The sequence below is a fragment of the Thalia democratica genome, chromosome 2 (genome assembly GCF_965202585.1).
Source record: "Thalia democratica chromosome 2, ktThaDemo2.hap1.1, whole genome shotgun sequence".
Classification (NCBI taxonomy): domain Eukaryota; kingdom Metazoa; phylum Chordata; class Thaliacea; order Salpida; family Salpidae; genus Thalia; species Thalia democratica.
The window spans coordinates 25475307-25547395 of NC_139166.1; the positions used below are offsets into that span (position 1 = coordinate 25475307).

General features: G+C 26.0%; 2 protein-coding genes across 2 annotated transcripts; both read left to right on the forward strand.

Moving 5' to 3' along the window:
* Positions 1–7535: 7535 nt before the first annotated feature.
* On the forward strand, positions 7536–9940 carry LOC145828485 (aquaporin-7-like). Its single transcript, XM_082936239.1, has 4 exons — positions 7536–7655; positions 8614–8732; positions 9145–9356; positions 9763–9940. The coding sequence occupies exons 1-4, from the start codon at positions 7538–7540 to the stop codon at positions 9938–9940; spliced, it is 627 nt and encodes a 208-aa protein (XP_082792365.1). The 5' UTR covers positions 7536–7537.
* Positions 9941–47071: 37131 nt separating this feature from the next.
* On the forward strand, positions 47072–49420 carry LOC145829399 (anaphase-promoting complex subunit 5-like). Its single transcript, XM_082937177.1, has one exon. The coding sequence runs from the start codon at positions 47195–47197 to the stop codon at positions 49217–49219; it is 2025 nt and encodes a 674-aa protein (XP_082793303.1). The 5' UTR covers positions 47072–47194; the 3' UTR covers positions 49220–49420.
* Positions 49421–72089: the final 22669 nt, after the last annotated feature.

The window sequence follows — 72089 nt, forward strand, 5'->3', positions numbered from 1 at the left end:
AGTGCGCAGTGATTTTTCTGCACCGAGGTAGTATAGAGTTATAATTGATATTTTACAAGGAAAAATACTATTTTTTTGAAAACAAACCATCAAGCTAAACCATAGTATGATAATGATTCAAGAATAAACAGTTTTCATAAAAAAAGTAATAAACAATTATTAATAAAATAAAAGTAATAGTTATCATAATAAATTAGTAAAAAAAATATGATATTAATTAATAAATAAACAAAATAAAAAAGAAATTAACAACAATAACAATTCAATACAATAAATAAATAATATGTAAATAGTGCATACTGTGAATACAATGTTAACTTCACTATACAAAAAGACTAATTTAAACTTCATTAAACTCAAAGTTTTTAGTAAAAGTAGTTTCTTATTTACTTAAAACGTAAACAAATCAAAAATTGTAATTGTACAAACCAGTAGAGTTGTATAGTTCATCAATTTTTGTTGCAAATTAGTCACTAGTCTTTTTCACTTGCTTTTTTTTAAAACATTCCTTAAGACTCTTGATTTCTATAAGTTAGTTTATTTTATGTACTTATATATTGAAAAAAATTAAAAAACTTCATTAGTTGCTAAGGATTAACATTTTGGTAAGTTTGAAAAAAAAAAATGTTTTGTTATTAAAATCCATTGTTACAAAAGAAGGGTGTCTGAATTCTGTTTAAATAAATATAAGTAAAAAATAAAAATAAAGTTGAGTAATAATAAACTTTAAAAACTTGTTGGAAACAGACTTTTAATTTTTTATCAATCAAATTTTTATCTAAAACAAAATGATTGATTTATTTTTATTTTTCTCATAAACATTTAAATGTTAGTTTTTAAAATTTCTTTCTAAAAACTGTTTGTGATATTCAAAAATGTACTGTATAAAAATTTTAGATAAATTGATTTTAAAACAAGGGAAACATTTTTTTTGAAGATTTTAAAAAACTTTGAAAATGTTGACCTTTAAAAAATTACTTTTTATAGACTTAATTTGTATCAGAAATTTTTTTAGAAATGGTTTATATCTCAGGATTGGCAATGATTTGAAATAAACTAGTTCTCTTAACTTTAATTAAAACAACAACTGAAATAAAGACTTCTAGTTATTTTAGAAGTCAAATTTCACACAGTTATCAAAGTACAGAGGAAAGAGAGTATTTTTTAAATTTGTTGTAAAACCCTAGTGTATGAAATCTAAACTAGATTCGCATGTAAAGTTTTACTTACATGTTGATAATATAATTTGATGAAAATTAAGTGTTAATTACTTGTTTACGACAAGAAAAGTATAAGCTTTAAAAAAATCTAAAACATTGTCGCTTTACAATAAGAAGACTATTAAAAAAATTAAAAACAACTACAATTTTTACATTAACTTTTTGCATTCAATTAAAAAAATTCTCTGTGTTAAACAAATTAACACAGTTCCAGGGAGTTCTATAACAAATAAGTACTGCAAGAAATGTATAAGACAAAAATGTTGTTTTACTGAACTATAAGCCCTAACTATAATAAAATAGCTATTTAAAATAGACACATTATATCTTATAAAATCCGAATGTTAAACTAAAGTATTACGAGTGACTGTTAAAAGAAGTCTCAATAATGTAAAATAAGGACGACTGTTTATGTTTTTATCTTTTATTATATTTTCAAACTCTGTTTCGTATAATTAATGGTAGAGACTACTTTTAAAGTAAACTTTAAGTCAAACTAAACAGTAAAAATTCAAGCAGAACAACTTGTAATACAATTGGCATAATGTTAAACTTTTAACAGATTTAAATAAGCTTAAACTGTAGTTTTAAATGATTTAAAAGTAATTAAACTACTACATAAAAGTATACACGAGCCAAACTTCTTAGACAATTGTTACAACTGTTAAACAATTCGAAACAGTATAAATTATCATAAAAGTTAAGCAGTGTTAAGTTATCACCAGTGAAGACGCGTGGGGTGGTACGGGTAAGCTGTTACTCCACTTTAAAAAAGAAAAGAAAAGAAAATAAGTACAATTTTTCAGTTCATAGTACAAGTTTTTAAAGAGGCTGTTTTAAATGAAGGCCTGCTTCAGCTCTACCATCCCAAACTAAACAACAATAACTTTATTTCAAAACAAAGAAATTAAACTTTTAATTGATATTATATTATTTTATGATAATCCAAACAAAAATAAATTTATGTAGTGATGAATTCAGACTAAAGTACCTTGTCAGATTTATTACCGTAACTAATTTTCCTTCTAAATTTATTATATCAAATTTTTATAATTGATGTTTGTAATTTTTATAATGTTGCAGCTGCAGCCATTATAGATGGAGCTGTGATAGAGCTAATAAAAATTCCAATGTAAAAAAGCCACATAGAAGAAAAATAATTGGAGCTGTGCACCATATAAGTTTAAAAAGTTTATTACTAAACTAATTGCTTAACAGTCGTGAAAGTTTGTATACGACTTTATAACAACTACAAGGCCAGTGGTAAAAATATCTGAGTCAGCCCATACATCAGTTATAAGGTTACACCAACAAAAAGAAAAATTATAGCTTTTTTTCAAAACTACTCACTTGAAAGTCATGAAAATTTGTATTTGCAAAAGAAAAAGATAATTACAAGGCCTACGGTAAAAAAATCCAATCCAGATTTTTAGTTTCAAAACTACATGCTTAATAGTCTTAAAAACTCATATACGTCTTTAAGACAACTACAAGGCCAATGATAATAGTTTTTAAACTGAGCATTACATGAGTTATTATGAAGTTATACCCAAAAAACTAAGTAATACAATTTCGCCACCACTCGCTTGTTAGTTGGTAGTAGTAAAAAATTGTTTACTTGTTTTAAAAAACGTATTACAAAACCTGTAGTAAAAAATCAAGTCGATTTATACTGTAACTATGACGTCACAATATACTAAAAAGTAAATATTACAATTTAATTCTTTTTTTCGAAACTAATCGCATGTAAGTCATAAAAATTTGTTTACGACTACTATAAGGCCTATGGTAAATTGTAAGCAAAATAATATATTGTTATTGCTTTTATATTTTTATCAATATATAACCAGTGTTTCTAGGGTTGACATTTTAATATTTTAATTACTTTTACTTGTTTGTTGAAGTTATATTTTGCTTTGAAGTTAAATTTATAAAATTTATAAAGTGAAGTTCACTTGCTTTTATCTACGAGAAAGATAACAAAAGTAAGGAAAAAACCCTTTAAGTTATCACAACTGTGCTATTAATTTAAACTTTGTTAGTATTTGTCGTGTTGTTATTAACACCTTAAATTATTTAGCATACTATTGTTTAAGTTATACTTATTCCAAAATATTTGAAGAGTGCGTAGTTTTGACCATTATTGTATAACTAATGTTGCTTAATACGTAAGTTTCCAAATAGGGAAATTTTAGTCATTTACTAATCGCAAGAACCAATACCAAAAAAAAATCACGCGTCGAAACTGCAATAAACTAATCAACTAAAAAAAAATTAACATGTGTGTAAACCATAGTTAATATCTTTTAGGGTACTTATATATCTAAACATATATTACAAAAAAGGAATAAAATTTTGTAAAACTGTGTTTTCATTTAGAAAAATATCTTACGATGTTCTGTTTCATTACAAAGTTTTGATCGTTATATTTACTTTCAATTGAAGTGAAATTTATAAAAGAATAGCAAAACCCTTAAGATTTATTTACATTTAAAAAACAAAAGCATACTAATAAGTTTATAAAAAATTAAAACTTGATAAAAGTAAACTTTATCTACTCCATAAAAATTAAAGTAGCTTGCATTCTTAGATTTCTAAATAAAACTCTAAACATTAAAAAGTTACTAGAAAAGTCGATTAATCATCAAAAAAGTAAATTTATCTTCATTACTACATTAGCAACTAAGAAATGTACATTTAGCAAAACTTGATAAGGTTATTTTTAATTAGTAAATATAAAATTGTTTTTACACTACGACAATTAAAAACAATCTAACTTTAAAATCAAAATCGTTTTGAAGCTTTAAAAATAACAAGTATTTTAAAAGTTTTAACATATTAAACCAAACATTAAAATCCAGTTTTGCAAAACTAAAACCAGTTAAAATCCAGTTTACTAAAAACTACTGAAACTGCATAAAAAGGATTGCAAACGATAAATAAGATTAATGGTATGAAAAATTTTCATATATTCTTTATATCTTTTGATTACAAGTTAAGTAAACATTAACTAGTGGTTAAGTTCATAAAGTAACTTTATAAAACAACTGAACAATTTTTTAAACTCTTATCCAGTAGAAAAAAATTTAAGCAATAATTTTCAGATTAAACAACGTGTAGGCAAACTACAAACTGCAAACCGGATCCGGTACGTCGAACAGAAATATCTCACATGAGACATATTATTTTCATTTTAAATAGCTTGCTTCTAGCACCTGGGCTTCTTTTGAATTATACTCTTAAGTTAATTAATAGTAAGCTATAGTGCTAATTTTGTATTTTAGATTTTATATGTTTTTAAACAGCTTTTTTGATAAATTTACATGAAATAGCAGCCGGAAAAAGAATTAGTCTAAAAATGCTACCTACGTCGAAACGAACGCATGGTTTTCGTTAAAAATCGTTTGTTTTTTAACACCTAGTTTAAAGAAGTAAAAGTCAAATTAAATAAATTCCTAAAAGTTTACAATTAAGGGCATGAGAATTATATGTTTTACTTTTATGTCTTATGTTTTATGTTTAAAACTAAATAAACAAATTATTTTTATAATTAAAAAAAACAAAGTAATTTTTTTAATATAAAAATCAAAGTTTAAAAGTTCAATGGATTCGATGGGCTTTTTACAAAGACACAAAAAGTATGTTTCACTAAAAATGCCGTTCCTCGAACAACTTTTTAGTTTTTTTTTCCAAGCTATATTAGTCAAGCCTTTCAAAATTTTCAAAAAATCTGCAGGAATGAATTTTCTTTTTTAACATATTTTTTTAAACTATACAATGAAATAATATTTTGCTATTATTTGACCATAAAATTTATTTAAAGTAAAGATTGGTTATTTCTTAAACATTCTAGCCTAAAAACAAATAACAGTTTTGATTATCAGAAAACTTTTAACTTTCTGAGAAAGTTTATAAAGAAAATTATAGCCCTTGGGTTTTTATTAAAAAGTTTATACTACAGTTTAAATAGTAGAAAATTATTTTGAAATTTTTATAATCTATAATACTGACTTATAGTTCATATATATCAAATATCAAAGGTTAATTTAGAAAAAATATTAGACCATCTTATGGCTTAATCGTCATTGATGCTTTATTTTAGAATTATATTTAACGGAAGATTGCAGGTCATTCAGGATAACTGACACTAGTTTAGTTTTTTTTTTAAATAGATCAAACTTTATATCAACTATTTTAAGTTGCATTTTACAGTTTTTATATCATTTTAAAGTTAGTTAGTTAAAAACTTAGTAGTTTTTTGCTACTACTATATAAATTTTAGTTCGTTAATTCTTATTTGTAACATGGTTACAAATACCATGCATAGAAAACTGTGGAAACTTTTTTTTGTCAACCATTGAAAATACAGAAAAAACGATACCCGCCCGGGGAACTTAGGTTGTCCATCCTTATTTTATAATAAATTATAAAATATAGTATTTTTAATCAAACCTAAAAGGTTAAACATTTTTTATTTTTCATTCTCTTCATTTTCAAAGGTAATTATAACCATATAAACTTTAATATTTGCATATTATTTACTTGTAAACAATATAAAACTTAAATGACTTACATAGAAAAATTTATAAAACTTGTGAACTATGATATTAATCAAAAGTACATCAATTATTTTTTAAATGTTGTGCAATAGCGCCTTAAGAAAGGATTAAGTTCACTTATAAAAAAGAAAAAAAAAACGATGTTGCGCTTTACGGTAAGAACATTGCTAAAAGGAAAAATGTTAATGTCTGAATGATTATTTATAATGTTTTAGTACGGTATTGAAAATTAATACTAAATTTATTTTGAGCTGATAATTGATAGGTTTATTACTAATGCATTAAGCTACAATATATTTTATTTAGCTACATTTTGGTTAGTTTCGTTATTTTGTTGACTTAGCTATTTATTACTATCTTTTATAGATGTACTAGTACATACTTTTGGTTTATTGAAGTTAGTTGTTTTCATTAAACTAGGTACATACCAATTAACTAATCAATGTATATAATTAAAATATCAGTTAAAGTTTATTAACGGTTTGTTTTTTGAAACATTTTTTACAGCATAACGCCAGTTTTTTAATTTTCAGTTTATAAAACACTTTTAGAGTATATGAAAACTGAGAAACTAAACGTTTTAAAAACAAATTAAACTTTAAAACTTGTTTGTTTATTGAACAAAAAAAGTTGTCTTAATCAGCTTAACTTGAGTTATTTAAACTACAGCTTTTAACACTAGTTAAATGTATGAATTTTGGTAAGTAGTATATCTAAAGTCTGTAGAATTTTTTAACTGCTTATTAAGTAAAAGTATTAAAAACTTAAAAAGTATTTTTAAACTAAATTTAATGCAGATTAAAGCTATATTTTGATACTCTATTTTTGTACTTTATAAACGTGATAAGTGTTTTACTATAAAAATATTTATTTACCAAAAAATTGTTTTTACCTAAATAAATAGGTCAAACAATTTTTCAATTCGTTTTGAACAAGTTATCTTTTTTACGTAATAAACACAAACTGTTTTAAACGCGCAAATGCATAGACATGTAGTTAGATAAATAGTAAGTTGTGTTTTATGTGTAAAAGGAAGACTTTTCTAATTAAATTTAAGAATATAACTACCAGAGGTTTATTTAATCAACAGTATTATAATGGACCGTTTGAATTCACTAAAGTATAAGTTTAAAATTAAGAATTTGCTTTTGCGCGAACTTATGGCTGAATTTCTAGGTACATTGGTTTTAACAGTAAGTTGTTTGATATATTTTGTAAGTGTAAAAAAACTACATAGTTAAAATTTTCCTTTAATGACCATTAAAAAATTTAATCTTGCTAAGTAAGACTTTAATGAAAAATTTAAGCTTAGTTTTTCTTCTAGTTCACAAATTATATATACATGGCTTTTTTTTTATTCCAGTCAAAGTACTTTAAGTATCAATTTATAATATTTACAAACTATAAATTCTAAAATTAATAGACTTTTGGAAATGCAGCGATTGCGCAAATGATTCTTAGCAATGGAAAAGTTAATGGTTTTATATCAGTAAACCTTTCGTTTGGAGTAGGTGTTACCATGGCAATACTAATCTCAGAAAACATTTCAGGTAACCTTTTTAACTGCTCTTTATTCTAATAAATAGTTTAATTAGAAACAAAATAATACTTTACTGTAATATTAAGCTGAAATAAGCAAAGAAGTTTAATTAAATCTAGTTAAGAGACTAGTTTTAATTTCATCATACAAACTTAAACTTAAATTAAAACAAATTATTGATTAGTTTTAAATTATTAGGAGGACATGTAAATCCAGCGATGTCGCTGCTTTTCACTATTTTAGGCAGACTTTCATGGAAGAAGTTTGTTTTGTATGTTTTAGCACAAACTTTAGGAGGCTTTGTATCTGGCGCAATTGTATACTCAGTTTACTATGGTTTGTTTTTGATTATACACTTATCACACCTTAATTATTAATTTTACTGTAATATTTGTTCGTACTATTCTAGTAACAGCTTATTTTGTTCCAAAAATTACTTTTTAGTAAAAATTACATCAGCACTTAAAAAACATAGCGAAAGTAAAGGTTATTAAAGCAGTACAGTTTCGAATAAGATAAGAGCTGCGTAGGCTTATCAAAACCATTACATCAAAAATATAATTGAATTTATTATTAAAACTTATTGTGGTCACAACATAAGCGTTATTATACACAGTGCTGTTCACTGTTTTGTTCATAAAGTTTTGAAAGTTTCATTCACTTATGAACTGCAAAATTATCTGAACTCATTTTAAATACTTAAAGACTACAATTTAATCCTGTCTAATAAAATCACTTTTTTTTGCAATGTAGAAACTATGTATGTTAAATATATAAACATTATATAAGTACTATAGGGCTATAAGTAAAAACTTAATCTAAAAATTTATAAAAGATACACTTTTATAGGTCAAATTTTAAGTCTATTACAAATACTTATAAAATTTAAAGTCACTATAGCTTTACTTATATACTTTAAAATCTAAAACAAAATCAGTAAACTAAAACTCTACAGAAATATTTTTGACCATTAAACAAAACAGTTTAATTATATTAAAAAACAAAAAGATCATTTACTAAACATAAGCTTATAATTTACAACGTTTTTTTTACGTTTTGTTTTCTGAATATTAAAACCTGTGACTGTGATACCGATGTTCGTGAGTTTTCTTTTAGTTTGATTTATAATTGTGCGTTTAAAAAGTAGCTGTTTACATTAGCTTGTTAAACCTCTTGATATTTCAGCTTAAAGATAAGTCAAAGTTCGTATCGTATTTTACCACAGTTAATTTTCTTAACGAAGTGTTTTTTTTTACAAAATTTTTGAACAACGTTTGATTTTTACATTTTTCAGACGCAATAAATCATTTTGACAAGGGAGTCAGGGCAGTGACGGGGCCGACTGCAACTGCTGGAATATTTGCCACTTACCCTCAGGACTTCCTCACTACCGGAGGTGGATTGTGGGACCAGGCTAGTTTGTAAAAAATGATAGCTTTTCGACTGCTTTCTAAGTTTTTTAAATTTTAAACTGCTGACTTTTTTATTTCGAATACTTTAAAATTTTCGTAAAAAAAAAAATCTAAAAACGAGTTCGGCTTTCTTTATAAGATTATATTGCTACTATTATTGTAGTAATCAATATTAATAATAATTCAAACCAAACTCAGTTAAAATAAGCACTAAAAATATCACTACTACTTCTATTCATTTTGAGTCTAATTGTAAATGTTTGCCTAAGTATTAAAAAATGAACTTTTTTTTATAAAAAGCTCATCGCAGACCGCAGATTTTTGCTTTATGGGCTGCATTTGACCTCAAATTTGTCTTGCAATTTGACCGAATTAAAACCAATCAATTATAATTAACTTAATATTCAACTCAGGTGTTCGCAACTGCTTTGTTGGGCAACTGCATTCTGGCAATAGTGGATGGAAACAAAACCGCCGACGGACTCGCCCCGTTTCTAATCGGGCTAATTGTCCAGGGCATCGGGCTGGCTTTTGGCTTGAACTGCGGGTACGGAATAAACCCGGCTCGTGACCTCGGACCGAGGCTGCTCACCTTCGCAGTCGGTTACGGCGCGGAAGTGTGGACGTGAGTATGTTGTAAAAGTAATAGTTACTTTGACAAAGTAATTGAAAGTAAAACTCATGTTATTTGTCAAACTTTAACGAATGATTTTTTTGTCGTACAATTTCAAGTACTTTTTTTTACCCCACGTTATAGTAGTTAAATTATTATAAATAACTATCTTTGAGTCTTTAGGTTAACTAACTTAAATATTTTTGTTGGGTATTCTAATTAATTTCTTCTAAGCATTTTTAAAGCAAACAAATTAATTTTATATTTACAGTGAAACGCAAAAAGAATATACTTGTAAGGTAAATATTAGTTTGTAATATAATAAGTACATCCACTTATATCACTTATTGAAGTTTTAATATTTGGATACATATTTAAGAAAATAATAGAAAAAATACTTTAATTACTCTTTTTGCAGGGCTTATGACAACTTTAGCTGGATTCCGGTTGTTGGACCAATGATAGGTGCAAGCCTTGGAGGTCTCGTTTACAAAGCTCTAGTTGGACATCATCTTACAGAAGAAAAATGCAGTGAAAATGAATCGAATTCTGAGTTACCTGAAAAATGCGAAATTATAGAGACCTCGATAGCTTAATGCTGATTTTTGCTGTTACACGTCATTTAAGGTGTAAACTTAAAATAAAAATAACTTTTCAAAAGTAGCGTTTTCAAAATAGGTTTTTGAAATTTTTAAAATAAAAATCGCCAAGAAGAGTTTCGACATTTAGTGTTTCCATAAAAAAAATTAAATTTAGACTAAATCAATGCTTGACACAGAATAAAGTGATATAAAAAACGATTAGTTTTCAAACTTATACACACAATTTTAAGTTGGTTGTTTATCTAAAAGAATTTTTTTTTAGATTAAATTTTTTTTTAAAGGTGTTTAAACCCATTTAAGTGCAACCATAGAAAGCTATGAACATTCTTTTAAAATAACAATTTTTTTTTAATTTAAAAAAAGCTAATAAACATTTGTTTTTAAACTGACCATGAATAAACTTTTTGATGTATACATAAAAAAATGTTACACTACTTTAAAAGGGTTATTTTATTTTAAAGCAATTTAAAATAGTATAATTATAAAAGTATTGAAAATGTTTGTTTTTTATATTGTTGATACTTATTTTTGTTTGAGTATTATAAATAAAAAAATATATATAAAATTAAAGCGTGTAGTAATAAAAATTTTATTTCTATATATAAGATTAACTTAAGTATCAAAATTAAAACAACTATATTAAGTTTTCACAAAACAGTAAAAAAAACTATTGAATGTTTTATACAAAATGCACAAACGATCGATCATTAGTAATCATGTATAAATCAAACTAATTAAACTTTTTTTTTGCTTTTTACTTGTTAAATTGTGGTTATAAAACATCAAAGTTTTCTAGTTACGCAACAACTCATTTAGTTTTGATCCGTTCAAAAGCTTCTTTCAAAGATTATGAATTAGTCTATTCTCAGAAATAGTATATAAAATTTTTTTGAAACACCGAAATATCTGACAGAAACATTACTGTCTAGGTATACTGGTGCATAACGAAATGTTTAAATAAGTACATATTAACAACTAACTAAGCAAATCGTTTTTTGTGTAACTAAATAGTGTTTAAAAATAATGTTTTTTTATGTTGTAAAAAAAGGACTTAAGTTTAAGTTTAATTAAGTTATACTTTTGATTAAATCTTGAAACCTGACACTTTAGTTTTATAAACTAATTGTTGGTAAACAAAACTTCATTCCGTTACTTACTTATGGTTTTTACTTAAACAAAATATTATTATTCTAGACTAGTCTGTGTTTACTATCAAAATTACTAGTCTTTAAATTCATTAGGTTTTTTAAAACTGTATCTAAAGTATTGGTATTTATCTCAAAACAAAGTTATACTCACCTATAGTAAAAGCATTAACTTTATTTTTTTCATAACCAATAGATTAATTTAAATTTTTAAGAGTCTTTTTTTCTGATGTAAAACTTAAAATGAATTGATAAACCTTTTTAAGTACTAGCAGTTTAAAGAAAATTTTGCTTATTTTTAGTTAGAAAGCATTTTAAATATGAAATTAATCATATATAATTATGATTTATATATTATAATTAGAAGATTTAAAAGTGCCGAGGTTTTAATTTGAATATTTATATGATAAATACTGTTGCGGCTTTTATAGCTTAAAGTTCAAAATGATGAAATTTAAATTTAAGCAAGATTTAATTTAAAGCGTATTTTAAAGTTTATTTTTTATACTTATTTAGCAGGTTTAGAAAATTTATACTGCTACTAGCCTCTTTAAATTTAACAGATGTTTTACTGTATAACTTATGATGAAACTTGCTTTTTATCTAAAAATTTGTACTAAATAGGCTTACGTAATTTAGGAACTTAGAGTTTTATATTTATATATTTTTTTTTACGTACTTATACAACATTTTTTTCTTATATTTTATACTGAAACGATTTTACTTCTTTTCATTTTATCCTTGCAATATTCTTAAGTTGTGGTATTAAAAATATTCATTAGTCTATAGTTTTCTTACCTACCACACAGCTTACTTCCAGTGGCTAACCTTCAAAAATTCCAGGAGTATTGCGAAATTTTATACGATAAGAACAATTAAACGTTGTGTAGAGATTTACGTTAAAGCATGTAGTATTTTATAATTAGCAGGCTAACGTTCGCAGAAAGGTAGTTTCCAAATAACATTACATTATGAAACAGAGCGTGTAAAAAAACCGAAGATTGTTTAACTATAGATACCCTGTTAAAAGCAATTTGTGAATGTCGTGATTTAAAAAGTGGTATCATAGATCATTTAAACTAAAGTTTTAAATGAATATTTTAGATTTTTTCTACTCTGTCTTGTTTTTCATAAAGAAGTTCAAAATATGAACAGCAAGCTAGCTTGTACCATCAGTCACATACAAATAACATGTTAAAGTTAATAGAAATGTCAAAAAAGTTGTTATACACAGTATCGTCTACTTAGAAACTATTTGCTATAATAAAGAAATTCTTAAACTTATTTTTACACTAAAATATAGGTGGGCAACGTACGGCCCTAAAAAATCTGTTTTCAGCTTTTAACACCAGAGCATAAAAAAAAATTCTTGAAAAAAATGTTTTTAAATTTACTCATTTTTTATTTTCATTACAGAACGCAGTAATACTTATTAAGTGTTTTATTTTAATACAGCTTTGTCCTTTATGGTTGTTTTGTAAGTTTTATAGAATACCTTTTCTTAATAACTGGGTCCGTGAAAAATTTTTGTTTATAAGTCCAATCAAGAAAAAAATTATTTTAAAGTAAATTTTGCATGCCGGTTAGCAAAGTTACCCACCTAGAGCCAAAACAGAAAAACGGTATTTTCAACTCAGATTTTAAATGATTAAAACGAAGAAAACATGAGTTATAACAAAAAGATGCAATAAAAAGTTGAACAAATTACTTAAAATTTTATAATAAATACGAGAAATTAACTAGTTCTAACCAGTTCAGAAAAAAATATAACATATTATTATTTTCAACTACCCAGTATTTATTTCGGCCATCATCAACGAAGTTGAGATGTTTTATGCAATCGATAATAAACAATGAACTTTACCGCAAGATCAACAACAACAGCATCCGAGACAATCCTACGACCGGTTTCGTCCTTATTAGGACTCATCAGGCAGGAATAGTCGCGAGAAACCGCTATTGTGATCTTAATAGCGGTTTCTCGCGACTATTCCTATTTTCAAACATTGCACACTTTTAAACATTTATTAAAATACTTTAAAAGTTCTAAGCAGACCTAAATTGACTTCACATTTGTTATGAAGTTGTAACGTATGGTTTTTAAACGTTTGCTTAAAATGATTCAAATCTGCTAATACAGAGTATTTGAAATTTAGTATACTAAAGTACAAAACTACACTTATTACATAATAATATTTAAATTAAAAGAAAAAACTGATACTGAGTTATGTTTATGTATTTAAACCTCGTGAATTTTTGATTGTTTTTGTTACGTTTTTATTAGCTTTGCAAAGTAGTTAAAAAATTTATGTTAAAAGTTAATTTTAAATAAGCATTGACTCGTCTTGTAAGTATTATAAAAAAATTACAAATAAAAATCACTTATAGTTATGTCTAAATACCAAACCTGAAAATCTATTTTTTGAATAAAATAACTGAGTAATTTCGCATGTTAATTCGTGATCAAAATTGTAAACAAAGTAAGTAAACATAAATTAAGGCTTAAGTATACACTCTAAAATCTAATTTTAATTATTTTTTTGAAAAATCCTTTTGTCGTTTATTTTATGTACAGCTTTAGCTAAAACATTTTTTTTAAATTGTAATTTTTAAAAGAATAAAATTACTTGTGATAATATCTAACTTCTAATATATAATTTTTTTTTTTAAACAACTTTAACATCAAGGGCAGGGCAACGCATAAGAACAAACACATTGTAAGCTTAAAAAATAAAGTTTTTATTTTTAATATACTGTGAACATTTATTTCAGCTCAAGTTAAAAGGTGATATATCAAATGATAATGTAGAATTCAACTATTTAATAAAAGATATTAATTTTGAAATTTCTACGTAACGCAGTAAGTGACTGGGTGGTTACTGAAAAAACTTTTACACATTGACACACTTTCTCTAGAGACGTACATACAACACTTAAACACTTTTGTTGTGTGTTTTTAAAGAGTATTTTATATTTACGGTACGGTAGAAAAACCTGACTAGTTTTAGATAGCAAAAAACTATTGAAAAAAAAATATCCAAACGGTGTTATAAAACATGAACTTTTTCTTCTACAGTGTGTATAAACGTATATGACTATGAGACATATGAGTTTTAATTTTCATTTTGTTGATTATAACATTTATAGTTACCTAAAAGGATACGTTTCTATTAATAACTTTGAAAACTAGATAAAGAAAAAGATACAAAACGATAATGTAAAGAAAAAATACAAATGAATTTGATAACTTTTTTCAGATTTTGCTTTAAAAATAAAACATTAAAAATGTAAAAATTTTACCTTTAAACACAATGTTACATAACAGTAACTTTTGAGGCAAAACTTAAAAGTCTAAACATAAAAAAGAATAAAGCTCTTAAAGATGATATTATAGTTTTTAAAAGTTTTATAGTAATATGGACAATAAATACTTTTTTTAGTATTAATTTCATTTAAGTAAATTCTCGATAATTCTTAATCAACTTTAGTTTGTATTTTAAATTTTCACGACTTGTTGTTTATAAATTATTGTTATCTTTAACTGCTTTTTAACTCTAGAAATATATAATCATTTTAACTTAATGAAATCATAATAAAACTATAATTGTTTTATACTTTTTAACAGTTTAAAAGGGAAATAGTGTATTTATCCTGGACAAGACGTTAAAAGGTATCCAAGTGGTTTGCGACTCGATTACCGAAAGGTTTTTTCGTGCACCAGGTCCTAGGACCAATAATTTTGAGCGTATTTTTTAGTCTTTTAATAAACTACATAGATAAACTACTCATTTTATGCATGCCAGTTTATAAATATATATATGTGTAGTACATACATCTAGCTTTTTTATTTTCTTTTAAGTCGCCAGTTTATTAATATCGTTGGTTAAAGTAACTTTAGAAATTGATAGTCTACTTTCAGGGTTTTCTAAAGTGATTCATATTGGTAAGTCAGGGGTAATAAGCTGCAAAAGGGCCGAAAAGGGAGGGGTGACATGACAAGTAAAGGGGCTATAAACAATTATCTAAACAAATTTCACGAGAAATTCGAAACTTACACTAGATATTTTGGGTTTTGTATTCAAAAAAAAAGGACTTCGGCACAATTTACGTAAGCTTTAAAACTTACACTAGATATTCGGAGTTTTTTAATTAGTAGGAGTCGATCATTTTTAATTTTCTCAAGAAGTGACTTTTATGAAAATAAGTTTTGAAAGCCTGGTCTATATTGCTACAGACTTTTCATTAATGTGTAATAAACTTAATTTTTAAGAGATCAAGAAATGAGCTTAGATATCATATAAGTTTAAAATCTTTAGACTGATAACCACTATCGATTTATAAAGCTTACGGAGATCATATTAGTTCTTACTTGATATACTACTCATTATTAGATTAAAATTAATTGTCTTTTAAACTTGTTTCACGTAAATTTCCTGCAACTATTGCGTACTTTAAAAAACATACTATAAAAAATGGTCCGAATACTGCGGCACACGGGCCTGATCCGCAACGTGATGCTTTTCTAGCCTGAAAAGGGACTATGAATTTGTGCTAGCAGTGTGAAATTAATTACAGTTGTAAATATATAAGGTACTAATTTGTAGCGTAAACATTGTTACTTACAGTTATTCAAAATTTTACAAAAATACTACAGTTATACTAAGACGAAAACCAAAAAAGTTTGGAAATAGAAAAAAATAGAGTCTTAGTTTGAACTATACCAAAACAGAAACTGGACTTAGCTGCTCAATGAACAACTCTTGTTAAATAATCTCTATCTTCTATGCTAAAATAAATAATCAAAATAAATTATTTAAAAATTTAATAAGACTAACTAAATAGATCAAAGCAAAACAAAGTAATTTATTTTTATAAATGGAGTTTAGTTTCGCTTTTTAATTATAATCATTACCAGATTTCAATTTTTCTTACATAAATTTTAACTCTTTATATATCAAAAAACTATATATATACTTTTAACAATCATTACTAAAAAAACATTGTTTTTTTGATAATTACTCATCAAAACTTAAAAGCAAAAATAAAACAACAACTTTCTGGAAAGATAAAGTTCTAGTATCAAAAAGATATGTTTGCACATCAAAACTGAAGTTAGTTGCAGCTCATGTTTCCACAGCTTTCAGTATACACTCCCTAAGCTGGTTGACGTACACGAAAACTGATCTCGGTTCCGGTCTTCTCATTTCAACCATGTCTTCAACATCTAGCCAAGGTTCGCAACCTACTAATTGCCTGTTGTAATAAAATATAGTTTTGTTTATTTTTAAATGTATTATTTAATTTTTTTAACAAAAAAATCAAGTTGGAATATTAATTAAGCTACAGTGTTTCTAAAATGTTGAAAAAAACATTATTTATTACTATAAACGTTAGTGTACTCTCTAAGACTACTCAATTTATTAATTGTTTAACAACGTAAGCTTCCTGTTCAATTTCTAAAATTAAAACTATTATTAATTATCATAGTAACAAGTATCTTAATTTCAAAGTATATTTTCAAAATGTGTTAAACTTTCTATAAACTAATTGCATTTCATCAGTCTATTTTTCAAGTAACAGATAACAACTAACTCTGCCATGGTAAAAGCTAATTGAAAGTTTTCTCTCCTATTCTGGGGTGTGAGGCTATAGTAGTCGAACTCACCCGGGAAGTAACTGTGTAAAATCGCACAAAACGCTAATCCATTAGACCAGCTGCTTGAAAAGTTTCTTATATCAACATTCTGTAAAAAAAATCCATTTTGCTTTATATTATTAACAACATATAAGAATCCACATGTGCAATCAATGTAGTTTAAAACACAGTTAATGTGAATTGTAGATATATTTTGTGTTTATTTTGTTTTAAAACACCGATGTTTCTGACAAACTTACTTGATAGTTTCTAGTTCTTTGAACCGCCCAATTTTTTATAGATTGCATTGTTGATCGATATTTAGCTTCTTTTTTTGCAACAAATAAAAACACCTGTAATATGTTTTAAAAGCTAATAAATAAAAGAACAATACTACGGTGCAAACTATACTTTTTATTATATAAGTTTTTAAAATTTTTTCTTCAAAATAAATTTATTCAGAAAATTTTTTATAAACACTTTTCTGCACCCCATTTAATTAAGAATAATAAAACTTCACTATAGTGTGTCTAAAAATTATTAAAACTGATATAACTGATTAAGTAACTTTAACTCAGCTATGTGATAAAATTATAATTACTTATTTTAACATAAAAATTCCTCATAGTATGTTATTTGATGTTTGTAAAGTTCTACTTCTATTTCTTAGAGTATTTCGAACTGTAATAATCTAGTTTAAAGTAACTAAATTCTTATATATTAAGTTAAGAAAAACTTATTTGAACTTTAATATACAAGCTAAAAACTTTATCGTTATGTGATAGGCTAAATATACTTAAAAGGCTGAATACTAATAAAGCTTCAATAAAATTTTAAACTTGGTTTTTTTTATGCATAATATCAGTAACAAACACTTTTTGTTGAAATTAAATTAGATCTATTATGCATACATTTTTTAAACTTTAAAGTCACAAATTTTTATCTCAAATGGTAACAGTAAATCTAAAATCTTAACATAAATGAAATAAAAAAATAACCGTTCTGCTTTATTACAACAAATTAAATTTTAAGGTACTTAGAAAATATTCGTTGGTTTTCGATATTATGAGCTGACTTAAAAGTTTCTTTTTTTGAACTTGACTTATACTTAAAATATTTACATATGAGTGTATAAAAATTAAACTTTAAAAAAATTGTACATAAGACTAATTTCATACTTATTCTGATAATCAATTTAATGTAATTTACCAATCACAGTAAGGTAATCATTTTTAATATCTTAATCCTAAACTGACAGTGCTCTTACTTTTTTGGATTAAACTAAGAAATTAGACATTTAAAAAACTACTTAAAAATGTTTAATAGAGTGAAACAACAATAAGAATACATTTTTGTACAGCAGCTTTAATGATTATAAAAACTTAAAGTAGGATTGAAAACTATAAATATTACTTAAAGTATTCTAAGTACTTGTATATAGTAGTTTAGTTGTTTTGTTAAATTTATCTGATGAATGAAAATTTAGAGTCATAATAAAATTTAACTTATAAACTGCGTAAAATTTTTCATTTTCAAAACAAAATAACATGTTTTAATCGTTGAAATAAGGTAAGTTTCTTTTTGTAAATGTATTTTTAACACTGATATTATTTAACAAAGCAATTGAAATCAAATGATAATAATATACTTGATTTTTTTTTATTTTATCTATTGTAAAACAATTAAATACAGTTTTTAGCATTCAAAAAAAAATTATAATCTTTTCATTTACAAAAATCATTGAATATTTTAATATCATTTAGTTTTACTAGGGTACTACTTAGATCAAAGCTGTTCACACCATAAAACAAAAAATATTAATTAAACATTAAACATATTTTTTAGTTTTACACTGTAAGAAATTAGTAACAGAACTAAAAAGTTTGTAAAAAAATACTTTTTAATTTCTGTTTATATAAATATCAAATGCAATTAGGTTTTACCTATGATATGCTTTTTATTTTTTTTTTTCGCTATACAGCCCTTGAGTTCATAGAGGTAAGCAATAACTGATTTATAATCCATTTCAATCACCAATTCAACATCTAGAAAAAGTTCGTAACCAACCTACCACCTGTCATGAATCAACATAACTTAGTTTACTATAAAATAAAACACTTATCAACTTTTTGTTAGAAATCTAAACGATAGTATAAATATTCAGATTATTTTATACAAAAAGTTTATAGTTTCTTGAAAATACATTTAGTTTGTAGGTTTTTTCAGGTTTTGTACATATCGGTACTACAATAAAAAAACTCCAATTTTTTTTCATCTTTTTTGTGTGATTAAGAGTTTATTAAGAATAGGAGTCGGCAGCTTATTATAAGTAAAGGGCCAAATTTCATTATAGAAAAATGCTTGCGATCGCACTTTATAGAAAAAAGTTCTTCACGGGCTTCAGTAACTTAAATAAATTTAAAAATCATAAGAAAATATATATATAAGTAATAATAAATCACTAGTAAGTACTTATTATCAAATGAAGGCCCTAATTGTAATTTTCTACTAAAAAATATTTTTTCTATTGCTGAAAAAACAATTTTTAACTGAAAAGTTTATCGCAGGTCGCAAATTTTTGCTTGGAGGCTCGCATTTGGCCCGCGGACCGCAGTTTGTCAATCCCTGACTTATGATATCTAAATATTATAGTTATATGACTAGTAACACTTACGTTTGGTTTTCTAATTTGTAGCAAATTTAGTATTGTGTAAAAAAATTGGAATGAAGGCTTTTAAAATTTACGTTTGAAGCTTAATTACTTAACTTACAAAAAAAACTTTATCAGAACTTTTAAAAAATTAAAATCTTTTAATAATCAAAACTATTTTTTTGTTTGCAAATAAAGTGAGAGAAAAAGTTTTTTTATAAATTAACCAACTTATAAACCAATTTTTAAATTTCAGATTAAATATGAAGTGGTCCAAATTTACAAGTGTTTAAAAAGTTTTAAACTTAAACAGCCTAAATTTAAAAAATACTAATAACTCACTTTGTCATTGTAAAAGCTGATTTAAAGTTTTTTTTTTCTATTGTGAGGTTTAAGCTTAAAGTAGTCGATTTTTCCCGGGAAGTAACTGAGTAAAATTGCACAAAAAGCTAAGCCATCAGAGCAGCTGCTGGAATAGTTTCTGATGTCAACATTCTGTAAAAATAACTAATTTTATGCTTTGAACATTTGAAAAATTCCTTTTTATTTTTAAACAGTAACAAGTATAGGGCAAATTTATGTTGCATTTTTCTCTGCGCTGGTACTAGTTTGTTTCGTAGTGTGTTTCGGATAAACTGACTTGATATAGTTTTTAGTTCTATGAGTAGACCAACTTTTAAAAGGCTGCTAGAATCAGTATTGCGAACAAAACAACTGTTATGTTATGTACACTATATTTTAAAATATTTTTTTTAAAGATTTAATTAAATAGAATAATAAAAAATTATCAAAATAAAGCTGAATTCTTATCTTTTAGCAATTGGAACTCAACCTAAAACATTTTAACACAAGTGTCTAAATAAGTAAGCATACTTACTTATAAAGCTATTTTTTGTTTGAAAATTATTGATGTTTTTTTATAACTTTAATACTATTTAATACTGTTAAAAGGTTAATGAATTAAACTAGTTATATATATTACTAATCTTTGCATAATACTAAAGATGAGGTAGTTAAAAAATAAGATTTTAAATTTAACAACTGTTCATAAAAAAACAAAATTAAGATTTTTGAAATTAGTTTTATAATTTAATGAGAATAAAAATAATGTGAAATAACGACTAATCGCTAAACCCAAATCTAAAATAAATGCTAATTAGCTTAAAAACTAGTTTTGTTTGATAATTATCTTGCTAAAACATACTAAACTAGTTTTACTAAACAATCGTTTTTGTATCCTTTTAAAATGTTATCACTTTAGTTTGAAAATTAAATAAAATCGTGTGTTTCACTAAATCAATATGCTGCTTAAAATTTATTCTATGTTAAAAGTGTGTTCATAAAAGTTCTATTACGAATCAAATGTATACAGTTTAAAAGTTTAGTTAAATCAAATTTGATTGCTGTTTGAGTTCTTATTGTTATTTAGCTGACTAAAGTATTTATATATGTATAAGTTACTAATTTTGATTATGACTAAGAACAGCTAATTAAATTTCCATTGAAAAGCTTATGTAAATACAGCAAAAATAAATATATTAATGCAAAGTTATAATTTATGGTAGCACTTTTGTAAACATATACGCTTCTTTCTATTTAGATATAACATAAAAACTTGAATTAGTATATTAATAAACAGTATATTAAAATGCCATTAATACAGCTTAAAAAGAGGACTGATGAGCATATACCGAAAAGTAAAGAAATCTATTGTTATTAAGATCAGATAAAAATTCACTCAAGTCTTAAACGCCTTAATTGATAATTTATTGCAGAACATTTATTTAAAAATCGCAATGCGCTCTTAGATTTAAAAAAACTTTAAAATCTAATTAGAATTTTTCTACTTTTCATTTTAGTCTAACGTTTTTTAGTAGGACAACTTAATCTTTCTAAAAATTAAAACTTTGTTTTTTTTTTCCTTTATAAAGGTATTAATGTTCATAGTTAAAATTTGTTATTTAAATTTGTTTTTAATTTATTAACGAAAAAAAGTAAAGTAAACAGTATTTTTTAGTTTTTCAATTGATAGTTGCTGATTATTTTGTTTTTAATTAGTTTTCCTTGATTACTATATGACTATATAATTTAAAAATATTATCGTTTGTTGTTATGTAAGTGATGAGTTAGCGCAACAACTAAGCAACTAGATTTTGTCAGACCTTTTACTTATGTAGTCATGTAATGATTTTGAAAACAATAATTAATGTTTTAAGTTTTTAAAACCTTGTCTGACAATTTTCTTACTGATTTTAGAACGAATCTAAAGTGAATGTATTTAACAAATTACTTAAACATTTTTAGTAGGACTTTTATAAAATAAGACTACAGCTTTGTACAACAGTTTATATAAAAATAAATATTGACTTGAAACTTAGAAAGTTCTAATAAGGAATCATCAATTATATAAAGCTAGCAGCTAAGTTGTTTTGTTTAAAAAAAGAAGTTTTATAATCGGGAACATACTTATGTATAAAATGTAAAAGAAAAGCACGTAAAAACTTTTAGATAGCAAATAATAAAATGTAGTTACACGTTAAAAACACGCAAGTTATTTATATAAATCTAGTTTAAACTCTTTTTAGATCTTTTTAAAACAGTAATTCAAGTATCAATAATTTCTAGTTTATTTTTATTTATTTTAGATTTAAATAAACAGACATAAGTTCTAGTTTTAACTTGTAATATTTTCAAAATCAAAATTTTAGTAATATTCTAATATCCTTAAGTCTAATTGTGCCTTAAAGCGCCATACTACTATTATTAGTAAGTAATAAATGAAAACATAAAATCTTTCTGTCAGTTTGTTAAAAACGAAAATAGAAAATGAATTGAACATTTTTCTCAAAATCGATTTGAAGATTTTGTTTATTTAAACATTAAATGTACTAATGTTCATTTTGTGAACTATTTCTTTTTTCCATAAATTTTAGTATACAATCCCTGAGTTGGTTGAGGTAAACCAAAACTGATTTATAATCTGGTCTTTCCATTTCGACCATATCTTCAACATCTAGCCAAGGTTCGCAACCAACTAACTGCCTGTTATAAAATAATATCATTTAGTTTTACATGATTAAAAAACAATATACAATTTTTTTTCACTACTATTTCAAAATATTTTAATATTTTTGAACATAAACTAGATTTTGTTATTTTTAGGATTTTGGAGTTGATTATATATCTTTAGAATATTTTGGATAAATAATAAATCGTAGTTAAAAAGTAAAAATAGTTTTAGTAATGATGAAGGCTTTTAGGGCTTACACTAAAATGTTAAATTGTATATTTTTTAAAACTAAGTTTAAAAGAAATATTTTCGATAGGTCTTCACATAAAAAAGTTTATTTAATAATAAGTAATATGTTAGCTAAATTGAATTAATTTTCTAATATATCAAAAAAATTGTTTTCTGTATGTTTATAGTTTAAGTATTGAAAACAAAAGATTTATTTTTATGAAAAAGCCGACTTATAAAAAAAAACTTAGTTTCCAAAGTCAACTTTAACTTGTCTAAGTTTATAAGTCATTAAAATGTTTTACACTTCAACTAGCTTTAAAGTAACAAATAATAACTGACTCTGCCATAGCAAAGGCTAATTGAAAGTTTTCTCTTCTATTCTGAGGTTTAAGCTTAAAGTAGTCGAACTTATCCGGGAAGTAACTGTGTAAAACTGCACAAAAAGCTAATCCATCAGACCAGCTGCTTGAATAGTTTCTGATGTCAACATTCTGTAAAACAGTATAATTTTCATTTTATAGTGTGAACTACATCTGAAAAACTACTTAAAATTCTTTAAAGCAATAACAAATATATTTTAATTGTGTAGTGTTTTCCTCTACTTTTGATAATAATTTGCTTTAGTTAAACTTACGTGATAGTTTCTAGTTCTTTGAACAGTCCATTTTTTTAAAGACTCCATTGTTAAAAGGTTCTTTCTTTTGTGAATTAGTAATAAATAGTCTATAAAATTATATTGAGAATTTTTATCAAAACCTCAGAATCGAGTTATGAAACTTCGACTCAGTAGTAACACTAACTTTGAAGTTCTGGTAAAGGTTTAATTTCAAAAAAAAGTTTATCAACTAAGCTTAAAGTTTTGAAAACAGTGAAAACTTTATAAACTGTGTTTTGTATATTATGTCCTATTTTGTGTTCTAAAAGAAAATTTACTAACTAAAAATTGTTTGCTCTTATGTTAGTATTTTTTTACCCAAAACACTCTAAATGTTTTTTTTTTATGGTTCAATGAAAATCATCTATAGTTAAAAAGAAACTACAAGATTATTAAAGCAATTGGTAAGTATGTAATGTTTTTATAATTATACTAAAAGCAGTATTTTCTGCAATTGTTACCAAAGTAATGATATTTTTTCTATCTTACAGCAAGCACTTTACCACACCGAAAGACCATGAAAAACAGTTTCCGCGACAATCTATGACTGGTTTCGTTCTTAGTAGAACTTATCATGCAGACTTAGTCGCGAGAAGCCATTTTTTCAGACTAACCAACCAGTATTAAATACATAGTCTGTTTGCAAAAGCAGTTCAGCAAAGTTTATTTCTTTTTAAAAATCTTGGTAGACCTAAAAAAACATACAAAACCAGTATTTTGTTTGTTTATATAAACATTAAACTTTTTAAAAAGTCTTAAAAATGATTAAAAACTATTTAAGTCATGCGGATCGATTTAGTTTCTAGTATTGAAATAAAAAATATTATTCTTCTTTTTCTCTTATAATATTTAGACTTCCACTTAAAAAATTAAAAACGAGTGTCAAATAAACATAACCTACTTACTTATATGTCTTATTTTATAACGTTCGAGTTAATTTATGTTTCATTTTCTTGTATAATTAGATAATTATGTCATATGTGTATTATTTTAAGTATTTTAAAAAGTACTTAGACTAAAAGTTATTTTACTAATCTGGGAATAAAATTAAAGATGAAAAACTTAAAACAATAATTGTTCAAACTTTTAAACTTAACATAAATATAAATAAATATCAGTTTTTGGTAGCTGATTTTATAATTTTAAAAATAATAAAAATAAAATTATTGTTAGTTACTAGTGCTTAAAACTAAAATAAGACCTAATAGCTTATAACTTAGTTGTTTTGTTAATTATATTGTTAAAAATATTACTAACCTAATGTATTTATCAGTTTTAAAGTTTTACTTATAGAAAAAGTTAAAATAGCATAGCAAATAATTTTTAAACTAAAGTAATGATTTAAAAAAAAATTTGATATAAAAATATTAAAGATCTTTTTTATGAATATTCTATTATCTTTATATTATTTACTTTATGAATTGTTCTATTTAGTCGAAATCGTTTATTGTTTTCGTTATTGTATAAAAACAAACTAAATTAAAACTTAGCAACTTTATAAATATGCAAGGTATTTGAATATAACTTATAGTTTTTGCTAATTTACATTATATTTTCACCTGCCAAACTTTTTACAATGAATAAGAATAAATATTTATATCTTAACAAACGACTGTATTATAACTATAACAAAAATAAGCAATACTAATTTGTTGTTTGAAAACTCATTTTATATGACAATAAATAATTAACTTTTTTACAAAAATTTGTGTCTTTTTTTTTCAAAGCCAAAGTACTAAAATAACTATTAGTTTTATAATAAAGTCATTTGCAGTTAATTAAAAAAAATTTGACACCATATTTTTTTTTGTTCAAATTTTTTTTTTAATTAGTTCAATATCTATTTTGGTTTAAACAATTTTTTCATAAAAATATATGTACTTCACTATACTAAATACTTTAAATAAAAGTAATGCTTCCTTTCAATATATTTAGTGTAACCTTAAAACACATTTAATAAAAAAATTTTGGTGTTTTTTAAAACATAAAAACTTGAGTTTTGAAGTTTTCAATCTATGACACAAGTTTTAATTTAACACAGAAGTCTGCAGTCTTTTACGTGGAACGAGCGAGATTTGTGAAAAAATTATTCGTTGCTAACAACGTTTTTGAGTGGTCTTGCTTTAAATTAAATAAAGAAAATGAAAAAATAAAAACAATAAAATAAATACCAATTAGGAAGCTCTACAAGTAAAAATAAAAGTATGTTTGTAAACTATTGTTGTAAAAAGTTTATAACCTGCTCTACTGATTTAGTTACTATTTATCTATAATGAAGACGGTGCAGGCCAAAAAGTTTTCTTAGCGGTTCTCAGTTAGCCTGTAGGCCGCAGTTTACCGACCCTGATTTAATAGGTTAACATTCGCTTTTGTAAAAAGAAAATTTACAAAATTTAAATTGTCACGTAGACAAAACATTGCGTGTGCAAAGAAAAACTTGCGCACGAAAAGTTTTGAAACTTGAAAAACTTTTTTGAAAAACTGATGAAGTTTATTACAATTTTCTTTTTTAACTTTTCGGACCAAGTGCTTCTAATGAGAATTATTATACTAGTAAAATCTCTAATTAATGATCAATTTAAATTTGTGATCTTTGTTTCCTTAATCAACTTTTATGTATTTAAAATTTGTTTATTTAAAAAATTCTCATTAGAGTTAATAAGACCTCTACAGTTTTCTACAGTGCATTTTTAAAGTTCATTAAATAATTATTTCATATACTGTAACAAAAACTTTACACAAATCTAAAACTTTTTTTCAAGTAAAGTAAGCTTTGTTGTTTTAAAATTAGACTTTGTTTATAAAATATTATTTGGAACACTTCAATTTAGGTCTGCATGATTTATGGCAGTAAAAATTAGGTATGTTTGGTACGCACATAAGTTTATTTAATAGTATTAAACATTTGATAATTACGAATAGTGTATATAAACTTTTCAACGATAAAAAACGAAATAACAATGAGTAATTGAAATCTTTGAAATAAAAAACTAAATAAAAACACATAAGTAGTGGTTTTTTTAGTGAATGAAACGATATAGAGTAAAACTTTAGTTTTATAAGTCTAATTGTTAAAGTATAATAAAAAAAAAAAAAAAAATATTTAGAATATATTACAGACACATTTTAGTATACTTTTATAAAAGTCTTAATTAAGATACCTAAAACACTTGGAAAAATAAGAAAACTTTTAAGTGAAAATAGCAATATAAATGTTTTGTATATAATTTGTAAAATTGATAACAATGGAAGTTTTTTTAAGTCAATGCAAAAAAAAAGGTTGAAAAACCAAAAATAGTCACAAATATTATAAGTGTTTAAATTGAACACAAAATAAAACTAATATAAAAAGATTAAACTCCCTCATTGTTGGTTTAATACAATAAACTACAGATAACAATGTGTAAATTAAATATACAAAAAAAAAGAGTATAGTGTTTCAAAAAAGACCACAAGAAAGAGGTTTATTAATTTGGTTATTAGATTTTGAAAAGGAGGCGTTACAAAATAAACATGTACGATCTTAATGGACACTGCTAATATTTTTTTTTAGATTTTAAATGATACCATTGGTAACTTATCAAAAGCTTATCAAAAGATCTAAACAATTTTTGCTGAAGCAATGAGGCTCTCACGCGAATCTCTTCTTTCTCCTGAGGTATCTTTAGAAACAGCACTGTTTCTCCGCAGTTTTCTATATAAAAAATTAAGTTTTAAATGCCTTATTTAAAAAAACATAACATTTTAGATTTCATATATATCACTTACTTTTACAACGCACGAAAAAAACTTTGTATGAAGTTAATTTTTTTGTGTTAGAGACAAATTTTTTTTTTTAAGTTTTAAGAGTATTACATATGTTACTAAAAAGTCAAAAAATATTTTTATTCAAGTTTTCTAATAATCAAAATTTTACTTGCAACTTTGCAATTTGTGTACTTTACACTTTCTATTTATTAAAGCAGTTTGAACTTTATTTTCAATCAAAAAAAAATTCAAAAAAAAACGCTCACTTCAACAAAAACTTTACATTCAACCTCTTTGACACTGAGACTGAAAAATTCTAAAAAAAAAAACACAAGAAAAAATTTCAAACTAACACTTTAGCGTAAGCGAAAAGACCAGCAGCAATGCCGAGAAATGTGGCAGCAGCGAACGCAGTAACATCGAGGAGGCGGCAACACGCTTCGGGGTGAACGTCCAACGAAACGTCGTGTTCCTCGTAGTAGTCGTACCTCAAGTGGCACCACTGCCCAGTGAAGCCTGGGTCACACCTGTGGTAAGACACAGTCTTTCAAACAAGATCAAGATCAAAGAAACCTTAACGTTATATAGTGATTCAGACTGTGGTAAACTTTATGTATTCTTTGATTGGTTTTGATAATTGCAGAGAATTGTAAGAGTATGTCGTCAGTTTTTTAGTAAAACTGTTTGTAAAATAAATACGCAAGTAATTAAGTGAAAAAGCATATTTGAACGCCCCTGCCTAGTAAAAATTTAGTGTAAAGTAAATTTTAAGTTTTCCATAGAACATATCACATCTAAAAGCAACTTTTTTAACGCTTGAAAGTATTTACACAAATGAATTATTTGTAAACATCTTAAAGTTTTAAATAAGTAAGTTATATAAACTTAAACTTATTTTGTATGATTTGAAAGCATTATATTTTGTAATTTAAACTTAAACTTTATTTTACTTTTATTGTTTTTAACTTAAACAGAAAAGTCTATTTAATCATAATTTCCCTAGTATTTATTTCTTGTTATTTTTTCTATTCATACAAACAAAATATTTTTGTTTTTCTAATGGTTTGCTTACTAGAAAAAAACTAAACATCTGTATTTTATAGAAGGAGAACAAATATGTTTTCGTTTTTCTCAAAGAGCTCGTTGAGCACTTAACTAACTTAATACAGTGACGACTTCTTTGATTAAATTTAATTTTGTTTAATAAATATTTTAGAAAACAAATATGTACCGTTTTTTATTATTAAAATTTCATCAGTGTTGTTGTAGCTGTTAAAAATTCGCTTCTTAGCAAAACAGTACCATTTTATTTGTTGTTGCAAAGATAAAACCTTTTATCTTATCGTAAAAGAATACTTTTACCCTTGGTTGTGATAAAATATCAATTTAAAACTAGGTTTTCCAAGTAAGATCTTTAGGTGTGGCTCAACAACCTTATATTGCGTGAGTTACGTAAAAGTTAATTAACTTAAAATAAGTGTTTTTGTGGTTAAGAAAAACAATTCGAAGTTGGAGTTTTAACAAACTTCACAAACATAGCACACGATATCAAATTAAATAAATTTAATACGTAATTTAGCTTAAAATAAATACCAGTGCAACTACGTAAAGCTGTTTTTACTATGTGCGTTTAAGAGTTCTGATTCAAATCAAAACTATGGTCTGAACATTTTTTGCTGTAAAAATGAAGTATATACATTCATTTTAACTTTGATTCATGATAATAGAAAAAGAAGTGGTATATACAAATAATAAAATTTAAGATTAGTTTCTAAATATCATACATTATAGTTGAGATATGTACATATTCAATTAACATATGTGTATGACATTTAAGTTTAAACATTTTTCTGATGTATATTTAAAAAAATTTTTGTAGAACCTTTAAAATATCTTAGTAAAGTAAATTATACATCTATTAAAAAAATTTACTATTTAATCCTAAAAAATAAGTTCTATGTATGCTTAACTTTTTAGTTCATAAATAAAATACAAAACTTTTCTTTATTGTCTTTTATTTTTGGTTTTTGTTTTTTTAAGTAATTTATAGTATTGTTTTAAAAGGAATTTTTATTTATTTAAACGAAATATCAAACATCTAACATTTATTTTAAACATTGTTATTTGAATACAACAATACATTTTGGGCACATAATTTTGCCAAAAACATTTTAACTAAATTTATTTTAAGTTTCCTAATTTTAATTAATAACTTAATTTTTCAAACTAACTAAAATAATTGATAAAAATATTGTTTTTCATTGCTTAAAGCTCCCAACTCAGTAAAATTTAAATAAGAATCATATAAAAATTATAAAAGTATAAGCGAAGGTCGAACCAAACCTTTTAAGTTTTTTTAGACAGTTTTAAAGTTCTTATAGGTATATATAAAACATTTTTCTTTTAAGGCTATGTTTATTTTACTTATTTTTATTTTACTCAAAAGTAGGTTTTAAGTTGTTATAAGTAAAATTTAGTACTACTTAGCTTTCACAATAGCATTAATTCGTTTTATTTTTAGTTTTTGTTTTTAAAACAAAGATAGAAAACAATAAAACAACTAAACAAAAATCTTTTCGCAGTCGATTAAAAATAGTCGATTATTAAAATTTGAGAGCATTAGAATTAATTTGAACAAAAATATACTTTTTGTAACAAATGTTTATTTTGTTTATTTATAAGCTAGCTAACGAAGTTAAAGTTAATTATGAGTATACAAAAAAAAATTCAGAATAAAAATACTCAATTTCAAAATATAATTATAATTTTTCAATTGCCACACTCTTTTAAAAGTGACTTTTAAGTACAGCTTCTTTAAAAAAACAGGGCAATCGAAAATAACACAATGGGTTTTTCACTTAACTTTTATAACGAAGTTTCGCTGAAAAGCAGCTCGTCAGATACAAAATTGAATATTCTATTTAACTACTAATTATAAACTAACTCGCAGTACGACACCCAATAGTACTTTGTCTGGCAAAATCCGTGGCCGCAGTCTCTAGAGTCGGTGCAAAACAAAGATTCCATGTTGGCTCTTCGTTGCTGGGAGTGAAGCAGTGAAGTGAAGCTCGGCTGCCAGCAACGGCGGTTAAAAAGGCCCCGGCAAGAGCGCTTTGAAAAACACAAATGTGCGGTTTATGCATTGCTAGTGCTGCGTGTATATCAAAGTGTGTAGTTAATCGGCTTCTTGTTTTGCGTGTGGTTTCCGCCGGCTCTGGTTAAAAGTTGCAGTAATCAGAAATTAGCGGCGAGATAAGTTATTTTTAACACTTAGAGGATGCTATTTATAAGCGCCGCCCAAAAGTGTCTAAAAACAACGCCTTAATATAACGTGTTGTTGTTAAGTCTATTGTAATTGTCAGTTAGATTATAAGGTTGCGTAACCACTTTATAGGTGATTTATTTTTGGGTTAGACTAATATATCTACTGAATTATAAAAATGTTTTTATTTTTTGTGGTTTAAATAATAATTTTTTGTTCAGAGAGTATAATCATCATAGAATTAACATTTTTTGTAAGTAGTGTATTGTTTTTATAAGTATTTTTAGGTTTTTATAGTTTCTAAAAAAATAAACTGCGTTTATGTATCAAATATTTTTAATTTACTGTTTACAGATATATGATTTAATTGGTAAAAATAACTTACTTTTCAACAAGCATTTTACAAAAACAATTAAACAGAAATAAATACAAATGTAATAGAAACTTTTTATATATTTTTTCTTCTTCACTTATGCCAAGCTATTTTTTTTTAAACATTAAACCTTATGTTTTTGTGGTAGGGATTTATTTAACTAGTTTCACTTTTAAAACTTTTATGAAATCTTAAAAAGGATTATACTATGATTATTCGTCGTTTTAATGTTCAATGTACGTTGATTTTATTAAAGCAAAATGCTCTTTAGTTGTTATATTAAAAACTATTTTTTTAAATATCACTTAAAGTTATGAGCTCTAAGTCACAATGCAATTTATATAACAACTGCTGTTATACTTTTAATTATTTGAACATGACTTGACGTTTAAACTTTTAAACATTAGCAAAACTTTTCAGTCAAACTTTATTTTATCTGTAAAAACATGTTTTTTTAATCATGTTTCTACTACAACGTTTTTGTAATTTATTTTTATGACGTACCTTATTTTAGAAAACAATAATTTATAAGTTTGGTAACCTATTTGAAATATTTTGTAAGAATTGGAAATTACTTAATAATAAACAGTTTTTGTAATATTGATCGTAGCTACTTGTAAAATTAAAGATGACTTTGAAAATTATTTCAAAAAAAAAAATTGCAAAAAAAGTGCTCAACTAAATAACCTAAAATAAGACTTTAATATTTTTTGTTAATTTTAACAAAATATATATGATGTATTTCAATATATCTTTTATTTCTTATTTGTTTCAAAAACATAAATAAAAGTTTTTGTTTACAGTGATACCACAATTTTATTTATCACAATTTTTAACTTTTAATATACTTTTATTAATTTATTATCTATCAGCAAAAACAGTTCTTTTAAATTGTAACCTAGGGTCTCATTAATATCACTTAGTAACTGAGTATAACTTTGTTTTATGACTAATTTCTAAATAAATAAGTTTTTAAAGTGTAAAATTATTATTACTATCTAGATTCAACAGCAAAATAGGTCATAAACCGCTATCCTACCAAGGAATTAAGTTATGGATTAAGCAACCATTATGTTTCAAAAATATAAGTCATTTTGAAAAGTTCCAAGATGAATTTAAAAGTATCTTTTAAATAGTGATTCTTAAGGTCATTAGTGATCATTCCGACTCGTCTACTTACTTTTGTTTAAGGAGTATATAGTATTTGTCATTTAATACCCAATTTTTATATTTATTCTTTTTACTTTTTTTTTTTGTTTTTTGTTCAAAAGTTGATTTGCTTGGTTACAATAGTAGTGGTTTAGTCTATGTTGTAGCATTTTCTGTCTAATTGTTCTTTAAAAATACGGTTTTGAGTTAAGTTCAGAATACTGGCAATTTTTTTTTTCTTTTTAGCATGCAAATGTATAAAAATAGTTATAGATGTTTATACTTTAGCAGAAAATTAAGTTTAAATAGTAAGCTGAGATAACTGTTTTAAGCAAACTTATGTTAAAAAATCTCTTTTTTTGAGGAAATCAAAGAAAAATAAAACTTCTTTATTATGATTGCAAATGTTGTTTGCTTTCTAACATTTCCATTTTAGACTTGGAAAAGTATTCAAAATATAAAAAATTACAATTTAAAATAGAAGGAAATTCTTTGTTTTTAATATTATTATTGTTAAATTTATTATTTTTTTCTCTTATTGAAAGCATAAATTTTACAATACTTGTATCCTTTTTTTATTTATAAAATTTAAATTCAGTTGTTGTAGATTTCACTCCTTAAAATTCTTAAAAAGTTTACAATAGCCTAAATCAGTGGTCGGCACGCTACTTAGAATCCGTGAACCCTAAATCACAAAATTAAAATTCTGTGCACCCCAATTTGCATTCTTTAGCGCCGCTAGTGTTTAAGAATATTTAAACTCTTTTAATTGTTTTTTTTACTAATAGTTTGGTAACACCTACTTAATTTTTACACGCTAAATTTAAATTTACCAGTTTACCCTATCCATTTCTAGGCTAAGAGTGGAATAATTTTTACATAATGTAACAGAATAGAACTAGGAGAGTACAAAAATGGTCGTTTTATTAACAACAAAATGGTCAATTAGATACCAAGGTTGAATATTTCTTAAATGTAGAAAGATTTAAAAAAAAACTTTATTTTAGTTTCTGCGCGAAAAAAAAAATCATGTACCCCAAAATAAGTTTCATGCACCCCAAAAGTCTCGTGGACCCTAAAAGAAATTTCATGTACACTAGTGTGCACCAGTGTACACCGTGCCGACCACTGGTCTAAATATCTATTTAAATGTAATATTATTTTTACTGTTCCAGTAAAAATATTAAATGAAATAAAAGTTACCTTTTTAGCCCAAAATACTGATAAAATCTTTCGTAAAAATGTTTCAGCCTATTACATTTTTTAAAGACGTTGTAACGTATAGTTCGAGTACTCACACGTTTGCTATTAGTATTGTTTATCTCCTTATATAATTTGATTAAAAGTTATATATAATTTTGAGTTCTTATGTTACTAAACAAGATTCATAGTACATTATTAAACACCATTTTTAGTTAATTTTCGATTAGTTTTATTTTCTTTCATTTTTCTTTTTGTTTAGTTGATTGTTCATTACTAAAGGTTAAAGTATTTTAATGATAAAAAAAACTATGTGTAATAGCTCGTAAGAAACTTTATAAGCATGTGGTGTACGACTCGATTACCGAAAGGTTCCTTTGTAAACCAGGTCATTTGACCAAATTTTTTGAGTGCTTTTTTTATCGTTCAATAAACAATATATATATATATATATATATAGAACTAAAATACACAAAATAAAATTTTGCTTGGGACAGCTGTTTCGGCGTTTAATACGCGTCTTCAGCCAAGTTTTATTCAATGAAAAGCAAACTTGTAAGTACAGCAATAGAATTATACAAAATTAGGTACTACGTAATAATAGAATAGATAGTTGATTTTAGACAAAATTATTAACAGAATTTTTAAATAAATTGTTTACGATAATGTATGCAGCCAGTTTGTAATTCGTTTCTTTTTTTTAGTTAGAGATTCAGATTTTTAAAATTTTAAAATTTCGATTTTTTCCGCATTGCACAATTTACATCCGTTTTTTAAATTATATTTATTTCGTTCTTGTTAATAATTCCAAATGAATTTTAAAATTAAATTCGTTGTTTTATAGTTTCCAAATGTACTGCGATAAAGTTGTCGTATTTTTTATGTTTTTCGTGTTTGAAGCTGTACTTGTGCTTTGTGTAGCGATTTTTGAATGATAGTCCAGTCGAGCCAACATAAAACTTGGTCTGGTTTTCAGTTATAACTGTCGCTTTATATATAATATTTTCCATTAGGCAACTTCTATTTACCGGGCATTCTTGTTTTTTGCAGTCAAACATTCGCCTCTCTTTGTCCTGCGTGTCTAACATCTTTCGATTGTGTGCCATTATAAGTTGTTTCATGTTTGGCATGCAGGAGTAGGACACTTTTAGTGTCTTCCTGTTAAAAACTTTACAATATGTATGGTTTTCAGTAAAGTTATTGTCCACAATCTCTAGGAAGCGCTTCCCAACTCGTGTTGCCACACTTTTGCAGAATGGAGCGTTGCAATATAAAATATTTATTCTCCTTCTTTTCTTGTTCTTTCTCTTCTCGCTTTTGTGGCTATATATATAAAAGTATTTGAATAAGTATTTTATTTTTTTTGTTTAAACTTTTCCGTACCTAATCACGATCTGTTTTTAAGATAAAAAAAACTATCAATTTCAATAAAAAAATTTAACCGATTTTATGTCAACTATTTCTAAACTTTACTATTTTGATCGATTTGAGACATATAAATTTTCGTTTTGGTAAAAACTAACTAGGTTGAATTTTTCAAGTTTTCTTGAAAAGTATACAAAGAACTTTATGTTTTTGTGTTAAATTTTTATTACGAAAACTTTTAATTTCTAAATATGTTTTGAGACAGTCGTATTTTTAAACTGAAAGTTATATTTTTACAAACGATAGACATTTTATGTTTTAATTGTAAAATTATACTATTTAAAGTTGTATTTTTATGTATTACATTAGCAGAACTAAAAAAAAGATAAAGGATACAGTCTACCAAAATTAAGTTAAAACATGTTTTCCACTTATAGTACTTATCAACTGGTTAACTAACTATAACATCTGATTTAAAAATTAAAACAAGTTCTGTTATTTAGATTTCGAAGAATATTTTTAGTGTAGTTTTGTAAAGAAAAATAAACTCTTTTTTATTTATGGTGTAAGTTTTGTCTTACTTATCATTCTTATTTCTTACTAGAAGTTGGTACTTAACTTTTCTCTTTTTGTTTGTTATTAAGTGAAAATATAACTTTTTGGTTTATAGATATAATAATAATTTATTGTGCTAAAAATAAATAATATATATATTTTTTAGTTGATATAATAAGTTTAATATTTTCTACAGTTTTTAGCTAACCTAGTGTGAATATATTCATTTTTTTTGTTTATTGTTTGTTGAACGACAAAAATAAAATTGCTCAAAATATTTTGTCTTAGGACCTGGTGCACGAAAAGACCCTTCGGTTATCGAGTCGCACACTTCTTGGATACTTTTTAACGTCTTATCCAGCTTGTAAAGTGAGCGTAATAAAATAAAGTTAAGGCTTTTCCAAGCGACTTACTAAATTTTCCCCGTTTGGAAAATCTTGGGTAAAGCTCTCAAAGTTGAAAAGTAGACAATTTTATGTCTAAATTAAGTTTAAATTCAAAAGTGGAGCCAAAAGAAGTTTAATCAAGTCTAGCGGTTTCAAATTTTATATTTTATTGCCCTCGACTCGTCAAATTCGGGCGTATATTAAGATAAGTGTAAAACATTTTCATCAGCTTATTTTTAAAAACTTTAAATTGTGGCAAGTATGATTTATAATAATATTTTTTCTTAATTGCTTTTTGCAAACTTATTATTACCAGATTACTCATTTTGTTTTATATTTTATTTCACAAATGTTTTAATAACTATACTAGTTCCACTTTCAAATGATAAATGAATTTGAAAAAAAAGTTAGTAAACAGTTTAAAAAAAAGCTTTAAATAGCTTTAAATTATGACGTATGAATAAATTCAAACAAATACAAACTTTAGTTTTGATTACTAAATCACTTAAGTTTGTATTTGTTTGAATTTATTCATACGTCATGATCTAAAGTTATTTTTTATACTGTTTACTAATTAAACACTTTTTTCAAGTTCTTTTAACATTTATCACTTAAAAATGGAACTAGTATAGTTTTGAAAACCGTTGTGAAATAAAATATAAAACAAAATGATTAATCTGTTAATAATAAGTTGCAAATGGTATATAAATACGTTTAAAAATCTTTCTATAATAGTACTTTTTGTAAACATCAATCAAAATTTAAGAACTTATTTACTTCTTTTTTTCGGGGACGGGTCTGTTTTGTACGAAGTTTATTTTGCACTTAGACAAGTTTGCATGAAGTCACTTTTGCGCGAAGAGACAGTTTTTAACGAACCGTCACTTATGCATGAGGTTAGGTACAGTGTCGGTATGAAAACATAAATATAATTTATTGAACGAAAAAAACATTGCTTATAATTTTTGGTCTTAGAACCCGGTGCACGAAAAAACCGTTCAGTTATCGAGTTGCACACCACGGATACCTTTTAACGTCTTATCCAGGACATGAATACGTACAAAGTGACGCCGTGAAAAGTGACTGCTACTGCTAAACTGACGATTTGTTCAAAAATATGATGCAAAAGTAACCACTCGTACATAAGTGATAACATTTTTTTTTAGTTAAAATAATAATAAAAACTGATTTTTTCCTTGCCCTGGTATAATAATAAACCATTTGAATATTTAGCTATAAAGCTTTATGATGCTAAAGCAAAATTTGAATTACTTTTTAAGACAAATATTGAAAGGAGACAATTGTAATATTATTGTTTGGAATAACTCACTTTGGTTGTTAATTATCTAAAATATTTTCATAAAAGAATGTTAATACTAAATAATTCTTTGCATAAAATTTGTCATTCAAAAAGGTGATTGTAAGAATGGATTTGAATGTTTAAAAAATAGTCATCTGGTGTGTAGAAAATTCAAAAAAAAAAAAACATTCAACAGCTATTTACTTTTGTATTCTAATTGTTTTTTAAATATGAAATATTAGTGTCTCATCATTTAGGCCATCAATAGTATACAAAAAAAAGAAAGTATAAAAAGTAAGAATAAAATATTTTAATGTCAGAGAATATTGTTATAAGCTTATGAAGTATTGCATTTAGTTGGATACTAATTTAATGCACATCATAAGTTCAATGAGGTTTTCTTCTCTATTGGGTACAATTTTGATGCATAAGTTTGTACAGGTTTGCAAAAAACTCCTGCTACTCTGATTTTTTTTAAAATATAAGGGTGGATTGAAAAATTGATTTTTTTTCTTTGTAATCTTTTCAAACTACAGTAACCTCTTGCTTATTTATGCACATTGTGTCCACAGAAAAAGTGCGTGAGAGATTGTAAAGATACAAGAGGCACCAAGTATACTTACTACAATGGCTGTTTTTTGATATTGCTTCTAGTTTAAAGCAGACTTAATAGTTTCCCACTTTTAACAATTTCTTTACTTTATTTATAAATATGAAAACAAAAGAAAGAACTATACATATATTAAAACAAAAATTTAAATTTAATTAAAATAGTAATACTTGTTGAAAAATTTTACTAACTTTTATAACAAGTAGACTTTATGTTTATCTTTATTTATATGTGACTTATTATTTGATACTAAACATTTGTATTTTGTTCTACTTAGCAAATTCAATTTATAATTAAGCAATTGTTTACAATTAAGAAATGTGGTGTCTATATTAAAATTTGTTTCTATAGCCTTTTACAAAAATATTAATTTGGTGCTGTAATGAATTTCTTCTTTTGAACAAAAATATATAGAATATAAGAAAAATGTTTAATAAAAATTGTTATTAACAAGAAGTTAGCAGTATATAAGTATAAGTATATAAGCATATTACATAATTTTTTAAAGCAATTTTCTTGCAAACGTTTAAGTACTTTTTATTTATTTTTAAGATCTAAAAATTTACTTATGGCTTCTTCAGAGTCTAAACTTGTTTGTTAGATGTATTTTTGACGATTTAAAGATTTTTAGTAATTATAAAAACACTTAAAAAAAAACAACTCATACAACTGATTTGCGTAGGCTAATCAAATGAATTTTGGTTTTTGCAATTTTCTTGCAAACTTTCAAGTACTTTATATTTGTTTTTAAGATCTAAAAATTTACTTATGGCTTCTTCAGAGTCTAAACTTGTTGGTTAGATGTATTTTTGACGATTTAAAGATTTTTAGTAATTATAAAAACACTTAAATAAAACAACTCATACAACTGATTTGCGTAGGCTAATCGAATGAATTTTGGTTTTTGCAATTTTCTTGCAAACTTTCAAGTACTTTATATTTGTTTTTAAGATCTAAAAATTTACTTATGGCTTCTTCAGAGTCTAAACTTGTTGGTTAGATGTATTTTTGATGATTTAAAGATTTTTAGTAATAATAAAAACACTTAAAAAAAAAACTACTCAAACAACTGAGGATAATCGATTGAATTTTTATTTCGGTGAAATCAAATTTAAATGAACGCTTATATACAGTTAATCACTTGAGAAAACATATTCAAGTTTGCTTTGGGTTGGAATTAATATAGTTTTGTAAAAAGAATATAATGTTAAATTAAAGATTAATTTGTTGAAGTTTTTTAAAAAGAATGAAAGAAAACAGCTTAGACATAAAGCTTAAAAGAAGATCGAACTTTGTGTACAGAAAACAGAAATATCGAAATAAAAGAAAAGTTTAGATAAAAATATACGACGATATAATTATTTTTAAACTTAAGTAATTATTTGTAACATATAAAGTTCAATATTAATGTTTTATTTATTGATTTTGTTTTTTGTTTCACTTGAATTAGATATTTATTAAACTAATAATAAGAAAAATTATCTAAAAATATTTAGACTTAAAAATGAACCTGTTTACATTGAAAAAAAAGTGAATTATATAAAAACCTAGCTTAAAATAAATGAACAGAAAATAGAAACAGAAAAGTAAATGCAGTGGCTACATACTTTCATCGTGTGAATTATCAATATACCCCAAGTAAGAACATGATGCGCAATTCCAATTCACATTTTCTATATCTTTAGGCAAATTGTCAATACAGCAACTATGATACCACTTTTGGCAATTATCTCAAATATACATCTAACCAACAAGTTTAGACTCTGAAGAAGCCATAAGTAAATTTCAGATCTTAAAAATAAATATAAAGTACTTGAAAGTTTGCAAGAAAATTGCAAAAACCAAAATTCATTTGATTAGCCTACGCAAATCAGTTGTATGAGTTGTTTTTTTTAAGTGTTTTTATAATTACTAAAAAACTTTAAATTGTCAAAAATACATCTAACCAACAAGTTTAGACTCTGAAGAAGCCATAAGTAAATTTTTAGATCTTAAAAATAAATAAAAAGTACTTTAAAGTTTGCAAGAAAATTGCAAAAACCAAAATTCATTTGATTAGCCTACGCAAATCAGTTGTATGAGTTGTTTTTTTTTAAGTGTTTTTATAATTACTAAAATTCTTTAAATCGTCAAAAATACATCTAACCAACAAGTTTAGACTCTGAAGAAGCCATAAGTAAATTTTTAGATCTTAAAAATAAATATAAAGTACTTGAAAATATGCAAGAAAATTGCAAAAACCAAAATTCATTTGATTAGCCTACGCAAATCAGTTGTATGAGTTGTTTTTTTTTTAAGTGTTTTTATTATTACTAAAAACCTTTAAATCGTCAAAAATACATCTAACCAACAAGTTTAGACTCTGAAGAAGCCATAAGTAAATTTTTAGATCTTAAAAATAAATAAAAAGTACTTAAACGTTTGCAAGGAAATTGCAAAAACCAAAATTCATTCGATTAGCCTACGCAAATCAGTTGTATGAGTTGTTTTTTTTTTTAAGTGTTTTTATTATTACTAAAAACCTTTAAATCGTCAAAAATACATCTAACCAACAAGTTTAGACTCTGAAGAAGCCATAAGTAAATTTTTAGATCTTAAAAATAAATATAAAGTACTTGAAAATATGCAAGAAAATTGCAAAAACCAAAATTCATTTGATTAGCCTACGCAAATCAGTTGTATGAGTTGTTTTTTTTTTTAAGTGTTTTTATTATTACTAAAAACCTTTAAATCGTCAAAAATACATCTAACCAACAAGTTTAGACTCTGAAGAAGCCATAAGTAAATTTTTAGATCTTAAAAATAAATAAAAAGTACTTAAACGTTTGCAAGAAAATTGCTTTAAAAAATTATGTAATACCCTTATATACTTATACTTATATACTGCTAACTTCTTGTTAATAAAATTGTTTATGTTACTACAACTTTTTTTATTTGACCTTTGCCAACATAAGGATAAACTTGTCTAAAGATATAGAGAGGTGAGTTAGCATTTAAAAACATATAAAAAGAAAATACAATAAGCCTTATTTGTGAAGTATTAAAAAAAAATTAGAATTTTAGTTATTGAATTTTTTAGAATTCTAAAATGCAACTAAACGAGAGTGCGTAACGTCACAAGTGCATAAAGATGCAAGATGTTACTGTAACTTTAAAGTAACGTTTTTCAAATTAATATTTAATACAAATTTAATACCAGGTCCAAACATCTACATATATAGAGTGCATGACTACTCAAATTCAAATAATTTTTTTTTGAGAATTTTTTATTTTTATCACTGTTACCCCTAACCCTTACCCTCAAATGGTAGCTTTTTTTTTAATTAATTTACCTTTTAGTTTTCTTTTTTTAAATATTATTTGTAATTAATTTTTTTTAAATGTTTTTCATCACTGTTACCCCTTACCCTTGACCGGTAGCTTTTTTATTTATTTATTTTTTAGTTGTTTTATTCTTTGTTTTTTACTCTTGTTCAAAAATGACCATCTGTGCAAAACTTTCACTCATGCAAAGTTGAACCTCTGTGCAAAATTCTCACATGTTCAATTTTGTCTTTGTGCAATTTTGACCCGTTCCTATTTTCATTATACATGTTTTAATTTGATGTGTAGCTTATCTTGTTTGTAATACTTATATAAATTGAGTATCAAAATAGAAGCAAAAATTTGTACCTTTGAACAGATAAAAGCAGCTTTGTTCTGATTAGCTTTATAAAATAAAACAATTTTTGAATCCACCCAATAAAAAGCTAGTGTATTTTTGATTTTAAAATGTTTGATTAGATTAGCTTAATTGGTTATGGTAAACTTTAGGTGAGCACGCTTTGGTTGAATATACAGAAATTTTCCAGCTTTATTTCAATGAACTTTATTTTATTTTTATTTTACTCATATTATTTTTAATACTGAATGTAATTATATCTGGCACCTTAGGTGACTCTTCAACTGTATATAACAGTGTCATTTCAACAATGCAACTTTTTAACTTTTTTGTATTCTTTTAGTACTATGGTTTATGTATGTTACATTTAGTGTGAATTTAGTATCAAAATTAAGCCATGGGGGGGGGGGGGGTAAACCATGTTTTTTTACAAGTTGATCTTATTTTATAGAGTTTTTTCTAAGCTTCAAGGTTCTTTTTATTGTTTTAAAAAGCTCGAATTATTTTTTGAGATATGACCAGTCAAAGTCGGGCCGCATAATAGGTTCCCTATGGGAAGGGAAAACTAAAGCAGCAAAAAAAGACTTTTTCATTTAAAATCTATCTCCTCCAACATTTTTCAAGCAATTTTCTTCAAACTTTTACAGCATAATCTTTATACAATAATAAAAAAACATTACTTTGGAATTTAAAAAAATAATTTTATATATTTTTTTTTAAATTTTTGTGATGAAATTTTTATTTTTTAAAATTACTAAAATTCTAAAGTAAAGTTTTTTCCTTTTATTATAAGGAATGTTTCCTGAAAATTTGAAGAAGATTGCTTGAAAAATGAAGGAGGAGATAAATTTTTAGTGAATTTTAAAATTTCCGAGAAAATTGACACAGAAAAATTTGCATCCATTTGTTTAAATTAGAAAATTTTTACAAGAAATTAAATATCTCAAAAGTTAAATGATATTTTTGAGTTCTATAAAAACTGACTTGTAATTTGTACAGTAGACTACCGCTTAAGTACGCAAATTGAACTTGACCAAAAAGTGCGTACTTAGCACGGGTAGTGCGTACTTTTTGGCGACATAGTATACTATGAAATTTAGTTGTTTGTTTTCTTTCTTACAACTAGCCACATATTTTGTTTTGTTAGAGAGAAAGTACCAAACTACATTGTGTTTACCAAACATTTTCAAAACATCAATGTGTGTACATTTAAATTAAATTATGACTTAACTTTGTTGTATTTGGAAGTTTTTTTAACTTTGTCATCTAGATTTATTTATTTTATAGCACTACAGCTCAAATATCATTATTATTTTCACTTTTCTGTAACCACTACATAAGTATTTAGTTTATTAACATGTAATAACAGGACTGTCACAATCTCAGGCCACTTAGACTACTCAGGATTACTCACCCTAGTTTAAAAGTTGTGAAAGTCTCAGGCTAACTCAGCAGGTTGGCCATTCTACCTGGAAACATAAAATAATCTGAAAAAACTTGATGATTGAAAATTTGGGCAAAAAAACTGGAATTTCTTAGAAGTTCTAATATAACATCCTTTATTTTGATAAATAAAATGTACATATAACAGCACAGTTAAAAATGTAGATTGAATTGTATTTTTAAAACTTTTATTTTTCTAGTTTTGCTAACATAGTTATTAAAATTTGCTCTACAATGTTCATTAGTTCAACATCAATCAACTCACAGTGACACTAAATCTTTTAAATGCTGTATTTGTCCAGAAGGTAGATTTTTCTAAACTAGTTCTTTAATTTGATTTTTAAAAGAATTAATAATCTAAAATGATATAAAATACTTTCCAGATATTTTTAAGAGCATTGAGTTATGTCAGCTGCTAAAAAACAATTTACTTAGTTAGAAAGGTCGGAGGTCATAGATATAAATATATGAAAAAAAAAAAAATATATATAAAAAAATTAGAACTTTTTTTGTCTTTCTGGATAAGTGCGTACTTAAGGCGGGGTGCGTACCAAAAAAAGTGCGTACTTAAGCGGTAGTCTACTGTACTTTAAGCTTTCATATAAAAGCAAAAGTTAATTTTTGTAAAAAAAAATGTTGGACCCCCCTATGGCCTTAACTCCTTTTCTTAGGCTTTATTTTACTCAAACGATAGTGTCATTTCAAATTATATTTTACATTATTAGATAAACTAAATAAGTGTTTTTAATAACAAAACGAGTTAATTTTTAAACTAAGTTCACAGCAATATGTAATGCCAAAAGAACACAAAAAAAGTTTAAAAGTTGCATTGTTGAAATGACACTGTTATATACAGTTGAAGAGTCACCTAAGGTGCCAGCTAAAATCACATTCAGTAATATAAGTTCATAAGCAGGGCTTCTCTTGTACTTGTTTTCAAAATAAAATTGAAAATCATTGAATAAAGCCTAAAAAATTCCTGTATATTAAATTAAAGCATGCTCACCTAAAGTTAATCATAACCGTTTTTTTTTTAATGTTAACTTGTGTTTTAGTATTTAATTTTAGAATTTTAGTTTTATATATTTGATAAATTGACTGACTAAAGTTGAAAAACTATTTTTTAAATGTATTTTGGGTTTACTGTCAAAGCAATTTTTTAATTAAAATATATGTTGGCTGTTGTTAAAAGCTCCAAGTATAAACTATTATTTACTTTCATTTATAACTTTTAAAAGTTTATAGTTTTGATATTTATTTTTAAAAACATTCAAAGTTAAGTAAAAAGACGTTTATTAAAAGCATTTTTTCATCACTTAAAAGAAAAATTAAAATACTTTATTTTACATTTTCAATTTTCTTAGTTTAGTAGATTTTTTTAGATATTCCTTAGAAAGTTGAAAAATTTTGCAGAGATGTAATTTAAAAAGAGATAAACATTTTCTTGACCGTAATAATTTTAACAGAGCTTAGAAATTTGTAAAAGTTTTTAACAACTGTAGGAAAAAAAAATAATATATTTGGAATTACGTAACTCACATACAAATCAACCAAACTTTTTTAATTTTATCCCCTTTATGTCTAAAAATCTTCTTAAATATTTTTTAAGTCTCAAAATTACTTATATATTGGATCAAGCAATTTTGTCAGATTTTGAAAATTTTTTGATGAAAAATCCAATGTTTGCAACAACTATTTCTAATTATACATATATTAATTAAGATAAATATAATTATTTAAATAAATAAATTGTACTTACAAAGTAAGAATCAGTATATACATACAGAGTTGCCACACACTTAAGATGACTCAGACTAGTTTAAACTTTTTAGAATATTCAAGTTCACTTGACTTATTTGCAAAGCTTTGACTAGTTTGGACATTTTTCCTAAATCTCAATTTAGATTTTTGTTTATTAATTTTTATTTTTATCTCCTTCAAAAATGTGTTTTCAATTAATTCTTACTATTATTTTTAGATATGTAAGTTTGATAAACAGTATTTTTTTAGTTTTTGCTCATGTTTTTTTTTCATTTGTTCTGTAAGACTAGTTTTTGGTCTTTCAGGCTGGCTATTTTCTTCAAAATTTGGAAACCCTAAAAATAAAGCCAAAAAAGATTAATCACATTTTTATTTTAGTCTTATTTTTTAGTTGGTCTTTTTTATTGCTTTTTACCAATTTTAAAATATCAAAAAATATATTAGATTCTGACAGATGCTAAACAACTATTTCACTAAAAATACATCTTCTACAACTTTTTAGCATTCTTTTTAAACCTTCTCAGTCCACAGTTAGCTGGCAAGCGGACATTGACCATTTTAGTGACTAAAAAATGAAAACAAGTATTCTTTAAGTGTTTATAGCTGGTTTTTTCTTTTAAAAACTGGGTTAGGTTCTATTTTGTTTCAAGCTTACTAAAAGTCAGATTACGTTGAATGTAGCAAATTGTTGCTGTTTTGAAGTTGAAAAATAACTCAAAAATTCCTTAAGTTATTGTCAAAATAAGACCTGCAGCAATTGCTAAACAACACCTTAAAAATTTTTACACAAATACTTTTTTTAAAAGTTTTTTATTTTTTTTGGTTTAGTGTTAATTAGAAAATGTGAAAATTTTTCATCTAAAAATAAAAGTATATTATTTAAATTAAAAAAAACTCTATATTTCAAAAATATTTCATTTTTTTTAGGGAAATATCCCTAATTTTAAGAGTGAAATATCTCAAAACACCCATCACAGACAATTATCTTTTCTTTATCCTTTAGCAAACATGACAAGGAATCTGTATTCAAATTTACAAAAAATTCTATCTATGGGTATATAACTATTTTTTTAGGTTTTTACAAGTGATATTCAGATATCTTTTTACTTTTTTTGTTGAAAAAATTTATGATTTTTTGAAATAAGATAAGTAAGTCTTAATTTTTTTTTTTTTACTTTTGATGAACATTATATCATTTTTAAGAAAAATGGAAAAAAGATATTATAAAAAGTAGTCTTAGATATTTTTCATGAACTTTCTGCAAGCAAATTTTTGAAAAAAACTATGAAGAATTTTGAGTAGTTTTTATAATGTAGATGGCAAAAACTTGTTGGATTTAAACTTACTTCTGAAATACTTGAAGCAGAAAAGTAACAAAACTGTTTTTGAAACCAAGAAATCAAGTTTTATCTAATTATGTTTAACAGTTAGTTTGATTTTCTATTAGGCAAAAGTTTTTTTACATTCAATGGCCGGTTGATCCCCTTTTTCAGCCCACTAAGCAGTCTAAGATTTATAAGATCTTAATCATCTGTAAGAAGAATCAAGTTGTAATTTTGAAAAATCTACAAATTATTGCATATTACATAAGTTCAAAACATTTTTAGATTTATAATCCGTCATCAGTAAAGTATCTCTTTGGACTTATGTAAAATGCAATAAACTTGTAGACTTTGGAAAACTATCTTTTGATTTTTCTAATTATTGATGCAGAAGAAAAATCACAAATAAAAAATTGATTGTATCTTGAGCTGATTTACGCATTTTTATATAAATCTTGTCATCTGTAGTAAGAAATTTTAGGTGAAATACCTTTCTTATTTTTTCAATAACTATAATCTTTTGGTAACTAAGCTTTTTAGCTCAACAATTGAATCTTTTCCACTAGGTCTTAATAGAGGTTAAGAAAAGAACTAAGTTATTTTTACTTCTAGACCATGATTAATTAATTGTGGGAAAGATCCAATATCCTAACTTTAAACAGTATGGTAGTGTACAAGTTTACATAGTTTTGTATATAAATTTAAACAATATATAGAAAATTTAGAATCAAGGAACATATCAGGGTTGCCACACACTCAGGATGACTCAAGATAATTCAGGGTGTTATTTTTGAAAATCTCTTGATATTATGTTTTTTTTTTAACTCAGGCGGACTCAGGATAGTTTTGTCTTTTATAAAAAACTCAGGATAATTTGAAAATTTTAAGTAATATCAGATCATATATTTTTTAGATTTTCAATAGGTTAAGTAAATCCAGCTCCAATATTTTGTTATTTTATTTAGTTATGTTTATTAAACATCAAATGTAGAAGGATTTATGTGCAGATTTTTATTCTATTATTTAGAAGAAAAATTAACAGAGGTATAAGTATTTTGCTCCAGTAGCAAACAATTTTTTAAGGAGTAAAAAAAAAACAGAATAGTATAAAGTTACTTAACTTTTAACATTCATAGATAAAGTTTTATAAACTAGAAGTAGTTTTTTAGAATATTATTAATTTTAAATACTTTCTTAGTATAAAAATACAAAGCTCCTGTTCTCTAAACACTATTCATTAAGTAACTTTTAAAGAGTTTGTTTTAAGTAGACATTATATATAAATTCAAAATGAACCGTGCAAAAGTCCCTCAAGATCCAGAGTCCTTACCTCCCCATAAGATAGTTATCATGATGGTTGTAAAAAATATAGTTTATTTCTATATAAACAATGTAAATCTCTGGAGCAACAATTTAAAGGGAAGGCGGTTGCTTGATAGAACTCTTTTGAGATGGATTTCTCTACCAAATGTACCTTTAAATGAAATTATTTCAGTTGTCAAGCAGACTTCAAGTGACTTACATGCTCAATGTATTAAAGAAGTAAAAATAATTTCCGGGTTTTATAGTCACCTTGATTTTGAAACATGGTTTGATAACATGTTTAAGCTAATAGTACATTGTATTAACAATTGTCCGGAACCTATGCTCAACAAAAGAGGTTTAGTTACTCTTTATTGTAGAAGAGTAGTGCAAGTTTTTAAAAGGCTAGAGTTTGAAGATGTCTTCGAAACATTATGCAATTTAAGAAAGTATTGCAATCATCCACCAATAAACAAAAAGTCCTTTATGTTTGAACTCACTAACTTAAGATCTGCTCCTTATGGAAAATTAAGTCAAAATGTAAACTGTTTGAAATCTGAACCAAAAAATGTTTTTACCAACGACCCTTTTAACAGTTCTCAGTTTGCTCCAACATTTTCACAGAGCTTAGATCAAATTGTGAGTTTAAAAGGAGAAACTAAGGGAGACGACATGGAGCTTGAAAGTCACAGTGAGCTTGATAGCAAAAGTAGCAGAGAAAGTAATGATGCTGCCGAAACCCTGCCTCTGAAAACTCAAGATCTTAAAACTGACTGTCGACAAGAACAGTTTAAACCGATTGGAAGTAGTTTTTTCAATAGTGAGTCTCTGTTTTCTGAACATATGACCAGGACTGAAGCTGCAAACTTTTTCATGAAGCAAGTAAAGTTGATTTTATCTGGTGAAAACTCTTCTGGACTTTTACCTCCAGTTGCTCTGCAAACAAAAATTAGACAGCTGCTGAAATCTAATTCAGAACTAACTCTTGGTCATTTTGTCAGTTACCTCAATTTGACAAGGATTGGTGAGTATGCTGGAGCTAAAGACAGCTTATTTTTATATTTTAACAAGCATCAGACTGTGAGAAGAATTGATGAGAAGTTTGACAAGTTTTTTGGTTTTGACAATTGGATTGAGCGCTTTTCTACCTTAAACTTAGGGCTGTTACACATGAAGTTTGGACATATCAAGGAGGCAGTTGATACTATGCATTTAGCAAATGACCATGCTCAAATGCTATGTGACTGGGATTGCCTGCCTCAAACTGTTTCTAATTTGTATCTTTTACAACCAAATAAAGTAAATCACAAGCTGCTAGAACATGTAATTCAACCTGCACTTAGAAACAAAGATTATGATCAAGCTACCAGAGTTGTTAAAGAGTTTTTGTACAGAAAATCAATAGCAGGTTGTAAACCAGCTTCAATATTTACTTGTCTTGAACAACTTGAAACTAGCGCACCTGATAGCATTGGAATAAAAGAAAATATTAAGAGCAAATATGCTCAAAAAGCATGTTATTGGAACTTGTATGGCAAAACCCATATAGGTTTATTGAATAGCCAACTTGCTTTGTTTGCTAAAAAAAGCTCCTTGTACAACCCAAATCACAATCCTGATGGTAAAAGCACACACGAGAGTATAATGATGTATTCATTTTTTGCTGAGTACTTGTATGAACTAGGTGACATACAAACTTCTAACTACTTTATAAATCATCTCAAAAATCACTACAGCACTGATGCAGAAATAAAAAAATTGTGGATGCTAGCAGAGGCTCGTATCAATCACAAAAATCTTTTAAAAGTTGGTAATATTCAATGTGCAAAAGATTGTGAAAATTTTATAAAAAGTTTAGACACACAAGAAGCCTTGTACAGGCAAGCAGAAACTTTTGTGGCCAGTGGTGAGTTTTCTCAAGCAGAAAATGTTTTAAACGAACTTACTTCTGATAATAAAGTCAAGTTGCAGTTAAAAGTAAAAGCCTTTTTGTTAATGGCAAAACTTGAATTTCAAAAGTCAGATAAAAGGTACACTGTATCTAGTCTACAGTACGCCTACCAAGCGTTGCTGTTGGCCAAACAGAGCAACTTTCAAAGTCTCATAACTAAGTCTGGACTGCTTATTGCTCAGCTAATGACTTATGGTGGATATGACAATACAGTGTGTCTAAAAAGTATTTATCATGAAATACAAAGCAACCATGATAAGCATTTGAAAAATCGTTTTGATTACTTGGCAATACTGAATGCAGTAAAACAAAAATCCGTTTCAGACGAAGTATTAAAAGAATGTTCTAGAAAATTAAAGGTACTTGAAGCTTCATCTGAAAACATACAAGACTTGAGTTTACTTAGATTCATCAATTATCAACTAGCATTTATATACAATAAGCTCTACTCAAAAAATTACGATGTCATTGATTATCAAGAACATAGAAATCGTTATGCGTTTGCATACCAAAACCTTAACCAGCAGTTGTGTCAGACGAACTTAAACGAAATCCTGTAAGAATAAACCATGTAGGAAATTTTAGATATTTTTCATTAGGTCATTTTTTACACAATTCAAAATAAATAGCAGATGTTGTGTTTTATTTAGTAAAAATTTTGATACGTTTCATAGTAAATAATTGTCAAACTTTTATTTAAATACTAAAGTTTTAAGTTTATTTGTCTTAAGTTAAAATTCATCAGTTATATATATTATTGTTACGCTTAAACTACAAAAAGTTTCGTTTTATTTTTATTGCATTGCTACTATGTTTCAATTACAAGCTTTTAAGTTTTTTTTACTGTAATAAATTTAAAATTTATTTATTTTTTAGATGTTATGTTTTAATTTATCAATTTTGAACTTTATTTGTTTTATCTTAGTAATATGTGTTTAATTTGTTACTGTGATCTTTAAAATTTAAATTAATTTTTAGGTATAACAATGTATTTTATATTATATTATTTTTCTATTTTAATATAAGTACAATAAAGTTTTTGAAAACTTTTTAGTAGTACTCTATATTCGCATGAGCTTTACAACTTTTATGCACTAAGTCTACTTACAATGCTACTAAAATTTTATATATTTTCTTTACAATATTATTATTTTTTTCGATTTTTGTAATAAGTGTTAGTAAGCATTTTATTTAGTTGGATCATAACTTTTAAACTTAATTAATTTTGGTAAAAATTTGATTTCAGTTTCTCAAAAAATCTGTTGTTTTTTTATCATCGACAAAGATGGAGAAGTTAAAAACTTCATTACAAATATATTTATAAAGTTCATTTGAAAAAAAGTTAAGTTCTGATTTCGTTCTGTTTATTCTAAACTAATTGCTGTAAACACTTGTTTTTTGTACTCATAATTTAAATAAAGAGTACATGTATTAAAGTAGAAGTCGATAAATACTTCAATTCTTATAAAAAAATTATATTTACTTAATTTATTTAAACAATTATTCGCATACTTTTCACATAAAATAGTAATTCTTTTAGAGTTATTCATGTTGTATATATATTTAGATTTAAGATTTAATTAAACGGGCGCGAATTTTTAAAGAATTACTTTATTAATTTGCCTTTTAAAACTTGGTATGTTTTTTATTTCATAAATCTATATTTTACAACTTGATACATTTTTTAATTTATTTTTCACAGTTTTATTTTTATACAATTATTTTTAATTTAATTTCAAACATGTACGTACAATTAAGGTGAAATTTTAACTACCTTACAATTTTGTTTTAGTTTAAAAAAAAATAACTTAACATTGTTATTATTAATAACTTAAATACTGACTTGAAGATACAGGCTTTGAAATAATAAAGTTAAATATCAAAAAAATAGAATAACTAAGAAGAAATAAATTAAGTTTAAAAATGAAATTAATAGCTATTAACAGAAGTGGAAACTTAAAAGTTCAAAATATTTAAGTTAAAAATAAAAGTAAACTGTTTTCATTTTGAATATTTTTCCACATTTAAAATGTACAAAAAACGTTGTACACTTTTAAGTTATCACTTCTGTATTTACTTATTAAAATAAGTGTTTAGTCCTTTATTGAAATAAAAACTGGCAACTATGCTTATAATCAAAATTATCCAGTAGTAGAAGTTTTATTTTTGTGAACCCTATCCTTTAATTCTTTTTAAATCAACTTTTAGCAGAAATTTTATATTTTTGGTATACTTAAAACAGTTTTAAAAACATTGTAGATTGTCAAATATTAAAGCTTAAGATACAGATTACATAGCTACACTAAATCAACGAAATAAGTTTCTTAAGCTGTTTCTTGACTTAGTAAAATTATTTCTAACTAAAATTTATAACAAAATTAGACAAAGCATAAAAAGTTTCGATTATTTTTTTAAATTGAAATCATAAAAGCTTTTGTATAAGAATCTTGTTGAACTTTCGAGTTTTTTTTTCTATAGATAAGCGACCTGACATTAAAGCTACACTGTCTTGCGGCATTCTCCTTATAATCAAATGCTTCGGTATCAAACCCTGAAAAGAAATCTGGAGGATGAACAACTTAGGCAGTTTTTGCAAGCTGTAATTCTGCAACAAAATTAAGTCCAAATTTAAACGGTGTTGTTGACCCTAAAACAAGCAAGTCTTTTGATTTTTTTTTTGTTTCTATGGAACATCTTTTTGTTGAAACGAAAAATAAATAAGTATAAGCTAAACTTTACTGAGGTAAAGTTTGAGACATGGTTTAATTTTATAATTTTATGTGTGGGATATGTATTCGAGATGTAATTATATTATGCCCACATAGAAATGATACCAACAATACTTAGAGTACATTAGACGTATTTATATTAACAAAACTATTATGAAGACTTGGACAGTTTGTAATTTGCAAGCTATGATTTTGCTACAAAACAGACTTTAAACAAACGGGATTGCTGATCCTGGAACATGGAAGTCATTGTGTCTTCAGATGCACACTTTACATGGTAGAACATCACAACATGAAGAAAGCTTTTTTTTATCTTGGCGTTGACACAACAAGTAAAGTAAACAATAGTCATGTGAGTTACGATATACTGAAGTAAAAATGCTGCAAGAACTAAACTTTCTGTTTAAGATAATCTTCGAAAATAAACTGACAGTTATCCCAGCTTATAGATAAAAGCAGCGTACTTAGGGTTTTGAAGGTTTAGTTCATGCTAACAATAATCTATGGAGACCACATAATTACACTAAAAACACTACAAATAAATAGACTGACCACTCTTTGAGTTTCTTTTTTGAAATATTGAATCAAAACTATAAACAAAAGTTACATTTCGAAAGCAATTGGGTAGCTTTGGAAAAATTAACTTGAAACTAAGCTCCATAGATGCATGTGGTTTTAGTTTACCTCACTAAAATTTACAATTAAGAATAGACAAAGTCGTTCTACATAAAAAATAAAAGTCTTTCATTTCAACTGAAAGTTTAAATTTTTATATTTGAAATAGAAGCATAAGCCCTTTACGGTTACAAAGAAATATGCTACAAGCTGTAGTGAAAAATCGTTTTGTTACTTCTATTCATTCCTTTTAGATTTGAGCTATTATGAAAATGAAACTCCGTTACCTTTCGGTATTTTCGTTACCATAAAAACCTAAAACTATTGAGTAGTTTTAAAAACTTTTTCGATATAAATCATGTTTATATACAGGATGAACGATCAAACCTAACAACGTGAATAACACTTATTCTTGTTTGCGTTGACACAACACGGTGAATTTTTAACATACACTACAGCTTTATTGAAGCGTCAGACATTAGTTTATGCTTGTAGGCTGATTCTTAAGAATTAAATTCTCAGTACTGTCAACAATGAAAATAGGTCACATAAGTTCTGCTTAATACTAAGGAGACCTTTCATATAATCAAAAAAAATAGGCATAAAACAAAGAGACTGACCATCCTTGTCATTTTCTACGATTAAACATTGGCTTTTAACATAAACTACGACTTCTCTCACTTGCTATCGAGGCTGTACTTTTCACTTTTAGCAACTTTAGTTGTTAGAAGCTTGTCTTACTTAACTCTTCTTGTCAGTAGCCATCACATATTTTGACACAAAACATCAGCACAAGTTATCCTGGTTTAACCCTTGTTCTTACTTGAAATTATTTAATGAGGTGATCGTTAATGAAGGACATCAAACGCGTTCTTATCATATAAAAAACAAGACATTCAAAACACAAAACCATAATTTTGTTTCAAAAAATTTAGAAACAAAAAAACTTTCTCCTTTTCTTTTTGTTCTTTTTTACTACTTGTTTTTTTATCAGCAATCGTTTTTTCGCCTTTGTTTGTTAACTTGTGAAGTTTCACTTCAGTTTGGCTATCTTTGTTTAAACTTACTTTTTCGGTTTGGCTTTCAAAGTCCCTAACTTCGACTTCCTTGTTTTGTTTTATATTTTTTGTCTCGCATTTTATTAACTGGTCCTGAAGTTTCTCAACTTTAAGACCTAATTCCACTTCAAGTTTTTTATGTTCACCAGCCAACTTGATCTTTTCCTTCTTCGTCTCGCATAAATCCAATGTCAACCTTTCTACCTCGCTACCTAGCCTAATGTTTTCCTTTTCCGTAGTTTTGAACTTACCTTCTAAGCTAACATAGTCTTCTTTCAAGTCCTTAAATACTTTTGTTAAATTTTCTACTTGTGCCACTCTCTCTACTACATTCTTCGTAACCTCTTCCTTAAACTTAGAAAAACCATTCTCAACCTCTTCCTTTTTGTTTAGCAACCTTTCATTCTCCTTCAACAAAATAGTTTTCTCCAACTTCAATTCTTCCTCTTTGTTCTTTAGCCTATTAATTACACAGCTCTTTTCTTTTAAGCCCAGTTCAGCTTTCTCTTTCTTATTTAGCAACCTTTCATTCTCCTTCAACAAAATAGTTTTCTCCAACTTCATCTCTTCCTGTTTATTTCTCATCTTTTCAAATTCATCCTTCTTTTCTCCTATTTCCAATCGAGCCTTTTCATTTTCACCAATCAACCGGTTGCTTTCCTTTACATGTGTTTCATTTTCAAGTTTCAATCCTTCGTTCTTCCTATTGAGGGTCTTTATTTTGTCATTTTGTACTTCCAGTGTCTTTTTTAAAATTTTTATTTCATTTAATAAGTCTTTATTATTTTTTTTTAGTTTTTGATTTTCCAATTTGATGTTCTTCTCTATGTGTTCTTCCTCACTTCTTTCTTTTTTACTTACCTTTTCAATTACTTCTAACTTTTTATTACTATTTTTTAACATTTTTTTTAACTTCAGTACGCTCTTTCTTAAACTTCTTTTTTCTGCGTGAAGTTTCACAATGACACTCTCCTTCCTTGAATTTTCTTTCTGTAAAACATAACTTAAAAAAAACTTGCAATAATTTCAGTAAATTGAATAACTTTAATAATTAACTTATATATTTCAATTTTGAAACATCAAAGTGTACAATGAGGAAGAAAAAATTCAAAAACTTAATATTAAAATTTTGTAATTATGAGAAGCAAAATTTAAAGTTTGGAGTGACATAGATATTTTTTCAAAGTTGAACTTTAAATCAAAAACTAAGATTTTTTCCTCATAAATTTAAAAGTTCATCTCGAGTGCATGTATTGGTGCTTTGAAAACTAAAGCATTGAAACTGCTCAATATTCCTATTCTTATATGTTTTAAGTTAGTTAAATCTATAAAATGCAAAATATGAAGGCTGCTTAGCAAACTAACTAAAACAAACTAACTTTTAGTGATTTAAGCTGGGTTTCCAACGAAACTACCTTCGAATATACGACTGGCATTATGATAGATTCAACTAATTTTAACAACTGTATGCAGTTATGTAAATATTTATATAGAAAAATAATTTGGAAAATATTTGTAATTGAAAAAATCAGAACGTCATAGATAAATGTTGTTAATTTTCGAATGTTGTCAAAGTAACTCAACATAAACTTTTTATTGGAAAATCGTAAAACTTTATAAAATCGCTTAATTTAGAACTAATGCCAAATAAGACGATAAAGAACTAATTTAGATTCACGATATAATTTTATAAAAATTTTCTTATCTTTGTATTTACATTTTACAATAGTTTATAAAAGTTATATTAGAGTTTTGGTAGTGTAAGTAGTATACTTAATAAACAATGCTCTAAATTCGTAAGTTTGTTTTAATTTTAGTTTAGGAAATCACCACTAAAACTTTTAAAAAGCAACAAATTTTTTAAATAGTGTAAAACATTAGTTGTAAATACTTTTTTGACTCTCTGTTTCAGAAAGATAAACTTTTGTTTTGGTTAGATTTTTAATTCAACAAAGCTTTCTTTAATTTAACTGCTGAAATAATAAAACATTTTTTTAAATATATAAATAAATAATTCATACTGTTAAGATATATAGAAATACTGTTGTTTAAAAAGAGTAATTGGTACTGTTTTAAATTTTTATTGTTTTTTCTCTCTAAGCTTAACTCTATTTAAGAAAATACGAAATAAATAAATAAAGTATAAGCATTTTTTCATTTATTACTTTTGTGAATTTCACCAAAGAAACTGTAAGTAAAAAAATATTTTTTATTATACACCAGGGGCGTCGCGTGGGGTGTTGCACTGCCGCAATTGCACCACCTTAAAATTTTGTAAGAAAAAATTAAGTATCTATAACGTTTTCGTTATTTTTTAGAACAAAATCTCTTATAAAACTCCAATTTAGAAAACGTCCATTTTGCTCACTTCACTGCCGCAAACTCTTAGCTGACTGCCGCAAATGAACTCAAAACAGCAAAATTTCTTCAAGAATTACCGCAAAATCAATATCTTGTGGTAAGTGAGCTAAGTTGAAAATTCCCTTAAACAGTACAGGTTTAAGTATCATTCCACAAGTTATTGTAAACAAAAAATGAAAACCTAGCTAAGCAGAGCACAGGCGATTCAAGCAGATGCAACTCCAGCAGAAGCAACTCGAGAAAAAGCAACTCGAGAAGAGGTAAGTCGAGAAGAAGCAAATCGAGAAGAAGCAACTCGAGAAGGAGCAACTCCAGAACAGGCAACTCGAGAAAAAGCAACTCGAGAAAAAGCAACTCGAGAAGAAGCAATTCGAGCAGAAGCAACTCGAGCAGAAGCAACTCGAGCAGAGGCAACTCGAGAAGAAGCAACTCGAGAAAAAGCAACTCGAGAAGGGGCAACTCGAGAAGAGGCAACTCGAGCAGAAGCAACTCGAGCAGAAGCAACTCTAGCAGAAGCAACTCGAGCAGGGACAACTCAATTAGGGGCAAATCGATCACCTTTAACTTGGATTTTTTTTTCTGCACCACCTAAGAAAAAAACCACGCGACGTCACTGTTATACACCACACCAAGTAACTTTAAGGCTTTAAACACAAAAATAATCCATACAAAAACTAATGTGTACCTTTAAAAGCTTAAACAAAATTACTGTGGAAAATTAAGTATAAATATAAAAGGTTTACAGAAGTACTTTTTTGAAATAGTAAAGCTAATGTTTTTAAAATTGATATTTAGAATATATTTTTAGTTATTTTAACTAAGTGTTACTTAAAAGAAAAAGAATTCAAGTGATCGTTAACTGTTCATTCAAAAATAAAACAGTCCTGGAAAAGACATTAAAAGGTATTCTTGGTGTGCGACTCGATAACCGAAAGGTTTTTTCTTGCACCAGGTCCCAAGATCAAAATATTTGAACGTATTTTTTTTTAATGTTTAATAAACTAAGAGTTTTTGACAAAACTTCAACTAGTGTTTTGTATTCTGTCTGCAATGTTTCACTGTAAAAATTTTGTAAACAAAAAAAAAAGCACTAGCTTGTTTTACGAATCTAACTTTTTTATTGGTGATAATATGGTTTTTTAAGTTAAACTTCTACGTTAAACATTTGTTTCATGACAGCGATCGGCAGGTATTTGTGTGCGCGGGGAAAATTACAAAATACCAGTATTCATGGGCTATTGTTTTAATTTTTACTCTTCATAACATATATCAAATGTAAGTATCGAATTTCCTGTAAAATGTACCTGAAATGAGACCTTTTATTGCTTTTTCTTTTGAACTGTAAAGTATCTTGTGGAAGTTTTTTTTAAACTTATTTCGCATGTTTTACCTTTCACGGGCCACATCCATTTAAAATAAAAACATAGTCGCGGGCTGAAATTTTCTTACCCCTGATTTTGGAGTTTTATTTTTTTCCTTCTTATATATAAATACACAAATAAATTTAATCAGTATTATTTTTTCTTATTGTAAATAACTTATATATATAGTGCCTAATTTTTTTATCGAAAGACATAAAAAATTAACACCGAATACATAAACTACTAAAAAGAAAAGCTACATACAAACAGTTTTGAAAGCTTACTTTTTGTTATTGAAGTGTTTTTTTTATTATTTCAGTATTTTAAGGTTGTTATTTTTCAAAATAAAAACAAAACTGAAGCCTAAATCAAATTTAGACTATATAATACGTTAAAATTTGAATATTACTAAACTAGTTAACTTTTTGTTTTACTAGAAACTCTTATACATTTAGTTTGAAAAGTTTAATATAATTTGTTCTGTTCATAACTTAATTTTGTGGTTTACTTTGTACATATTAGTCGTTTTTTGATTAAAAAAAATTGGTAAAAATGGTTTAGTAGGTTTTACAACTTTAGTAAAATATTAACTAATACTTTTACTTTTTTATACTGTTAACAAATTAGTTGATCATACCAAATCGATCATCAGATCACAAACTTTCGGTAGACTGAGACAGGTTTAATATTCCACGTCTCAGGGCATACGAAAGTCTAAGCTTCTGCTCTGCAGACATTTGCCGATGTTTTTGTTGATTTTTAGACTATCAAATTAATGTGTAAATAGTTACAAATTTATTTGTGTATATACTTCTTTAAAGTATGTGGTGTATGACTCGAAAACCGAAAGGTTTTTCGTACACCAGGTCCCTAGACTAAACTTTGTGAGTGCTTTTTTATCATTCAATAAACGATATATGTATATTTTTAAAGGATCTTCGTACTGATACTATTGTATTAAACATACATAAAGTATTAAAAAAAATTGTGAAGTAATTGTTTCTTAATTCTTTATAACTTAAACCTTCACGTAAAAAGTAGTTACAAGTAATATTTTTAAAGCCACAAAGAACTTTTGAAATATTTAAACTAAAAATGCACATTCACATACGATGTGTGTTTTCATTTCAGGAATATCTTAAATATCTGTACAGCTAAATAAAATACAAAAATAATTGCAAAGACTGACTTTTTTGAATATAGAAAAGTTGTAAATGCTATTTTTTCTCATATTTAAAAATCCTAACGGTTATTGTTTTTACAAACAACCTAAATAAACAGAACTGGTAGACTTAAATAGGTTTCGTTTAAAACTACTCTGCGTTAAAAACAAGAACCCATTTAATTTCATAAACGGTATTTGTTTAATCATAACCTGAGATTAAAAATTATTTTTTTTAAAACAGTCATTATTTGTTACTAAACTAAGAATTTTACAGAAAACAAAAACCTAAAATTCTACAAAATATCCCTAGCTACTTGTTCTGTACCACTGATCTTGTACAGTACTCTAAAACGTACTTTTGTTAAAATTTTAAAATTAAATGTATGATCAAATCTCGTTCCTAGTTACAGCAACTTTATTGTTCTACAATTTCCAAATATAAAAATAACAAAGTATAAGTTTAGAACTAGTTATATTTCAAAAGTTTAAAGTTACCTTATACTTTATAAAAGTTTTTAAGAAACCTGTTTATTTATTAAAAGATACTTATAAACAACTCAAATATACTGTTTTAACAAAACTAAAAGCAGAATAATAAGTTAAAAAACTTATTTTGTATAGTTGTTGCCTTAATTAGTATTTGTTTATATAGGCAGTGCCTATAAAAAATCAAAATACACAATGCAAGTTTTAATTAGTTACAAGTATAACGAGCAAGTAGTATTATATAAAAACAAAAATTTACGGTTTAACAGAGTTTAATAAAGTAAAACTTTGTGAACATCCATTACATTATAAATTTTAATGGATTTCAAATTTCGAGACCCATGAGAGTTTGTAATTAAATTTTTTTTTTAACCTTTTACTTTTTCATGTTGCAGGTACTTACAAAAAACTTTGTCAACGAAATGTAAAGTGTATAATAAAATTTAATAAATATTAGTTTTCCATTTTATAATAAAAGTTGTTATTTTTTAAGTAACTAATACTTGAACCCTTTTGAGGTTTGATTATACTTTTTTTATTTAAAGCACCTTTTCTACAGTTACTCATACATTATTTTAAATCAGATTGTTAAACAATATATTTTTGTGTTTCTATTGACACATCTACTAATAAGTTACATCAACTTTTTCCCCAAACACAAATCAAAATAAAACTCTCAGAGGAGCTGAAATTTCGCTTTTCCTCGTCACGATGTACTTCTGCATGGTGGCGAAGTAGACGACCGCGACGTTGCGCAAAAACAGCCTCCGATCGTTGTGCGGGAGAAACCCCCTGGACATGTTGGCGAGCCATTGGGGGCAGCCCCGGTTTACGTGCAGCTGCCACGCCGTTTTGTTCACCTCGACCTGCAACGCGTTCAACCCTGCCTCGCCCATCTTCACCACCTGCTTGTGGATCTGGTCGCACGCCGACTCCGAGAACCTTTCCAGCTCGGAGGTGAAGTCTTGCGGCAGGACCCGGTCTCGGAAGCGGCAGAGGAGCTTTTCGGTCAGCAGGTCGTCCCGGTTCCTGGCTCCCGGCAGCGAAAGCTCCGATTCGATTTCCTTCTCCCGCTTGCGGTTCACCGCAAACATGAAGTCGGATTCGGGGTCGAACTTGGTGTAGTTCCGGGTTCGCATTGTTTATATGGTAAAAGTTCTGCAAAAATGTATTCAAAATAAACATTTTTGTTAGAATGAACTTGCTATGCAGACAATACGTTTTTAGATTAACTTTTAAAAGTGTTTTATTAGGTTGTTTAAAGAAGTTTTTGATGATAGTTCTATCTTTTATAAGTTTTTATATGATCAAAGTCCTTGACTAACTGATTTTATACTTATATAAATGTAGAGAGAGGTTTTCAAATTTTTAAAAAGTGTGCACAGAAGATCATTAAGTAAAAGTTTTGAAATAAACCAAAATATCAAACTATTTTTATTATTATTTTTTTTTGTAATCTGAACTTTTAAAAAGTTATTAGAAAAAGGAGTTCATAAAAGTCAAGAACATCATACAAACAAGCTTTGTTCTTTTTTAAAAAGATAAATATAATCTTCGAAAAGTAAAATTACTTTTATGTACACTAACGTATGAAATCGAAATTACTTGCAAAGCACTTCCCTAGTGAATCACAATTGCGCTGAACTAATATAAAAGAATTATGAGTTAAAAATAATTTAACTGCTCTATTATTTTTAAAAATTTTAGGTATCCTTAGACCTATCAAAATACTTGTTCGAATCAAATCAAAAATCCTTAATAAAGTTAAAGTCATTAGACTTAAACTAGTAGTGTTCTAAAATTTTTTGCTACATGATTTTTATGTATTAATTTCATTTTTGCTTTAAAATAAAGAAACTTCAACTCATAATTTGTTATTTTGTTTTTATTTATTAAGGTCTTTTTATTACAAATTTTAAAATTGAAGGATATAAAATAACTAAAGGATGTCTTTTTATTTCAAACTGCGGGTCAGGTGTGACTATTTTATACTGTCTTGAAATTATATTGTTAATTTTTTAATTTGTAAAGATTAACAGTTAAAAAACATAGATTAGTTCGAGTAGATTTATTTTTTCTCAAAAAAAAATATTGGAAATAAATTTTGAGGAATTAAGTTAAAATACCTTTCCTCTAAGATTTAAAGTAGTTAAATTGATAAAAGGTATTAAAAGTATTTTTAACTGTTCTAAATTATTACATAAAAGCTATCTTTCTTTAATTTTAATTATGCGTAAGTATGTACTACATTTTTTACACATAAATACAGAATTGCAGTTTAATATTACTAAATAAATTAATAAAACTTGACTAAAACTAAACTAAAACTTGTATAGAATTAAAGCTTATATACAACCAAAACTATTTTAGGTTGACTTTTAAGTGATATAATCTGAAAAGAATTGTTCAAAATTAAACACTAAAACTTGATTTTGGCTGTTTTAATAAAAAACTAGCTGAAGTTTAAGGAAAGTTTTATCTTGAATAAACTTGTGAAAAACAAAAAAAATCTCTTTTAAAACTGAACCTTACCTGTTTTTTTAATTGGTATGTTGTGATAGCTAAACTGAATTAGTAAGTTTTTTAATTTTAACTTAGTATATTTATTCTAAAAGAACACACATGTGTTATAAAGTTTAAACAATTGCTGTCCTTTCTTTTGTTAAACATATTACCTAGCCTTTATCATCTTTTATACCAATTTTTTAATGAGTTAATTATGTATAACTTTAGGTAAATTAAAACTAATTAGGCTTTTGACAAAATTTACATACAATGTTATTAAAAATTACATTAGTTTTTTATTTTAAATAACATTGAAATAAAATTAAGTATAATTACTTTTAATTAAACATTTCTATTTACTGCGTAAAAGCAATTTCTTTAGTTATTTAATAATTTAAAATTTGTAAAGATTTAAGCTTTAACAAAGTTCAAATTATAACTTTATTAGTTTTTATTATTTTAGTCTAGGTTTAAAACAATGCAAAATGTTTATGCAAAAAAAAATATATGACTTAAAGACTTTTCTCATTCTTATTTAAAATCTATAGAAGTAATAAATAAGTATTGCTAAAAAAATTAATGCTTGTCAAAAAATGTAATTTTACTCAAATAAATTTAAAATAGTTTGTTACAAAAAAAGAACTAAAAAGAGTTTGTAATATTTCTAAAAGCAAAAGCTTCTATTTGATTTGATTTATATAAGTGTAAGCTAAATTTTTACGAGTATGTTTTGATCAATTTTTACTATAAAGGTATTGTTTTTAGATTATCATAAAAATTGAGAGGCCAATAACAGTTTAACATGTAAAATTGAAGAGTTAGATTTAAACTTTTTTTTTACTCTTAACAATTTCTTTAACAACCTTTAACCTGAGGAAGGTAAAATAAATTATATTTGTACTTAAACACAATAGTAAGAGTTTTCACGTTACAACGTTTTGATTTGAGCCTTCTTTAATGTACCATTGTTTATAGTTTTTAGGTGTAGTAAATAAAATAAATTATTCATTTATACACTATATTATGTTATAAACTAGAGTTTTTGCCGATATTAAAGTAACTTACGCAACTTTTACTTATTTCATGTAATTTTTTTTCAGAAGCCTGCAAAAATAGTTTATATAATAAAATTTTGAATAAAAACTCAAAAGTTTGCTTTTGTTTTAACTTTTTTTATAGCTATATAGTAAAAAAATATAATTAAGCAACTTTTCATAAGTAAATTTTAGATTAAAAAAACAAAAAGTCCATTGAATAAAATATTATATTAAATCGTATGATTAAAAAAGTCTTTGTCAAAAACTCAAGTTTTGCTTGTTTAATACCTTGTATACAAGCACTTTTTACCATAATTAAACACTATATGGTTTATTATTTGTAGTGTAGAAAACATAATTTTACAGCATTAGATTTAAATTAACGTAAAAGTATTAAAACCAATAACTATTAACGATAGTAAAAAAAATAAACACCAGGTGCAGCTTTTGACTACATTTCTTCATCCTGTGTTGACTCTAAAAAACAAATGAAAAATTTAATAGCTTAATAAAAATCACTATCTTTCTTATCAAGTCTTATTGAAAAATTAAAATCGTTGTTAATAATGTTATAATTGTTAGACTTTTATAGGTTAACACTTTGAAAAACAAACCATCCCCTTTTTTGGTAATACTTATAGTCAAAAGGGGTGTATTTATTGAAAAAAATTCTTAATCAATAAACTTGTTGCAACTTAAATTGTAATGTAATTGACTGTAAATTTGTTTTGTAATTATAATATTTGTTAGAAACAAAGCCGTTCTACATCTTCAATATTTTTATATGAAATAATTTATTTTCAATGTTAAGATTTACTACTTTTTAATAAGCTTTTTCTTATTTTTACAAGTAAAATTGATAGTTTTAATTGTTTTTGTAAATTCTAATTTTCCTTCTACTATGTGTTACTTTAGAATAGTTTAATTACAATAGTGTCATACTCAAATTGTGTCATACTCTTCGCTACAAAACAACTAAATAAAAATGTTAGGTATATAAGTGTAGTCTTTAAAAATAAGAATAAAAATATACATTTTTAACAATCAGTTTTTCTTAAGTAAGTATTATATCTTGATTAAATTTAAGCTAGCTAAGCAAAAATATTTTTTTTAAGCTGCTCTAAATTATATTACGAAAATATGTTCACAATGTGCTATAAAAATGCAAATAATATGAAATTTTTTATCACTTGAAAAAAACTTTTAACAATTTTTTATATTAATGTTTCTTAGTTTTGATTTTTTATTTACAAAAAAGAGTTTTTAAGCAATTTCGTAACTTTTTATTGTTGTTTATATTCAAATTTAAGTATTTCATTTAACTCATATCTATAAGCTGCTGATTTCTATTATTATTTGATTTACATTTAGTCAATTAAATTATCACGGAAAAGAAAGTTATTACAATTTTTGAATTGATTATTCGTTGTCAAGTTATTCTTTGGTAACGAAGTAAAAAAAATCTTATGCTTCAAGCTGAATTTTGCTTTTTAGGTTTTATTTTAGACAACAATAAATAACTTAATAAAAGTATCCATCAAAACTATTTTCATTGTGTTTGAATATAAATACTTTAACCTTATAATTTTAGACTTAGAAACTTACTAACCAGTAAATCTTTTATAAATAAAATAAACTACTATGTTAATATAAACTTAAAATAGTTATATTTAACTTTTGACGATCAGAATTTTTTTTTAATAACGTTTTTTGTTAAATCTTAACGACCGTATTTTTATTTTTAAAATACAAGTTTATTTTTATTTATTTATTGACTAAAATGTTTTACTTATTTTAAATCTAAGTCAAAGTATAGGTAAAGTAAATATATAAATAATATTAAGATATAGTTTACTATGAATATTAATAAAAGATAAAGACTTGTTTAAGTATTGTTAAGTTTTTATTAATATTAAAACATGAAGAAGTAAATGATATTGACACAATTGTATTTTTCTAGCTTGTTAAAAAAAATTATTAAAGTTTAATTATGGAGAAAAAAAAACTTAACAATATAATAATTATGGTTTTAAATGTGAAGTTCAACATAAGAAATATAGAAAAAGATATCTGTTGAAAATATTTTACTGCAAATTTTGAAGAGTCTGTAATACTTATAACATCGATATATTGCTGACATAAAACTAAATTTTAATTTAAATGTATGAACGCAGAACAACTATTCTGAAAACAGTTTAATTATTTTTCAGAACTAAAAATATTATAAACAGGAAGGAGTCAAATATGCACAAAGGGTCAATTTTGCACGAAGACACTTTTGCACGGCGTCAGTTTTGCGCGATGAGTCACTTTTGCACAAAAACATTTATGCACGGGATAAACTTTTTTTTTTATAACTTTTTTTTTTAATTTTCACTTTTACCTCTAACCCTAATCCTCGGTCAGTAGCTTTCTTGTTCTTCTTTTTGTTTTTTTATCAACTAATTTATTAATATTTATTTTTATTTTTTTAGTTATTTTTACTATCACCGTTACCCCTAACCCTCGGTCGGTAACTTTTTTTCTTCTATGTTGTTTTTGCATTAATTGTTTTATTTATTTCCTAATTTTGATTTATGTTTATTTTTTGTTTTTATTTTTACTATAACTGTTACCCCTAACCCATACCCTCGGTCGGTCATTTGTTTTTTCTAGTTTTTTGTTTTTTTTATTATTTTATCATTTTTTTTATCTTTTTTTTTATCTTTTTTCATTCATTTTTTTTGTTACTCTCGTGCAAAATTGCCTTAGTGCAAAAGTGTCCCTTCGTGCATATTTGACCCGTTCCCTTTATTAACATATTTAACTATGTTTTTTATTAAAGTCAATTTATTACTTTAATTGTCTAAGAATTTTTGAGTGTTTATTTACTTTTATATTTACAAAAAGAAAAATTATAGAAAATAGAAAGTGTATAATAAAACTTAAAGTCAGACTTAACATTTGAAAAAACTCAGTTAAAATAAGGTTTGTTTGCCTTATTTAATTGTTGTACATTTTTAAATATAACTTGTTTTCAACTTAAAACTAACAAATAAGTAAATTACTGAACATTCTAACATTGAAGTTAAAAATTTAAACTATTAAAAATATATAATTATTTTTCAAAAACTTTATCTACTCCGATTTCCGTTTTCACGTTTTCTTTCCCGAAGTTCAGCTCTTTTGAACACCCCTTCATACGCTCTACGGTTTTTATTCTTTAAAACAAACCTCTTCGACCTTTTCGTTTTCATTTTTTTGTTGACTTTGTATGTAGACGTCGCTTGATATTTATTTTCTTTTGGTATCTTTGAAACTGTCTTTGTCTTTTTTAGACTTTTCTGAGATTTGGATTTGTCAAGTGGGGTCTTTTTAGAAAGTGTAGTATCGTTAGTAATTTTTTCAATAGTTTTGAAATCTTTTTTGGCAAAATTTGTCTTCTTTTGAGAATTAGCGTCACCACCAACAGATGTTTTCTTAATACCAACAGCACTGTCGTCTTTTTCGTCTTTAAAATTTGTTGTAACATTTTTTGGAAGTACTTGAGGTTCAGGATCACTTTTATTTATTGTCTTTTTAATATTACGATTACGACCAGACGTTTCATCCTTAAAAAAATCTTTTTTCCAACTCAAATCCAAACGTGGATCCTTATAACGACAAAGAGAAAAATTTCCGCTCAGCTCTTTAATACAAAATATTTTATTTGTCGATTTAAAGTGTACAACTGTAAAATTAACATTTTTATCTTGTATTGTAAAGATTTCATTTTCTTCAGTTGAAGTAGTTTTAGTGCTCTCAGATTTATCACTAGCATTTTTCGTAATTTTAGGGATTGTTTGAGGTACAGTTTTTCTTTCTAATGGTTTTACTGTGCTAGTATCTGTTTTTAAAGTTTTCGGATTTTTTGGAGTTGGATAACTATTTTCAGAAGACTTTTCTAAAGTTTTAGTAGCAATGTCTTTTTTTTTATCTACTTTTTCTATTGTTGTTTTGACTTTTGGCACGTTTTTAATTCTAGTTTCACTTTTAGAATTATTATAAGTAAAGTCTTGATTTTCTTTGTATGTGTTTTCAACTGTGGAAAAAACGTTTTTCTTAACGTCTGTGTTCTGTTTCCAAGGTATGCAGCTTTCAAGTTGTAACGGAGGCAATTTTTGTGTCTGCGCTCCGTAAATTGCCCTGACTCCCTCTATGTCAGGATGTTCCAGTTTAATGGGTGACTCCCTGACAATAATTCTGAAAAATATTTTTAATCATGAAAGTTTTATACATTTATAGTAGTTTATATATTTAAGAGTCTAATACCATAAATAAATAAATGTCGAGATACAAAAAATATTTTGTTACGTTTTACTCATATAGAAAACAGTATAATTAGAAGTAGATAAGCAATGAACGTACAAACCGTTCAAAGCTTTACTTCGTATTTGTAAAAAAAAACTTAAGAAGGTTTAAGCTATTTCTTCCCATAAGATTGCAAAACGTTAAGTAAAATTGAATAAAACGAATAAAGATCTAAAATTCAATACATATTTTTATAATACCATTTTACTCAGACTTTGTACAGTTTTATATGTAAGTTTAAAGTATGAGTAAATACAAAAAACTATTTTAAGTATTTGCTTCTCAATGCTATGACATCAAAAAACAGCACACTATGTATATTCAAAAGGTTTGCAAGCTTTATTCCAAGTAATGTAAAAACAAGCTGAAGGTAACGATAACTATTACTTATAAAAATTTTAGTTGTTAATTTGTAACTTACCGGTTATGCTTGAGTATTAGCTTTCAAAATTTTTTGAAAAGAAACAGTTTAAATGCAGCAAAAATTAAAAAAAAAACAACTACAAAAACTTAACACCCAATTCAGTTTGATTATCTATAAAAAGGCTACTTCGATATAGTGCAAGTAATTGTAGTAGTTTTAAAAAATAATCCGTACAATAACAACTTTACCATACAAATAATTAAATTTGAAGAAACTCATAAACCTTCATGTATTCGAACACAAACGTTATTGTAACCTAACGCTTAGCAATATCTAAACATTTGTTACCAAAAAAACTAAATCTTCAAAAAATATTTTTTAGGAATTTAAAATAAATCAGTATAAATAACTCACTCGGGATACATGATTGCAAAGCAGTTTTGCGTGTGGTCGAGTCCGAGAGTGTGCCCTATTTCGTGCACGAGAACCTTAAAAAGGTCTCTCATTTTGTTTTGGCTTTTCATCACGTCAGCAAACCCTATTTGCTTGGATGCAAAGCACGTCTGCAAATGGTCGATACTCTCAACAACTTCAGTGGTGCCGCACCGGTAGATGTCATCGGTCTTGTTTATGCTGCAACACTTGTCGTACCAAACGTCGTCGAGGCGGAAGGGAAACACGCACTCCTTGTTGTTGAAAACGTTTCTGGAGGTGTCTAGCTCGCCAATGCCGAACGTCTTGCCAGCTAAAATGTTCGATTTTATAATTTAGAAATTTTTTCAGTTGGCTGCAAAATTCTTGTTTCAAATACAGAGTGAATTTGTTGGTAAGCAGTATAACTTTTAAAGTTTCAAGAGCAGTTTACATTAGAGGTAAGCAACGAAAGGTAAACTCTAACAACGACTAAGGATTCACTTGCAAGTTTTATAATGAATTGCAAAATAAAAATAAAATTGAGCTTTTTGATAACAAACATTTTGAATTGTGCTCTTTTTTGATTCTTAGTACACAGTAGTACTGTGACAGTATTGCTTATTGAATGGTTATTTGACTGAAGTTTTACGAAAACTTTTGTTTTACTTTTACAACACAACTTCGTAAAACTACACGGCCCGCTAAGAATTTATTTAACAAGTCCATACCGCGAAAGATTTTTTTAAGGAAAATCTTGTAAAACTAAAGTGTTACCTCAGATTTAAAGTTAGATACTATAACTAAATAATGTTTATCAAAATAAACAAATAGAATCGTTTTTATGTTTTATTATACAACTGAAAAAGTATTTTTTTTATTTGTGTTTTAAGCTTTGTAAAATCACCAATTAGAAGCATAATTATTTATAGTCTTTTAATAATAGTAAGTCTCTTTCTAATTTAAAATACAGTTTATATTTTATTTCAGCAAAAGCTTAATTTTTTCAAGTAAATTATGTACCCATACTTCATTATTTTGACACAGTTTTTCTGTCTTTTAATAAATACTGAGTACACCTTCGATAAAATATAAAGTTTAACTATAAAAATTAGTTATATATAACTTTTATACGAAGCTGTTTTTAAAGTAACTTATTTAATTATTACCAATTTTATGTTTTACTTGCTGTTTTTGTATTTAAATCTAAATTTAGCTATTAACCATTTAGTATACTTAACATAACTTTTTTATGAAATTGTACCTTTTCCATATTCTCCAAGCCATTTTATATCGTTGTTCATAAAAACATTTTGGCCTCTTGCGAATGCCAGTCCATCGCCATCGAAGTTGTACATGGGACTCGCTGCAAAAAAATTAAATCAACTTTTTTTTTTATAAATATGTTATGAAGCACATTTTGTCCATACTTCTTTTAAATCTAGTGATATATACTTTTCAAATATTTAATTTAAATTAAAAATTTACAGCTGTTACGTAACCTCAACATGGTTTTTCAGGGGTAAATGAGGTTAAAAAAAGGGTAGTTTAGTTTATTCTGATCTTGGTTAAGCTGGGTATGCTTGTTTATAAGTAGAAGTCTGTTAGTAGTAAATGCAAATCACTTAATGGTACAACAGTAATATTTTATTTGCACGATATAAAACAAGTGCAAAATAAAAAAGAAGTTTAAGTGAAAACTACACAAAAATAAAAAGTAAACATGTATGCAATAGAAAACATCCATAATCAAATAAAAACTGTATAGGTACTGAATACTTTGTTGTATACATTCTTGTTTACTACAACTGTTAGATTTTAAGAAATATGGTAACAACCGACTAAATTTAGCACTTTTGAGCGGAGCTGCTTACAAACTGATACAATCTAAAACTTATTATCTGTTCTATATAGTGATGTACCGGACCCACAATTTCGGGTCCGGCCGGACCCGGATCCGGACTTTTTTTTCAAATCAGAATCCGGCCGGAACCGGATCCGGACTTTTTTTTCAAATCAGAATCCGGCCGGAACCGGATCCGGACTTTTTTTTCAAATTAGAATCCGGCCGGAACCGGACCCGGACTTTTTTTTCAAATTAGAATCCGGCCGGAACCGGATATCAGACAAAAATGGCAATATCCGGCCGGACCCGGATAGTGAGTACGGTACATCATTAGTATAAACTAGCCTAAGTCACAATGAGGTTTTTAAAAACTAAAAAAAATAACTTTATTCTAATAATAAGTAGAACAGCTAGCCACAAGGTTTACAAATTTAGGTGTTATTTACAATTAAAAATCTGAAATCAAGTTCATGAACAAAATACACTAGAAAATTACAAAATATTAAAAACTGGATCAGCTCAAACTCATTCAAAATCTAAAAGAAAACTAGCCTAAGTTTTTACAAAAAACTAAACTAGCTTGAGGCAGGCAGTCCAAGATTTTCTAAAACTCCCAAAAAATTTCAAATTAGCAGGGTTGCCACTGTTTAAGTTAATAAAACTAGCTAGATTGAGTATAAACAAGCCTGAGTCAGAATGAGGTTTTTAAAATTACTTTAATCTTATAATCAGATAACAGCTAGCAAAGGTTGATAATTTGGTAGTAAAGTGTGGACTGATTGTGGTACACTTAAATTATTAGTACTACCCATCATAACTAAATCCTACCTTATCTAATTAATATCTAACAAATACTAAATTCAAACTGAGACTACTTTCTATAATCAGACACGACAGTTTTGAGTGATGAATCTTTTATATAAAACACAACAAGAAATACTAGCATATACAAAATTATTAATTACTTTTGTAACACTTTAAAAACTGGAAATTATTTAAATCTATTTCTAAAGACTTCAAACAATATACTAAAAATTAAATAAAACTTTTAGTAAACAAGAAACTGTAAAATTTTTCATAAACTATTAAACTATAAACCTGGCTTAAATATTTAAACAATTAAACACCAGTTGAAATATTCACTTTTAAAACAAAACACTACTTACAATAAGCATTCACAAAAAGTTCAAGATATTTTGTTGCTTCAAGCTGCTCACAAAACTAACTAACTGCTTACATATAATCTGCCTGTCATGTTCTGATGTTTTGTTGCATCAGTATTTAGTTTGAAACATTTCGTCATATGATTCTCATTGGCTCGTACATTCAACCGTATTAACTCTAAATATTCTCTGAGCTCAACTTTAAACAACAAATAATGCAAGTATTCATTCCAAAGTTTTAAATTTTACAACATATGTAAAGAGTTGCACTTCTAAAATGTTTATTTCATAGTTTAAATGTAAACAAGTGTAAATTAGTCACGTGTACAAAATGAGCCAATCGGGGTAGGTGTTTAATTTTAAGTGACGAAAATGACTCTTATTAATTAACACAGGGTTTGTTTTTAAAAAAATATTTTTCAATATGCTCTTTTTTACTAACTAGATCCGGGTCCGGCCGGATCTCTGTTAGGATCCGGCCGGACCCGGATCCGGACTTTTTTTTTAAATTAGAATCCGGCCGGAACCGGACCCGGACTTTTTTTTCAAATTAGAATCCGGCCGGAACCGGATCCGGACTTTTTTTTCAAATTAGAGTCCGGCCGGATCCGGATATCAGACAAAAATGGCAATATCCGGCCGGACCCGGACCCGGATAGTGAGTCCGGTACATCACTAGTTCTATATAGAAAACAAAGACTTTTTTTCTTTATGTACATACTGATATACTTTTTGAACATTAACTTATTTTCGATCACGATCTTGAAAGATGTTTACTTATGTGGGCAATATAAGTTGTTTTTACTTCCATCTTTTTGATACACACTACTTTATTAGAGTCGTTTATGCCTATAATGTTTTTGCTTAAAAGTTTTATCATTTTTGATAAAAAAGTTAACATTTTGATAGTTATGTTACAGCTTTTGAGCTAGAACTTACCGTCAACAAAACTGATGACTGTGTCTGCAACCAGCCAAGAATCTACTTCTACAAATTCCAAGTTTGCTTGTTCTTCCCACAGCCGGTACGCTTTTTTTACCAAGTTTCGAACTTCGCACTCCGACAACAAGTCTCCGGATGGAAAGCTTTTTATGCTGTTTATAAATGCAGGTTAATTGTGAACTCACTTAATAGGTTTAATCGTTACGTGTATTTAAGCAACAAAATAGTTTTTATGTTAACAATTTCTATTTAAAGAAGGTATAAAACTATTTATGAAATAGAAGAAAAAAAGGTCAAAAAAACTTAGATAATTTTCTATTTAATGTAGGACTTAAAAACTAAAAACTAACAGTTTTTTAAATGATTATATTTAAGTTTATATATAAATATTCACGTTCAATTTCAGTTCCTTAATATATACTATAGCTTATGGCTAGAAAAAAATATATCTTTTAAAATAAATTACCCTGTAACTTAATCTGTTCAATCATAGTTTAGCTTATTATAAAAAGTATTTCACAACTTTTTTTTGTAATATTCTTTTATAGTTAGCTATTTATAGATTTCTTTACTTTCTAAAATGCTGGGTATAAAAAGATGCTAAATTGCTTCATGAAAGTAAACAACTTTAAATATGTTTATATTATGTAGTATCATTAAACAGATGCTTATAATTTATAACTCTTCAAATTTTTAAGGAAAAATTTGGTTTAATATTTAAAAAAATATTATCAGTTTTGTATGTAGTATAACGAACGACTAAAATATTTAAGTTTAACGGGCACAAATCGAAAGTAGTACAAGTAACCTTGAGTCTAGTGCCGACTTTTGTAAAATGGCGAATGTCAATAACACTTGTTCAAAATATGAATATAAGTTTTACATATTTTGGAAAGTTTGTACTAAATCTGCATTAAATATGTTTTTTATATTGCAAAAACTAAGATATTTTAAAAATTAGTAGTGTTTACTATTGTTGATTGGAATAAATTAGTTTCTTATAACATTCTTAGCACTAAATTTTCTCATCAAGTACTCTTATAGCATACTACTTATTT

Bases quoted from the DNA above. Each gene is read 5' to 3' on its own strand.
- LOC145828485 (XM_082936239.1), top strand. From the start codon at position 7,538: ATGTCGCTGCTTTTCACTATTTTAGGCAGACTTTCATGGAAGAAGTTT. The intron at 7,656-8,613 runs GTTTGTTTTTGA...TACATTTTTCAG, and splicing joins TGTATACTCAGTTTACTATG to ACGCAATAAATCATTTTGAC. The intron at 9,357-9,762 runs GTGAGTATGTTG...CTCTTTTTGCAG, and splicing joins TACGGCGCGGAAGTGTGGAC to GGCTTATGACAACTTTAGCT.
- LOC145829399 (XM_082937177.1), top strand. From the start codon at position 47,195: ATGTTTGAACTCACTAACTTAAGATCTGCTCCTTATGGAAAATTAAGT.